The sequence below is a fragment of the Populus alba genome, chromosome 1 (genome assembly GCF_005239225.2).
Source record: "Populus alba chromosome 1, ASM523922v2, whole genome shotgun sequence".
NCBI lineage: Eukaryota > Viridiplantae > Streptophyta > Magnoliopsida > Malpighiales > Salicaceae > Populus > Populus alba.
In genome coordinates this window covers 5984864-6056952 of record NC_133284.1, presented here as the reverse complement: position 1 = coordinate 6056952, position 72089 = coordinate 5984864, and the positions used below count along the sequence as shown (strand labels likewise).

Below are 72089 nucleotides of genomic sequence, written 5' to 3'. Positions count from 1 at the left end.
ATGAGATAAAGGTGATAAAAAAGAAGGTGGTGGTGGTGGTGGTGAGATAACGATTGTGGTGGGAGAGGTGGTGATGATGTGGGGTTTTAATAGTAATGAAAAAGAAGGTGGTGATTGTGGTAAGATAGAGATTGCGATTATGATTGAAATAGTTGAATGATATTATAAATAAATTATTATTCCTAAAATATTTTATGGAACTTTACGAATTAAGATATTTTTCAGCAAATGAAATAAAGTTTAAAGATTAATTGTAAAATATTTTTTATTAACCAGTTTTTTTATAAATTATTTTATAATAAACAAACACAAGAAAAAATCTTTCAAAAACAAACATGAGAAATTTATAAAAAATATTTTTCTATAAACTATTCAATGCAAAATAAACTTACCTAGGATTTGAAATCTTTACTTGAAAGCTGTTTTATATCCATAAAAATATAGAATTGACAAGTTTAATTTGCCTATTTTCTTTTTAAGAAATATTAAAACGTGTTAGGTAAAAAATTGATTAGGTACTTTGCTTTTTGGTAAATAATCTATATTGGTGTAATTATTGTGATGTGAAATGTATTGTAGATGTGTTTATTGATTAAATAGATAAGGTAAAATTTATAAAATTACAGAAATGTGCCAAACATATAATCTATAATAAAAATAAAAATAACTTTCAATTTGATTATTGAATTATATTTAATCCATTCAAGAGGTTTTCCAAGCCTATTTTAACAAGGATTGATTAGTTATAACTACTCGAAGTCAAGAAAGCCCTGATCAAATTAATCTCAAAAGTTGTTATTTTTGTAGTTAATTTTGAATGTTAATTATTTCTCTTACTTAGTTTTGAATTGTTTTGCCATGTCAAATTTTTTCATAATATAAAAAATTGACTTGTTATTTTTTTCAATAGAATTTATGAATTAAAAGTCTTTAAGAATGCATTAGAGTTTCTTCTATATATAAGTTTTTTTTTACATAGTTTAAAGATGTAATATTAGCCCTGAAAACCTTAAGTTGTTTCTCTAAATCCTAGCACTGTACGCTTCTGAACATGACACGCAAAAAGAAAATTTCAGAACATTGTATATGCATAAAGAAAACACAAATTTAGGACAAGAGACCAACTTAACCTGCACCACCCTTGTCTATATACTCTCTTTTATAGTGCACCATGCAACCTTGATAAAAAGGGAGATGACATTAATGTTTCTATCAAAAGTTAGGGCAACGGAATAAGTATTGATAACTTTTTTTGAAATGTTAATATCAAATCCGTCACAGCTTAGATTCCTTTCTGCTGTCAAGCAAAAGGTTTCTTTGTTTTGTTCTTAGGGTCCCTACTTCTCGCTATGACTGACCTACTCCCGTGGACCATCTCTAAAGCATCTCTGCGTGTGTCTGAGTTCGAATATTTTAGGACGAAGGGCCTCACCTTCTCAGACCAAGCAACTGCGCCATGCCTCATCTTTTTGCATGCCAGACTCTCTTTTTTATAAGCGTTGTATTTCGAGCTTCATATACATTGTCAATTTTCACTTTCTTGAATCTTTTTGCAGAGCTTGAAACTTATTCTTGACTGTAATTCAAAACAAATTTGTTTATACTTTGCTGTTTATAAATAAAAAGAATATCCATATCCATACGATGGATCAATTGCCACTTCATAAATAATGAGTTTTGAGCCTACATCTCTGTAGGGTGATAATTTATCAATATCCAGATGGGACTTGTGTCCATACTCAACATCTCTAGATTTTATAGAATATCAAGCTTATATAACATGGATTTAACTTGCTCACATGCCCAAATCCTTAGATATACCTATAAAACAAGTTCAAGCAGGTAGAGATTTGGTCAGCTGTCAAACCCAACATCCCTAAACTTAATTGCATATAAAGCCTAATTAGACATGACACCTGTGTGCACCATAGGCTCGGGTAGCACACCTAAGTTTAGGCGCTAGGCTTTAGGCATGCCCTAAACTCTTTGTTGGCTTGGGCAACACCTTATGAGCTTAGGAGAGGAGCCTGAGCTTGAGTGCCTTGAAGGCTCGGGATGTTAGACCCTCATTTAATGTACTTTGAGATTAGATAGTATGTTTGAATTTAGATGCTAGGATCATGCCAAACACCCCTTGGCCTTAGGTGTGAAGCTTAAGCTTAGATGCAGGGCATGCACCTAGTGTCTCGTGGGCTCTGACACTACACCTAAGACCAAGCATTGGATCCATGCCTAACGCCCCCATGGGCTTAGGTAATATGCCCGGGCCCAAGCGTGAGGTATATGCCTAGCATGTCCTAGCCTCCTTTGGACTTAACTTTGTGGCATGAACTCAACCACTTTTACCCCCATTAATATTTATATATAAAAGATATTTATCCTTCATTAATGTAAGAGATATTTATCTCTCATTAATATTTATATCATAAATATATGTCTCTTGTTAATATATGTATATGAGATATTTATTTCTTATTAATGCTATCAGAGCAAAAGTGACTTTTCAATCTTAAATAAAAAGATAAAATATATGAGTTATAAATACTCATTGAACTATCAAGGTAAAAGGTTCATAATCTATATTTTTAATAAAAATATCTTTTTAATTTCAGAATATTTATTTTATCAAAGCTAAGAACAAACATTTTTGTTCTTGATAATTAGTTATTCTCTCATTTATTATGGTCATTTGTTTAAATATCACTTATTCTATCATTTAAGTATCCTCAAATCCCATCAAAAAAATATTATTTTATAAATTATAAGCTTTCTATATAAAGCTACAAGTTTTATAAACAATAGATATTATCTTGCTAAAATATGTGTTTAACCCATAATACAATCCCTAAAAATACTGAAACATGATAACCATCACCCTTCTTGTATCTGTACTGGAAGTGGTAAAAATGCTCAACTTGAGATTTGGTAAGATAAAACGGGTGGTAAGGTCGTATGTTGACCAATGACCCTAACACAGTGAGACTTGTGACTCTTGGGGTCTGAAAACTGAAAAAGCTGCTCATAATATTCCCTGTTTGTACTATTAACTAGCATGATACCGTGGTGCGGGGAAATTGACATTAAATGTTTATAATTGAATATTAACAAATCATATATATATATATATATATATATATATATAATATTTTATCATTTTTAAATAATCGAGATATTTTTATATGTACATTGACAAAACAATATACAAGACGAATGATAATAAATAACTAAGTTAAAAAAACTGGGATCGACAGAAATTCAACGCACGTCTCCCCTTTTCTGTTGATTTATGGCAGTGCTAAGCTCGTATGTATGCTTGATGCGAGAAAAGTACTAATTTAGGCAAATCCTAATCGGATAGTTTTAGCAAACTTTTAATAATGTTTAGGGAGAGACTATTTACTATTTGAAATATCATTATTCACCATTATTGTAAAATAATTTTGTCCATTTTTCTCAATCTTCCTTAGTTTTTGATATCTTTATATCACAAAGATATATAATAATATATTTATTTAATTTATTCCTTCAATAAGTCTATTATCTTTTATATTAAAAAAGCGCCGACTATCTTACTTGATATAACAAAAACATCATTTTTTATTATTGAGATTTGGAAAACATGTATCAAATAAAAAAAATTTAAGATAGCTTCTTAAATTTTTGTTATAAAATCAGGAAATTAACTAATTAATAAAAATCTAAAATGCAGAAGTTTAACAATTCACAGTGAGATGATCACTTTGTTTTTCTCATGATTTATTCATAATGTTTCATTGTTTATTATCATATTAATAAGAGATAAAAAATTTTTTTTGCATTTTTAAAGCACAAATGACTACATTACTCTTAAAATCAAAGTTTTTAAAATTGAAATTTTTTTTAGTTTTTTCAGGTACAATAAAATGATCTAATTACCATTAAAAGTAAAATTTCTTCAACTGATGTCTAGTGGCGTTTTCATATTTTCAACCTAGGTTTTTAGTTACAAATAAGTTGATATAAGAAAAAAATTAATAATTTAATAAATATAAATATTATTTTAAAAAAATAGTTGCACACATTAGCATATGTAGGTTCTGGCCACGCCATTTAAGCGACACGTGAGAGTCTTTTGGTGGCCAAACAATGGCTTCTGAGATGTCTTTCAAATTGTCTTAGTGAGCCCTCCATCCTCGGGCAGCGAGTGTGTCCAAGGACCACTAGCTTCGTGTCCAGTCTTTTATCTATCTTTTCCTTCTATTCTTTTTCTCCTATTTAATTTCCATACCTAACCCTCTAAGTTTTCAAAGCATCTCTTTAGTTTGTTTTTTCTTTATATTTGGTCTGTTTTTTTTTTTCAATTTCATCATCCTTCAATTTTTTTTTTATCTATTAGATTTGTTCTTTGTTCTTTTAATTGTAAATTATTTTATTTCATATTATTTTAAAATTTAAATTTTTTTTATGATCATCCTCGAATTTTTTTCTATCATATTTGATCTTTATTCTTTTGATTGTCACTATTTTTTTTATTTGATAAATTTTTTAAATTGATTTTTTTTTCCATTTCATTCGCTAACATTAAATTTGCCAAGAAATGAGCTTCTTTAATGAGCTTAGATCTAGAATTTCACATGTTGTGAGTTTATGAAATTAACTCAAATTTAGAAGATTTGTTTAGATTTGCTTGATTTTTTTTCTTTTATTAAGAATGTATTTTTTCAATTTTAGCTTTCAACATTTATTTAATTGAAGATTGAGCTCTATTATTTTTATTATTTACTTTTTATAGAATTTTTTACTGATTTTGAAAAATGACCTGAGTTATCTCAAGCATTTTTATTTGCCATTCTTTTTTAAACAAATTTTGTTTTTGAATTAAATTAAATTAATTTATTAAATATAAATATGAGATATTCACTTCATGATATTTTATTTGGTTTGCTTTCAGGGTCATTGGTCCAATGATGCATACAGTTTCTTTTGATGCCATCATGTAGCCTTTTGAATTAGTGTTGTAACCATCTTGGCGAGCTCTTTTTGATGGTGGGGTAGTGTACACAGAGAAGAGACAATGAGTCCTTAATGGATTTTTTTTTCTTCTTCTCTCGAATATGATATTTTTTTTATATTTAATTATTATCTTTTAAAATTATATTATTAAATTAATTGAACCTATTAAACTCAACCAAGTTAATGATCTGAGTCTCGGATTTTTTTGCTTCTTTAAAAATCCTAACATTACTTGAATAATTTTTTTATATTAGAAGAAATTTAACCTAATTTGCAGCTTAGTTTATAACATCTTTCTAGTTATTTACCACTATTCAAATCAACAATCGAAAACAAACAAAAAATTGTACACAGTATGTTCTGCTCCCGTTTTCTCATTTTTATGAGTAATTTTTGGCTCATCAAATAAACAAAAAACCTCTCTATCTGTTTTTCATTTTTATTATTATGATGAATTTCTCATTCACAATGAAACTCGAATTATTAATGATTAGTAAAATGTTAAAAACAAATCCCTGCAAAAGAAAATGAAGAGAAAAAAATAGCATTTTAGAAAGTAAAAATTACCTTATCATCTTTATATTTTATTCTATTCTACATTTTACGTACCTTCATTGTTTTTAAAATTACAAAAAGAAATTTTAAATTAATTGAAATGATGAAAATAACCCCATATATATTAAATCGAAACTTGCTTTTCCAATTCCAAACAAGTTTAGCATCTGCATTCACTGCATAGATAATCCTCAGCAAGACGCCATGTACTGCCCTCAAATAAGCAAGTCCTTGTCTGAAAACCATGGTCAGGTCACAAGAAACAATAAAGATTGTTCCTAGATTTCATTTATTGCTACAATTTAGAATTCCTACAATTTATTGCTGTTTTGGTTTCTAGATTACATTTATTGTCATGTATCGAAAGGACAATTAAATGCCTTGGTTTGGTGGAAGACCTGGGGGAAGATGGTATGCAAAACGAATGTAGCAATGACACACAGGGAAAAAACCTAGACTGAAGTGGCACACACAAGCTACTTCCTCTCTCCACGCCACCCTTCGTTTCCCCTCACACACACACACACACACACACACACACACACACACACACACACACACACACACCACTTCTGTATGAATACGTTGTGTTTTGATGGAGTTGCTAGATAGATTACGAGTTGCTAAATAGATTACTGGTTGCTGGACCTCAAGTAGAGGGAATGGTGAATTATAAAGAATAGAATTGATGGGTGTATGCGGAACTGTTCAACGTTTTATTTTATTTTTTTTGCAGGAATAAAATCATTTGTTAATTGGAAAAATTTCAGTGCAAAATTATCTATACATTTTGTTGTGATATCTTATGGTCTATTTGGATTACACGAAACAAATTAGTTTTTGATGTTGCTGATTTTATTGAGATAAAGTTTATGATTTAATTTTCATTGTATAGCCCAATGATTTCAAGTTATATTTGAAAATTTTAATTATATAGGTATTGATCTAACTAGATGTTCAGATTGTGTGATGAGGTAATCCAATGCTCATGATTAATATTTTTTTATTGTTTCTTTTTTTTTTTTTTTTATTATTATAATCTTTTTTTAGTCAATTTGTTATTTTTTTAATAGTACTATTAAATCTTATTAATATTTTCTTTCAGTTACCATAAAAAACAAAATAGAAAATAGAATTGACCTGACCAGGAAGGAAACGCCTTGTGTATATGAGAGTTGCACGAACAAACAATAAGAGAAACCCAATTCTCTAAAGCACGAAACTGCAGCTGCGGAACAGTACATAAGGATGGTTTCTCATGCCCGAACCATGACTCCATCTCCATGAGACTCCAAACCTGGACCATAGCAACCCGTTTGAAACAATTTGTCGTCGATTATCAAAATAATGATTGAGAATTTTTTTATTATTAATAATGTGGATATTTAGATTTATTTATATGCACCTCAAAGTTTTAAAAATTCAAAATTTGACCAATTAAATCATTATTCAAGATTTTAAAAACTATTATCTCTTAGTCTCTTTACACGCACTTACTTGATGATCCAAAATGCTAAATTGGTGATCATCTTCTGTTTGAATTTCTTCATTATCGATGTGGGTTTCTTGTTAATTCAGTTGGAAGTGAACTTGATTAAAATAAAAATAGGGTTTTTCTTTGAAGATTTTTTATTTCAACTGTTGACTTTTCTTGTTATTGTTTTATTGTAAAGTGTCATAAATTTATAAAATTTTAATTAGTTTTTATATAATTTTTAAAATAACAAAAAAAAGTATAAAATAAAATACACAACGAAGTGATTTCCCAAATAAAAAACTCAGTGAGACTTTTAAGAATGCCCATCCAATCGTCCACGCATTTCTAGCCAAGCCTTGAATAAAGCTTTGACGGCAAAATGTTATAATTGTATATCCGCATTTAAAACGTTCTAGTTTACAAACGTAGATCCTTACAAAGTGCTGACTTCTCCAATTCTCCCCTTCTTTTCAAATTAAAAATCGGCGTCCGATGGTTGCAAACTTAAATCCGCAATATCATAATTAATTAGAAAAGAAATTTACCGAGAAATAAAACACTGGAAAATTAGGCATTAATTAATTTCCGTAAGAGAATGGAAAGAAAACTTAGGAGTTTTTTTTTTTTCCTAACATGAAAACTTGGGACTTCTTGGACACTCAATCAGGGGATAAGCAAAAAACTAAAAAAAAATAATCTGAAAAAAACCGAATTATAAAAAAAAACTGATTAAAATTTTGAAAAAAACCGATCAGTTTAATATCGGTTTTATAAACTTAAAACCGAAAAAAAAACCGAACCGAAAAAAAAACTGAGCCAAACCAGAAAAAAAATGGAAAAAACCGAGCAAAACCGGTTTTTCCCTAAAAAATCCGAACCGAACTGAAACCGGTCAGTTCAAACCGGTTTTGGCTTTTAAAAAAAAAAATTAGTTTAATTATTTTTTTTTATATAAAAAACAAACCAAATCAAATTTGCTCACCCCTACACTCAACAATGTGATCATAGGCTATATCTTATAATTATTGCATTGCTAGTTTGACTAAACCTAATTAACAAACATCTTAAAAACGACAGATACTAACGTGGTTCAGCACAATTGAATTTGAATTTTTCTCAATTAATTGTCTCAAATCAAACCCCATTTTGTACGGTGAAGGGTTGTCTATAACGGTTTTTAAAACGATAACGGTGTAAGAAATTGTTTTTTAAAATAACTTTTATTTTTAAATAATGTTTTTTAATTTTTAAAAATTATTTTTAATTTCAATAAGCTAAAACAGCTCATAAACATATATATATATATATATATATATATATATATATATATATATATATATATATATATATATATATAAAGCACTGTCTGACCAAAAGCTACCAACACCCTTATGAATTGCGTTGGCAGGTCGTCGATCTAGATCTGGAGGAAGAAAATCTGGATAACATGTTCACCTTTTGAAAAGTAATCTCAAATCTGTATTGTAGGAGTAAAATAGTCAAACGCTGATGTCCCCTTCCGTAATTCTATCTCATGCGAATGTCTCCTCCGAATTTGAGACGCCTTAGATGTTTCAGACCTCTAATTTGAAGGCCTGAAATTACAACCTGTAAACTAGGGTCAAATATGGAATAGCATCAATAAAGATTGCTATTGGTTATTGTATCATAAAAATTAACTAGATTTTTTTTATTGTTTGGATTTTATTATTAAAGCTAATTTTTACTATTTTAAAAATTAAAAAGATGAGAAAAAAAATATGAAAAGGTTTTTTTGACTTTTTATATTTATTTATGATAGATTTTTTCATTTTTTCAAGCTATTTTTTTTTTATTTTAAAAAATCAACGACAAGTCTTTGGAATAAATAATGTGAAAAAACAAAATCATGAACACAAAAAATTTAAAATTTCACTAAAATATTAAATTGAAAAATCATATCTACGAAAAATATTGAAGTTAGAAAATATATTATAAACCTAGTTGTAAATAACTTGCTAACTTTAATAGGAAGGAATGATGAATCAAGATTTTATCAATATATCTTTATCAAAATATACTAGATAAAAAAAACATACTGGTATAATTTTGCTGAATCTTCAAATGTGTTGGGCTAGCATATTGATAGCACCAAACACACCCAATAGAGGCTCGATGGTTCTGGCCAAAGCTAAACCCCATCACGAGTGGGCTTGACAATGTGTCACGCCCGGACGTGCTGGATCTGGTGCTAGCCATACCCAATCATGGATGGGTTTGGCAATATGCCAGGTCTAGACGTGTTGTGCTCGGTGCTTGCCAAGCCTAAGAGATGATTGAGCCTAAACACCAATAATTCTATAGATTTTTACATAAAATTTTAGAGAATTTATTTATCAATAAACAAGTTTAATTAAACAAGTCTGCACTTTATCAACACCATTAGATCTATTAAAGTCTTTCATGACCCGTCGTGTATTTATTTTTTCGCTGGATAAAATAAATGAAATACAACTCATAATACAACTTAAAATATTATAAACGTGAAATTACATTTTTATCTCTCATCTTTATAGAATGACAAAACTCATGAGTTATAAATATACAATGAGACATTCAGAACAAAAACTCACAATTTTCATTCTTCACTCCATATATATTTTTAGAGCATATCTCTCTAGAAATATTATTATATTCTTTTATCTAAAAAGATATTTATTTAAGTGTTAAAGAATCCTTATCTCCACTAAAAAAAAACTTTTTGCAGGTACTAGTCACAAATCATATTAGCCTACTAAGTACAAAATATAAGCTATCAACTATTTTAACTAGAAAAAATAAATAAGATTATCAAGATCAATTGACTAACTAATTATCCAACCTGAAAGTTGAATTTTTGAGACTTCATGGAGAAGGTATAAAATATTTTATGAATATGTAAAAAGGATATTACATAGGCTATTTTAAAGTATCAGTATATTAGAGGCAACTTTTAAAATAGAAGGATAGAATATTTTTTTCTTCCTATTAATTTCCATTTACTATCCAATTACCCACACGATATCATGGTTCCTTTTAATTAATTTTGTATATATATTTGAATATATAATATCAGTTTTAAATGCCTAGTAGATTCTCTATTTAGAAAAATACATCATTTGTGTTTTATTTCACAATCATTTTACTTACAGTCAAAGTCGGAGGGGTCATAAATACAAAGTTATATACTGGTATATTTTTCATTCTTTCCATAACTTTGTGAAGTTTTCTCGACTATATTATTTAACAATGCTTTTGCAATATCTAGGATAGTCTAATTATGATTATCCGATTTTTTATAAATAAATAATTTTTTTTTTAATTTTTTAAAATATCGAATGTAGAATATAACTTTCAAATGCCGTGTTACATTCTTGAATTACACAAGTACATCATTTCTGATTTTCACAATCATTATACTTCTCATCAAAGTCAAAGTTGTTCTAAATACGGAGTTGTTTATTCGCATGTTTTTCCATAACTTTTGTGAACCTCTTTCGGCTATATTATTTAACAATACTTTCACAATGTGTAGGGGCATTCTAATTTTGATAATTTAATTATTTATAAATAAACAAATTTTCATCCATTTTAGGATTCTATACAATGATTTTTATAGAAACAATATTATGCTAATCGATATAATTATTTTTATTCATATTATTTTTATTATATTTAATCAAGAACATAACAAATAAAAATATTAGTGAATGATGCTTATTTATCCAAATTTTAAAAATTATATTCTAAAATATCAATAATCTAATTTATTTCCTGATTAGCTTAAAAAAAATTTATATTACACTTGTTAAATCAAAATATGTTTTTTAATCCATGGATGTTGGTTGAAATGAACTAAGAATTTTTTTTATTATTGTGAGAGGAAAAAGTAAAAAAGTAAAAAACAAATCATGGATATGTGTATATAATTACTTAATACTACTAAAAAGCTTGAAAAAATCATGTAGCTTCACTGTTCACATATGACACTAAAGCTCTCTTTTTATTATTATTAATTCAGGCCTCTATTTTTTAATTTTATTTTATTTTTTCAATCTCATCTTCAAACTCTTTTAAGTAATTGATCTCAAATTAACTAGATGATATCAAAATAATTTTTATATAATTTAATTTTAAACTTTGATGAGACAATGAGTTAACTCGAAAAGATTTTTTTCCAATCAATTTCATCTTTTTTTTTTAAATTTAATTCTCATATTTTTTTTATTGGTTTGTCACTGAACTGGTCAAGTTGGCTAGATTATGTCAGAACAACTCTCATATGATTTAATTTTAAACTTGAACTAAACAACAAGCAAGTCAGACAGTTTTTTCTTGTTAATTTTATTATTATTTTTTAATTTTATCCTTACACTTTTTTTACTGGTCGGCTAAGTTGTTTTTAGACAGTCTAAGTTAATTGAGTCATGTTGAGCCAACTTTCCATGTGGTTTCATTTTAAATTCAGGCTAGACAAAGATTCAAATTGAAAAATTAAAGGTCGATCATTAGATAAATTTAATAATAATATCAAATAATTTTTTATAGTTTATATATTTTTTTGTTATGATAAAAAAAAATTATCTAGTGGTCGAAATTAGTAATTATCTATTCCCCCATCGAACCTTCTCATGAAATCTGTCCTCCCAGGTTCTCATGTAAAGAACACGATTAAACATGACTCTTGTATATTCCATAATCTCAACGCATATATTCATCTTAAAAAAAAATTACAAAATTGTATTGCATGATTTAATCATTTTATTAACAAAGTATTTAACTGAAAAATAAACCACATATAATTCAATTATTATATTATTATAATCCTTTAAATAATTTAAAGGTCTTTGATAAGAGTTGATATAGCATGGAAATAATTTCATTATCATTTTTCTAGCTTTTCTCACAAAAAAGAAAAAGAAAAAACCCAACACGCCTCTTAAATTAAAACTTACAATTAAAACTTGATCTAAAGTTTTTTATTCAATTTTTTTTATTTCTCTCTCTTCAAAGCTTCATTAACGTCTTATTTGTCTTTTATTTTTTATACTAGCATATCATATGATATAAGATAAGAGACTCATCCCATTTTATAATTCTTACGTATAGTATAAAAAATATGATTAGCAAATAACGGGTTTTATGCACAGATGACATGTCCAAGTGTTAAAATAACAATTTTCACTATAACATTTTTCCGTGAATTGTTATTATTTTAATATTATATATATATGACTTACATTATTTGTGCTAATGATTTTACAAGGACTGTTAATCGGGACACAAACAAACTTAAGGAATGTTTTTTTTTTTTTCCTCTAAATCAACTTGAAACAAGCAGCTTGCAAGCGCAGAATGTTCAAGACATTAACAAATGTTCTCTCACTTGACATTACTAATAATAAATTATGATTCCAAGGTGCTGGCAGTTCAGCATACCAGTGGCAGGAAAACACAAAATTAAACAAACAAAGTCGAACAGATATTAAAAGCACGCAGTGCTTTCCTAGCACACTCTTTAACACATTTTAAGAAATACTCTTGTATTAAAATTAAAGAAGGGAAGATAAAGAAGGAGAGCTACATGTTGCAATCATTGACAAAAAAAAAACTGTTCTTTCGAGTATATTAACCTTGCCACTGGCCCTAAGGACTCTTCGGCAATGTCAATGGCTTCCATAATAAAGCAATGGTACAAAATAACTATATATAAAAAAAAAAACAAGCAAAGAAAGAAAGATCTGGTAGAATACTAGTAGTAAGCTAACAAGTAACAACTCATTTGTCACGCGTTTCATGATCTTTCCGCATTGAATTTCCATCAAAAGCACACAAATGAGTTTCCAGAACGGAAGAAAAAAAAACATAGAAGCAAAGAAAAAGAATCAAACAAGAAATCTGATTCAAGGCGACCCATTTTCAGATCTGTCAAAGTGAAGAAGTTGGCCATTACACTTGGGGCAAACTTCCACCTGTTTTGGGACCATGAAATACATGAAGCAGCTCTTGCAACCAGCCACAACCAAGACATGGTCTTCTTTCTGTAGCCTATTATGATAATGCTCTCTCGAGGAAGAAGGAGATGATTCTGATGATGACTCCTCGCTATCATATGAACTGTCATCTTCTGAGTAGAAATCTCCATTGTATTCTTGTGTGATCCTTGGATCTTCTCTTGCTTTCATTCCATTCCTCCAGTTTATGTAGTATACCTCCCCTGTCTGAATTTACACCCAGAAAAGAAAAAAGTAATTTATGAAAAAGCAAAAAAAAGAAAGAGTAACGCCATAAACAAAGATACGATTCATGATCAGAATATAATTTATGAAAGAAGAAAAAACAACAAGCAATGACCATCATAATTTAGCTATTGAATTAAAGGCCATCATAAAGAAAATGTTTTTCTGCTGCCTATACATCCAGTGACATGAACTAGTTAAAGCAGAAAAGTATACTATGCCGTATTTCCTTTTTTTTATTCTCCACCATCTTCATAAAAAAGGCACCTACCCCATACCAAACCCTGAAAACACTTTCCTTTTTTATGTTAACAAAATTGAACATTCATTATTAAAGGAACAAATTTTACCTAGACATGATTTCTCTTTTAATTCCACTCTAGAAATGCAAACCAAATCTTGGGATAGATTCAAAGGGGGCAAAACCAAAACTAATTGAGAAAGTATGTTCTCTTTTTAGGGTTCTTTCTAGGGGGAAAAAAACGAGGAAAAGGAAACCCTATTTTTTAATCTTATATATGTGGGAGGAGGTGAGAGCAGAAACAAAGCATTAAATACAAATCAGTAAATGAAAGACAGTGAAGAATTAAAAGACGCCATATAACAAAACAAAAAGGAAACCAAAATACAAGATCTCCATTAATTGTAACTGTAATCGATAGAAAGTGACTTCAAATCTTAAAGGGTCTGTTTACCTTCAAATCTAAACACTGTTCCCAATGGTAAGGAAGAGAGAGATGTGACTTAAGCTCCAAGGAGGTATCAGAATTTTGTTGTAAATGATTCTGTGAATCTAACTCATCTGAACTCGATGACCTCTCTTCTCTCCCACCACCCAAAATACCACTACTTTGATGATGGTGGTGGTGATTTAGAGAACAGTTTTGAAGAGACCTCTCCAAAGATGCTGTGATTGCTGCCATGTTTGGAGCTGTCATTCCTTACCTTTCCACAACTAAGAATCAAGGTGCGAATATGTATTTAAAGAAGATTAAACAAGGAATAGGGAGAGAGAAGGGGGTCTATAAGATATAAAGGGAAAGAGAACAGGAGATAAAAGGGATTAGGGGTTGAGATTTTGAAGGGAACATTTGTATAGTAGTAGTAATAATACGAAGAGGAGAGAACTTGTGGGAGAAGGGGAGAGATTATATTAGAGGTGTACAAACGTTGGACTACAATTCTACATATTCTGGCTGTAACTGCGCGTGGGAATCTTGCACAAACCCTGGGTGGGACCAGAGCTGTCAGTACCAGGGAACCACTGGGGATGCATTTTGTCTCACATCACCTTATCGGGATTCAACATCACACACGCAGAGAATGGAGCGTGGTACACGCCCATCCATATCAATTGATGGTGAGTTAATGTCGGGTCATGATCATGATTATTAAGAAAAAGAAAAAAAGGGGTTCGTGTTAGCTTCAAATTCTTGAAAAAGAGGGTTTTTTTTCTTCTTTTCCTGAGAGAAGCGATCCGGTAAAAACGCGATTGCCGAAGAGAATGCCGGAAGTTTGTTTGACAGTTTGTGAGTAGTTCTATAAAAGTTGGTGACCATTTTTTATTTATTTTATCTTTTATGAGCGGGACATTCCCTGGTCAGCCATCCACCCAACTTGCCTTATTTTACAATAAATGAACACAAGGGACAATCCTGCGCCATTATGTCTTCATAGTCGTAGGTTTAAGCATTTTATTTTCTTGGGGTTTTTAGCTAGCCCATGGTCTTATGTTGCTAGATCATTTGAGGCATTAATGGTTCACTATGCATTTGAATTTGTGCTTAAACACTCAAGCCAGCTCAGATCTGTTGTCTTATCGTGTGAGATTAAGGGATATCGTTGAGGAAACTCAATAATCCAAATGTTAGAATATTGTTTCTGTAGGTCTCAGACAACCTTTTACTAATTTATAATAATTAAATCTTGGAAGACGTCCTTTCGGTCGTGGATTTGTTAATTGCATTTTCTTCGCACCAGGAGGATGAATTTATGAGGGGAGGTTCACTATCAGTTTATGAGGAGCATGCATCTTCTAATACTGTACTCATTCACAAAGTCAACTAAAATTAAAAAACACTCAAAAGTCAACGTGTTTGGATGCATAATCTTGCATATTTACCGAAAGAATAGCAATGAAAAATAAGAGAAGCCTTTTCTACTTGCCGTACCGTGGAAGAGACTCACCAAATTGAATAGGAAAACTTGAGATTGCATTGTCGAGCTATTTGGCGTTTAACTGATATTTAAGCGTCTATAATTGATAAACTAAAACTATTAGTCCACACCAACCCCGAAGAATAGTTCTGAGAAAATTAAACACTAATGCCAAAACAATTCGAAGATTAGATCAGCTAGCTTCAGTAACGCAGAAATTTCTTTCTTTCTTCTCTGTGTGGCTGCCCATCGTTCTCGTTTCGAACTGCTTTCCATTGAAAAGCTACTTTGTATGCTTTTTGCATGTTATCATGGTCGGCAAATGATTTACGAATTGCCTTTTTCTTCTGTTTTCTTTTACGAATATTTCACTTAAGGAGAGATTGCTTATAGAACTCCCTTTTGTTCATCAGAATGGACTTGGGGTTTGGGATATTTACATTATAAAGACGCAGAGCTTTCTCCCTTCATATATCGAAATCATCAATAGATCATAGCTAAGTAATATAGTTTTAGATGGTGTTTGGGTAATGCGTTTTACTTAAAACGCAGTTGGCAGCCGTTTGGTAATGAAAAAAAAGCGAATTACTGTTCATGGGTCCCACATGTTTTTTACGTTCGGACCGCAAGCAATGAAATCATGCTTTTCACGCACTGTGCATGCTAATTGCACTGTTCACTGAACAGTGCAAATAGCATGAACAGTGCACACTAATGCATTATTCACTTTTTTTTACGTGTATTAAATGTTTTAATATTTTTATTTTTTTTATAAAAAAAAAAAAACACTAGTTAAACAGTGCACACTAATGCACTGTTCATTTTTTAGTGAAAACTAGTAAAACAGTGGACACTAATGTACAGTTCATTTATTTATTTAGTGTATTAAATTTTTTAACATTTTTTTTTTTCAAAGAAAAAAAACACTAGTTAAACAGTGCACACTAATGCACTGTTCACCTTTTTTTTTTTCAGGGTATTAAATTTTTTAACATTTTTTTTAAAAAAAAAACACTAGTTTAAAGTGAATTAATTCACTCGTACTGTAATGTGCACTGTAATATCATTTATACCTGATAATATTTTAGAAAACTGTAATTCTTATATTTATGATATAAGTAATTAAATTTAAATATTTAAATTAAAAATCAATATTATTTTATAACCTCAATTTGAAAAGACAGTCACAACTAAAAGTACTTTTTATAAAACAACTTTTTTTAAACCACAACAAAAAGCTACCGCAATACCAAACACACCCTTAGAAGATGGACATGTTATGAGAACCCACTAATTATATATATATTCAAATGATTTTTTTTTTTTTTTTTTTGTACCTTCTAGGATCTATGAGATTTAACACATAATGTTATCGCCTAGCAGAATTTTAAGATGATATATAATTTACTAGGTAAATCCAATCATTTTACCATTCTAAACTATGCAATAACCAGTTGTATAAGAATATACCATCTTAATTATTTAACCATATTAGGAAACAAAATCATTTTTCTCTCGTCTTATAAAAATCATTTATTTATTTTAAATATTGATGGTATATATTGCTAAATTGAATGGTAGATTATCATAAAATTGATCGATTCACGGTCAAGAACGGTAAATGAAGTTACCTAATAATTTCTCCTTTTTTTTTTTTTGTCAACTGTGCAGTTGGATTTCAACCCTAATATAACAAGTCAATAGCGTGTGTGTGTAAGAAGCCCAAAATATATTAATTTATTGTATTCTCCACAAGATTATCGCGCGCGTTTGCAAACAAAAAAACAATAAATTTCGAATAAACTTGTAAAACCAGGTGTTTGCTTTGGCTTAAAGAAGTGCCTTCTGATTTTTAGCACCGAATTAAAAGAGAGTTGTGCATATATATAATTAAGAAACCTCACAGATTAAATTGACAAAAAAAGATAATTGTTGTCATGATTAATTGCAAGTAGAAAAATCCTGACAATAATTTTTTTGGTTTGTTTTTTATTATTTATGTTTTGGTTCCTTAGTAATAAGGGTGTGATCGAGGACCACACAACCCAGTTCACTGGACGCCATACCTTAAAAGAATCTCGAGTGCTGATGGGATGTTGTAATATGCCAAACCCCCTTTTGTTTATTGAAGCGTGAACTTTTAAATCTGAAGGATAGAGACTAGAAACTTGAAAGTGAAGGTCCTTGAATTTTGATTCTGCAATGATCTTGATCACAAATTCAAGAGCAAGGAACAGTATAAGTAATGGACAAGGAGAAACAGACGACCATACAAATAAGAGTCGGCAGGCCGCATGTATTGGGGCAGCCACCTCTCTGTTTAAAGTTTAAAAAAAGAAGAAGAAGAAGAAGAAGAAGAAGATTTATAAGCACTTATATTATTTATTATACATGTTATATTTTCACAGCAAAGAATATTGTAAAGCTATATGAGTACACGTAGAACTTCACGAGATGGGGTAATCGGGACCCTCTCCTTTGGAATACTACTACAGGCCACAATATGGATCGTTTTTTTTTTTTCTGCTGTGGAATCTATTCTGAGCTCTTGTCAGTCTTGACACCATTCCCTTTCCCACTTTCTTTCACTGTGTGTGTGTGTTTGTGTGCAGTCTGCACTAATATTCCCTTCTGGTTCTTGCTTCCCCAGCTGGAATCCTCGGGATATATCACTGTCTGGTGTATTATTTGAGAAATGTGTGTCACCCATCATGCCAAACCTCAAATTTTACTTCTTTAATGTAAAGTTTGATATATATAGCACGGTTTAATTCATTTAAAACAATGGTTTATTTTAACAATGTTGACTGGTGCTAACTACTGTATGTTGGAGTTGGTGTTTCGAGTTTCCCTATTCATTCTCTGCACGTTACGAGATGAGGTTTAGCATTGCGCATGAAGGGAACATCCCTTAGTGGCCTCAGTGTGCTCCTTGCTATCTCTGCCGCTGCATTTAAAAAAAAATAAAAAAAATTAATGCCCGTGGCTCTACAGCTTCTTGCATAATATTTGAGTTCTGCAAATTAACTACATGTGATGGCATACATATTTCTATTTTTTGCTTTAATTACTAATTGCTTATATAAATAATGTACGAATTCACAAGGTTTGTCGCATGTCTCCTCCCTTCTCGATGGCTATGTGGTCGAATTGCGGGGAATGTTTTCTGGGCCCTTGTTTTCACTCATTAATTAACTGGCGCAAATCAATTTTGTTAAAATCCCTTCACCGTTCCATAGAGAGAAAACGAGTATGTATATATGGAAATGGGAAAATAATCTGAGCACGTATGTTCTTATATACTTGATATATCTAAAATAATTTGTATTAAAATCTGTTAGTATATCAAAATATATAATATATATACCTCTTAATTATCGTTGATAAAAAAACTCATGGAATTTTTTTATAAAGTTTTGATCTTCTCAACTCTTACATGCTAAAATTTAATAATGTATTTCTAGGTAAAAGTAAAGGCTTGTATTTGTATAACAAGAGTTCGTTAAACTCTTAATTGATTTATAACTTTGTTGTCATTTAACATGAGAGTTAATATATTAGATCAAAAGTTAATGTTCTTGAAAAATTGAATCCTAAATTAAAAAGGATGTAGTAAAATGTGATTTTAATATTCTCCCACTTGGTCAATATTTAAGACAATGTCTTAACTTATTCTTATTCTTTATCTTTTTTAAAATACAAATGCATAAATTATGATGATAAGTCCTATAATAACGAGTATTATATTTAATGTATTAGAATGCATGTAATTTTTCAAGTATTAATTTTTTGTGCGGCAATCTCACCTAACAAATAAACTCCTTATGTTTATTCTTTGTCAGTACACAAGAGTTTTCTCAAATAAATTAAGGTGTGTATAAATATAAGAAAACATCACAATAAATAGAATTTTTTTTAAAAAAATAATATACTTTATACAACTAAAATCACATAATGAACTATGTTTCATTTTCATTACATGATCCTTGAATTTAAATGGTAGCATGCCCTTAGTTAAAGGATTTGTGATTATCAATTTAGTATAGCTCGATGACCTCTTTCTTTTCCTTAATTTATTTTTTTTTTTGGCTAAATACTGGATGTTGATAAGTTTACTTTAATTACCACTTTTATTATTCTTAGCCTTAAAAATAGCAATTGAATTGTCCAGTATTTTTTCAATGGCCTAGAAATAATATTCATTATTCTAAGCTCAGATATAAAACTTTTAACCATACACTTAATAGCCTCAAAACACAAAACAAACTGAGTTTTCATGGTGGAAGCAGCAGTGAAATGCATTTTTTATTTAAAAATAAATTAAAATAATATATTTTTAATAAAAATTATTTTTAATATCAACACATTACAAAAATATAAAAATACTAAAAAATAATAAAATAATAAAAATTTTCAAAAATTTTCAAATACATGGACGAACCAATATAAAAACGGGGCATTAGAACGGTGACAAACTAAATCTTAGCTATCCAATAATATGGTGCCAGCTCCACAACTAAACAGCAGAGATAAAAAAGAGAGAATCCAGTGTTTTTCTGAGGACAACAATAACCACAACCGATTATAAAGGAAAGACACGTAACTATTGATTCTAATGGTTTAGCTTCATAACATTTTATGTGCCTTTTTTTTTAGACAATTTGATTAGTTTTTGTCTCTTTTTATAAGTGGGGAGGAGGGATATATATGGTCATATGAACACTTGATTTTTTTTTTTTTTTTTATCTTTTTAATATTTTATATTCTAATCCTGTATTGCATATTTGCTTTACGATAATGAACAAATCCCTTATATCCTTTCTTTATTTTATTTTAAAAAAAATATTTTTACATAAACTTTATTTTTTCTTACACCGCAACAGACGCGAAAGTTTCAAACAGACGCGTAACATGGCTGATCTCAATGCAAAACGATGCTTGCCAATGAATTTTTTGAGACATGGTGCGAGTCTAGCAAGAAGAGACATCGGGAACGGCTTGGCTGTTGGGTTTTAGATTGAAGCACCTTGTCGTGGCCCATGGGGCTGAACTCTTTGAGAAACCATGGGCTTAAGGCCCATTGAGATGGCTCCCACATCGACCTGCATGCTTTGGGCGCGATTGAGATTAGAGGTGGAATAGTTGGAACTTGGAAGTGATCAGCAAGTATTTCCAAGGTTGCGTTTGACTAGTTTTTCAAGATAAATCAATTTGTTTTTACGATAATTCTAGAATATCTTTTATATTTTTATACAGAAAATATTCTCTTTTATTTTTACTGTCTTCATGTACAAAGTTGATGCAAGAAAAAGAAAGATCTCTTGAGAAAGGGTTATTCTTAGTTAATGCACAAACCAATTCGAAAATATTCTCATCCTTGAATGAAAACAAACAATAGTATTTTGCAATCCTTCATGAAATAATTTACATTGAATCTTTTTTATAATATATAATAAGTAATGGTACGAAAAATATAATGATGATAATATATCACAATGCTTTTTAATAAATTAATTAAATTTAAAGTATGTTTATTTTTATGTTTTAAAAATATTTTTGAAATAATTTAAATATTATTTTTTTACTTTAAATTAAGTTTTTTGTATGTTTTCAAATCATTTTAATTATTAATTAAAAAAAAAAAAAATTAAAAAATATATATTTTAAAAATAAAATATACTTTGAAAAATCCTTCCTCGTCGATCTCTAATCACAAAATCCATTGAAAATGGGGCAAAAGGACGAACCTGTCATCGGAGTTCCTTACTACGCTGGGCAGAACCCGTACCAAGCCGGAGCTATACCGCCAAACGCAATCGTCGGCGATCCAAGGGGGATCCCGATTCAACAGACCATGTATCGCGACACTCCTGCTCCTTTTAACTGCGTCTACTGTGGTAATTCTGGCGTTACCGTCGTTAGGTAATTAAAACTTATCTTTCATTACTTAATTCTCTCTGTTCATTATAGGTCACAAAATCATGTATGTGTTTTAAATTTTTAATATCTTCATGATAAAATTGCAGTAGTAATTATTTATGCAAAATTGAGTTGCCATTATAGAAGGAGTACTGTTTTTTTTTTTTTTTTTTTTTTCAAACGTATGGTTACAAAATCATATTGTACAATTAATTGCAAAACCTTCTAAGTTTAATTCCAGGGTCATGGTGGAGGTATAAATGTGAGTTGGCTTTCCTGTCGTAGAGGATATAGTTTTTCCAGAAAAAATAATGAACTTTCTCCTAATGCAGCCTGTTCTTTCAACTTGGTTTCATGAGCTATTGCAATGGAAATGGGAATGGAAACCCTTTTCTCTGTGTGCATTATGGCATTGATCTTCCATGTTCTTGGGATCCTTCTTGCTGTTGAAATCTTGTAATGAAGTTGTTTCTTCCTCTCTTTTTCACCTCTATTTATTTCCTTTTCGATTCACATAATACTGTATCTAACCGAGATTAGTAAAGCTGTTGCCACTCTTAGCCTTTTATTGAACCCAATATTATTGAGTTAGATTTACTCAAGAGTTAAAAACTCTTGATTTAAATCAAAAGGTTTACGAAATTGAGTTCGAATGCCGCTTTACTCAAGCGTTAAAATTCTTACCTTTGAACTTGTCGATTCCTTACACGACCTCTTTTATTAAAAAAAAAAGGAAAGTTTTTAAGTCATTTTTTGCTAGACATGCATGCTCGTAACCTAACTCATTTTAGTCATAAGTTGGTTATGAAAAATAATAACTTTTGAATCGACTCAAAGCCACAGTTTTTTTTTAGTCATACCACATGAACTCTTAGTAAAATGATTTTACAAATCTCTTATGTAACCCTATCCATTACTGCCAGTTCAGTTAATAGGAGTTTTTATGCATAGCTTTTCCGTTTGTATAGAGTTAATTCCTTTTCTCCTTTGTTGGAGAGGAGGACCGCACAAACAGAGAAGGGTAAAACTATTATCCAACTTTTACAATAGTTTTTGAAGTCACAGACTCTATTATTGTCCTGTCTTTTCATCCATGGACTGATCCTCCCTCTCCTGAATGATGACATTTCGTAACACAGATCAAAGCCTAGTTTGGCAGCTGTTGTTGGTTGCATGATGCCTTTGATGGTTGGGTTTTGCTTTCTTTGCCCTTCTATGGACTGCCTCTGGCACAAGCATCACTACTGCCCAAGCTGCAAAGAAAAGGTAAGACTGTTCATACTGTCACTTTTTTTTTCTTTTCCTATTGTCTCAGGTTTCTCGTATGGTATTGTAATCAGAATGCTACCATTAAAACTGTTGTGTACTCTTGTTTGTTGCAGGTTGCCGACTTTGAGAAATCAGATCCTTGTGCAGTGATGGATCCTCCCCACTGGACACAGGAGAGCTTCGCATTGCCTGCATGATATGTTTGCTTGTTGTTTATATCTTGCCTGGCCGAATTCTATGTTCAACCTGTGTATTGTTACTTTCAGCACCTCTTGTATGCAGTGTTCTCCATACAGTACAATGCATGTTTTTAAGTGACTGCTGCTGCAAGAAGCTATTATTTAAGCCTGGGTCCTGTTTCACTTCGACACGCATTATCAGCTTGAGCCCACATAAACACTCAAAATATCTTCTGATGAAAATGATTTCTTCTCGGCAATGTGGCTAAACAACCTATTTAAAGTAGGAATTCCTCCATGAAATTCTGCAAATAGTACTTTATCAAACGATTTTCTTCTAATTTTTTAAATAAAACACAATTAAAAAAATAATTTTTTTTAACCGGATCGGAATCGACTCAATACATTTATCTTTGGACCTGGCCGGCTGGAACAGTGGAGTTCAACTCCACTGTTCATGGGTAGTGGAGTTAAACTCCATTGTCAACTCCACTGTTCACTTAATTAAGTGAAAAGTGGAGTAAACAGTGGAGAGTTTGTTGTTAACTGTACAAGAACACAGCAGGAAGAAGCATGAAAAAATTGCTTCAGCTTAACCTACGGTGAAACCTCAATTTTTATGGGCCTCATAAGCTAGACCACAACCACAACTTATAACCAAACACTGAATTATTGAGTTTGAAAAAAAAAAGTAGCAGCTACCGCATAGCCAAACGGACTCAATATCCGGACATGTTTTCCTGCAAGGGATGATTAATGTCCAAGTTCCAGCAATGACATTACTAGATCAGTGGAGGTTAAAGATTTGGAAGAAGAAGAATGAGAGAGAGAGAGAGACAGAGAGAGAGAGAGAGAACAAAATTTGTTAATTCATTAAATGATTCATGTCCATCATTCTTGCTGACATTCTGCTACATGTAGCTCCAAATATTCCTTCTAGACAATAGCTAACATTATTCTACAAATAAGCCAATACGTGGCATGTCTCTTAACATAGTAAAATAAAAACATAAAGTAAAGATGCGTTTTGGCTATCAATACAATAACCTTAACGATCATGTAATTTAAATCCATCCAGACCTAATTTATTTTCCCCTATCACTTTTTTTTTTACTTGCAAGACCTGTGAAAATTCTCTTCCCATCAAAAGATCCCTGTACTCAAAGAAAAAAAGAGAAACTCATTGATGATTTCCTATGATGGTGGTAGACCCTTTTAAAGAATCAAGACTTGGGTAGCAACCTAGTTTATATGCTTTATACAAGATCAATCAAAATTATGGGTACTTCTTCACGTATCCTTTTATTTCTAGTATGACATTTTAACTAACACACAGGAAAAACTATGTGAATTGTAGTTAAATCAGGCAACCCTAATTTGTATGCCACTGCATCAATGCGTTCAATTATTTGACAAGTCCCATAAAGCTTAGTTGATAGCTTATGTGGGATCTTATTAACAACTAGTCTTTTTATCTAAGGTTGTAGTTTAAGATAAACCTTATCTCCCACAACAAATATCTTTTCAATCCTTTTTTTTTATTTGCTAACTATATCATCTTATATTGAGCCTACTTGAGATAAATCTTGATGACTTTGAGCATGTTTTCTTTCTAGAAAAGTAAGAAATGTAGATTGGAAAAGCCTGACTGTAAAAAACTTTATAAGGAGTAGACTTAGTATAAGTGTAGTAATTAGTGTTATACCATCATTTTGCAAATGATAACCACCTTGACCACTGATTAGGAGTTCTACCAATTATGCACTTTAAATAGTTCTCTAGGCATTTCTTGACTAATTTTGTTTACCCATCTTTATAGGGATGATAGGCTGTAGAGTAATACAATTATACTTCTTGGTCAGTAAATATATTCCTCCAAAAATGACTTAGAAACACTGAATCTCTATCACTTACTATACTACTAAGTAAGCCATGAAGTTCATAGACATGATACATAAATACAGTAGTCACCGTAGTAGCAGAACATGGATGAGCCAAAGTTATAAAGTGTGTATATTTACTAAACTTATCCACCACAACAAAAATAACCTTCTTATCATTAGATTTGGATAGTCCTTCTATAAAATTCATACTAATATCAGTGAATAGTGTTGAAGTAATAGGAAAAGGTTGTAATAGAACATGATTAAGTATATTTTTAGCCTTGTTCTTCTAACAAATTGGACACTCTCTCACATACAATCTCACATGTTTTTGTTTTTTTTTTCTTTAATAGAATAGACTCCTCATCCTTTTTTCAGTCACAATAGCACTAAAGTGACCACTCATATTTGGGTCATGATACATTGTAATTAATTTGTTCTATAGCTCAAGGTCATTACCAACCATTATCTTCCACTTTCTGTTAAGATGGTTGTTCACCCATTTGTAGTGGAGGTAAGAGGCAGGGTCTCTTCACGAGTCAATTACAATGTCTTGTATGCCATCATTTTTTTCCCATAACTTCTTAATCTCTTCCATGAAGTTAAAAGAGATTATGGACACTGTCATAACAAACACTTCACCACTAGAATTTCTAGGAAGAACATTAGTTAAAACATTTTCTTTGCCCTTTATGCACTCAATTTCACAGTCACAACACAGTAATTTGGCTAACCATAAGTGATGAGAAAGAAAAGTTGCCTCTCTTTTTTGTTAGGATGTGCTTGAGGTTGACATGATCTGTTCTAATTTTAAAGTGTTTGCCTAGTAGATAATGTTTTTATTTTTTCATTGCATGTAATATTGTCATCACCTCCTTCTCATAAGTAGATAAAACCTATTGTTTTAACCTTAGAAACTTGTTAATGTAGGCTATAAGATGCCTTTTTTGCATAAGTATTGCTCCAATGTCAATTCCTAAAGCACCAGTCCCTATTATAAATTACTTATTAATTTCAGGTAGTGTCAATACAAGATGTTTAGTCATGACTTTTTTTAGGAGTTTAAAAAAAAATTATGCTTCTAAAATCCAGTCAAAAACATCTTTTTTTTAGTAACTAGGTCAATGGTTTGCATATAAATCCTTATCCATTGACAAGTCTTCGATAATAACCCATGAGACCTAGAAACCCTCTTGGTTGTTTAATATTTCTTAATAAAGACCAGTCCCTTACATCTTGAATCTTCTATTGATCAATCAATACCCCGTACTTGGAAATTACATGTCCCATGTATTTTACTTCAATACTTTTTAAAAAGCACTTGTTTTTCTTTGCCACTAGTTCATGATGCTTAAGTAGTTCAAACATTATCTTTAAATGCTCTAGGTGTTTTATCATAAATCGATTATAAATCAAAATATCATAAAATAACACCAATACAAACCTCTTGAGATGTCTCCTAAATATATCATTCATGAGATTTTGAAAGGTAACTGGGGTATTAGTCAACCTAAAAAGCATAACTAGAAACATATAATGGTCATTATAAGCTCTAAATATAGTTTTAAACACATCTTGATGAGCTATTTTGATTTGGTGGTATCTAGACCTTAAGCCTATTTTGAAAAAAAAAAATAGTATCTCCCACCAATTTCTTTATAAAATCATCCACCAAAGGTATTTAAAAATTATCTTTGGTAATAAGTTTGTTGAGGGCCTTATAGTCTACACAAAGCCTTCATAAATTGACCTTTTTTTTCACCAATATTACTAGAGAAGCAAAAAGATTGTTACTTTGTTGAATGATTCATGTTTCCATCATCTCAAAAACCATCTTTTCTACAACATATTTTTGCAGGCTTGAGTACATATAAAGCCTCAAACTAATGAGTTGTGTCCCTTCCTTTAATGGTATGATATAGTTATGATCTCTAAGTGGTGGTAACCCCATTGGTTTTTTGAACACCTCTAGATAACACTTCAATAAGTCTTTTAAAATAGTCTCCACTTCCAACTTATATATTGGAATAGTAAACATGAAGTGCACAGTATCCTCATTATCTTCAATCACTCTTAAACTGTATAATTGACTTTTGTTAATTGAGATAAACTTAGGGTGACTTCCCTTCTAAACACTCATTTTCTACTACTACTCGACAAATCTCTCTATTAGTCATTGCTCTCAGCCAACCACCACCCACCAAAAGATCCATCATGAGTCCCCCATCAAACAGTGCCTCCTATCCTTCACACCAATTCACGAGGTGATAATCTATCTTTTGGCCCATAAGTAAGTTAGATGTTGGAATGTCAATTTATCATGTCTTTATCAATTTGTGAGCATTTTCTATGTTTAACTTCTTAAAATTGATTTGTAATGATGTCTAAAGCCTCTTTTTTAATTTTTGGTAGGTTTATTTATACAAATTGTAGACTAGCTATGTAAGGTTATGCTATACAAAAGATTTCAATTAGAATTTGAATTAAACAAAGCCTTTTTGTTATTGGTAACAACTTAATCATATTTTAAGCAAAGTTTGTGTTGGCTCTCCACTAGTTAGTGTGGTGGATTGACCTTTTCTTTTTATAGGTTTATAATTAAAACCCAAAAGCTTCGATGTCATCGTGTAGCTTTAACATTTTTGTTAACACAGGTGTATGTAACTTTAAGGCCATACATTTGCAAAAAGTTATGTAATTTTTGTTCACACGTATTGTCGCGAGGGTCGTGACGTCGTCTGGCGACGGCGGAGGCTCCTTATCATGTCTCTTATGTGAGGTGTGGTGTGGTGTGTTGAGAAGGGTTTTTTGATTTAATCATAAAATTATGATTAATGTTTAGGAGTCGCCACCTAGTATTATGGTCACTAGAAACCTATGGTCTGCGAGTGTCTGAGCAAGGGACTGGTTGTGCAAGGAAAAGACGCATCACCCCTAGTACACCCTACCTAAGGTAAACTGCATTGTTGTTTGATTGTTTTTTCTAAGTTGGGTTGGTCTTTTCTAAGGTTCAAGACAGATCTCTTTTCATGAGAGAGTCTCTACCTTATCGGGTCACATTCCTAACCGTTTCTAAAGTCTGAATTTTAGCATCGCATTTACACCATGTATCTTTAATACCCGATGGTGTAATTTATCATGTAATTTTACACCTCACAAATATTAAAGTCTATATCTGGATTCTAAAAAAATTGAAAAAATATTTTTGACATGTTGGCCAAATCCTAATGGATAATCATAAACTGGTTACGATATCCATTTTTGGATTTTTTTTAATCATGAAAAAGATGCAATTTTTAATTTTTTTTTATGAAAAAATATGCTTGGAAAAATTTTAGGATTTAGCCATATGCAACAAAATATTTTTTCTTTTTGAAAATGTTTAAAATTTTTTTTTAAAATATTTCGAAGAAAACCGGGTATTTTAATACCGGATTTATATTTTACAGTATAAATATACAACCCAATATTATGCAAAATAAATAGAAAAATATTTGAGAAAATCATGATTATTTTTTTATGATTTTTTATATTTTTTGGATTTTTTCAAAAAAAAAAAAGGGTCGGGCTAGACCCAGCCACTTGGGCTCGGCCAAAACTGGCCCAGCCCAATAGCAGCTTAATTATTCAGCCGCTGCATGTAGAATGAATTTTGCATGTAGTTACTGCAGCAGTGAGCAACGACGACGATCGATGCAAGGCAGGGATGGAGAGCCACCTGAGGTGACGAGGGTTTGTGGTCGTACTGGTGGAGACGACGGTGTCTGCGCTGGAGGCTGCAACAATGGAGGCCGGCGTTGGTCACAACTGAAGAAGAAATGTTGCAGGGGAGAGAAAGATGTTCATGGTGGCTGCTCCACCACTAGTAAACCTGTTGTTGGTGCAAGAGGAAGGATTCTATGGTGAAGCTGATGGTGGCTGGAACGGCGGGGAGAGAGAGGGAGAGAGAGACTGTAGAAACGAGGCAGTGGGAGGCTGGTTTTTTGTCAACTTTGGACTCGGTTTTCTCCTCCCTCAGGCCATCAATGCCGCCTCTATTTATAGGCGGTGGAAGAGGGTAATCTCATCTTTACCGAGGTAAAATTTGAGCCCTTGATTATCTTAGGAAGGATCACAACCGTTGGTTCAAAGTAGCCTCCCCGAGTTGTTAAATCTGCAGGAAAAGGTTGCCTGAGTTGACCTCTTCACGCCGTCGCCGGTGTCGCCAAGCTATCACTCATTCTGAATCATTCACATGAGGTTATAGAGGAATTGCATGGGATCCATTTTGTGCAAGTTTGGTTCAATTTGATGGAGAAATCAAGCATTAAATGCACCTACAAAGTAGGCTCCCACGCTATTTCTTTCGGGTAAAACGGGGAAGACAATGAACAGTGACCAGATGACGCATCGTCTGGTCCTCTCTTTTTTCTTTTTTTTTTCTTTAAGTAAAACAGCGCCGTTTTGAATTGAATTAGGGATTTTTATTGAATTTCAATTTAGTCCTCCGGCTTTCAATTTGTTTTAATTGAACCCCTAATTGACTCTAAATGTTTGATGTAATGCAATTAAGCCCCTGATAAACTTCAATTGCAACCCCGTATTTACACACCTTTTGCAATATGGCCCTTGGTCTCGGATTTTGTCAATTTAACCCCTAATTGACCATTAAACTTTCAATTTCTTCAATTTAGCCCCCGGTTTTTGTCAATTAAGCCCCTAAAGTGTGGCGTCTCTTGCAATATGGTCCTTGGTCTCGGATTTTGTTAATTTAACCCCTAATTGACCCCAAAACTTCAATTTTCTTGCAATTTTGCCCCTGATTTCAATCAATTAACTTGGTGAAAATTAAATTTGGTCTCTTAAAATTCCAATCTTCTCAATTAAGCTCAAATTAAGCTCCCAAACTTAATTTTTCACCAATTAAGCCTCAAATAAAATTAATTTGACCCATTTAAAGTATAATTAAGTCCTTGCACTTAATTAAATTCTTTAATTGGACCCAAATTAATTCTCAAACATAATTAAAATTTAATTGGGCCCATGATTAAATCAAATTGACCTATTAAAAATTTAATTATGTCCTTGGACTTGATTTTTATACAAATTCGTCCAATAATCATTTGATTTGACCTTGAATTTGAATTGTTTTCCTCATTTTTTGGCATAATGGGGTACAATTAGACCTTGAATTTCCTCTAAAAATTACAGCTTGATTCCCTAGCCTACTTTCTCCATATTGCCAGCCTTTATTTTATTTTTTGGTTTTATTTTGAAAAAAAAAGAAGTTATTTTTTGGGAATAACCCACAATTAGGTTATGACACGTATCTACAAAAAGCTATGGTATTTTTGTTAATTCGGGTTTAAGTATGGGTCAAGTTGCAAATGGATGTCCGTTAGATACCCAATGGGCACTTGAAACCCGATCGGAAAGATCTTTTTGTTTGAAAAAAAAATCATCTTTAAATTTCTCATTGATTTTGTTTAAAACCATGTGATGCATTAGAATTAATGATGGAGGTTTGGTACCTTTTCTGGAAATACTTGGACTTAATATAATTTCTATGGCAAGATAGCAGTGTTTCTCACTTTGTTTTAAGCATAGGCTCAAAGAAATGAAAAGGTTCCAAAGGTTCACGATTTTATATTGGATCTCACAATGTCATTAGATTTCAATTTTGAATCTATTAAGCACGGTTATTATACCTCCTTCGGGTTATGGGTTTATTGGATTAATCTTCAAGTCAACCGAATTTATCCTTAAATATTATTTTGAACAAAACTCAAAAACAAAAACATGAAACAAAATGATGCTATTTTGTTAGGTTTCATTTGGATTTATTCAAAACGACATATTTTAAAATAAAAAAAAACTTTAAAAAAATTAAAAGTTGACCTGATCAAGTCTTATCTGAATTTTGCTAGTTCAACCAAGTAGTAGATTGATTTGTTAGGTCTTTCGAATTCAATCAAGTCAATATGCATTCTGTTTTGAAAGTAAACCCGACTTGAGTTAGGTCAAATTTTGAGTCGATAATCACCAAGTCAACCTAGAAAACCAAGTTTAATAACTGTAATATTGAGGGATTGAGAAATCATTTTGGGCTTTTATTGTGGTCTTGGAGAAATTATTTTTTAGCTGAGCATTAAGACCATCATAATAAGTAGGAGAAGTCGGAGAATGAAATTAATTATGTGCTTGCATTTTCTATATGCCTCTCTATTTCTCATTTATTATCAATTTTCACCTCGCTTTGAACCATCTTCACCTCTGATTTACATCATTGGCACCATTGGTTCAACTGACACCTTAGATGTCCTGGCCATTTAGTTTAGCCGATTCAGAAGGAAAAATAAGCCATTTAGTTAATGAATTATAACAATATTTAATATTGTAATAATAATTACTTTTCAAGATGTTTTTTATTTAGAAATGTATTAAAATAATATTTTTTATATATATTTTTAAAATTTTATTTTTATATCAGCACATCAAAAAATTTAAATATATATATACATATATTATTTAAAATAAAAAAAAATATTCTTTTAAAAAACACGGTGTGGTGGCATTTTTGTGTTATTGAAAGATTTTAAAATCGGAACTCATTAACACTCACCTTGAAAGAAATAATTAAACAAAAGAACAAACTAAATTAAATATACAATTCCATAAATGAATCGATGAGAATCAATTTGTGGTCGGCACGATAAGCACGGCTACTCTTCCACAAATTCAACATGTGATTTTGCTGTCCTGTAAAAAAGCAGCAAAAGACAACGACCAAAAAATTTAACGTTGTAAAAGATGGTAGACTTTCATTTTCTAGCATCAGCTTTCTCAGTCATGGAGGGTGAGGACCAGGTCTACAAAATCATAGCGGGCACTCCTCTCCATTTCTCCAACCTCCGACCTCGACAGGACATCCAGGACGTTCTTATCCAAACATACTTCAATCAAATCCAAATAGACTGACACGTAGCAGCCTCCTGAGTTGACCAGGCGGTGCCACCTATAAGAATCTAAAAAATAATAATTTTCAAAAATTGGCGTGACTTTGATCATATTTTTTTATTAAACAAAAAAGCGGACACGTATCATTTAGCATGAACCGAAAATAATATCAAACGTCCATTAGTAATTTTCAACTTTATAACTAGAATTTTAAAAAATTATTAAGTGTATTTAGCCTACCACACCTGAATCAAAAAATACAAAATATGTAGACAAAATTATGCACAATGCTTATGTTATAAAGTGGAAATCATCATAAATGTTAGAATGTTCTTATAAAAAATCAAGATTTTAAAGACTTGTTTTTTTAAAAAAAAAAACTCTCTTTTAATTGTATGTAGTTACAATACTTTATATGTCCTTTAATTACATGCACTTATAAAACATTATATGCTTTTACAAACATTTTGCATGTTACAATACACACAGTCACTTACACACCTTTAATTGCAAGTTATAAAACATTACAAGTATAACAATCATTTTTCTTTTAAAAATTGTCATTAAATCTTTAACGATTTAGAATTTAAATACATGTACTCTCATGTCTATATATAAATATCCAACATATATCTATAATTTTATTAGCTACAATATTTAAAAAAAAAAAGGTTATATCAAACAATTTTATTTTGTTAAGAGTGGTGTTATTCTTTCTAGAGTTTCAAGTCTCACAAGTGGTGCAAACTTGTGAGACTAGACAAGGTGGCTAAACTTATCATATCTTGAGAGGGAGCTCAACACTTTCTTGGTTCTTGTTAACGATAATGTAGATGATTAAAGTGATGATAACAATAACAATAATATAATAATAGTAATAATATAATAAAGTGAATAGCAGTAGTGAGATAATGGAGTTATTTAGTTGTTTTAATAATGGTGATTAGATTGGTTAAATAATAGTGTTAATTAATATTATGTGCTGAAGGTTACCGGTTTTTTTTCTAAATTAACACTCTAGAGAATTAATTAAATTCTTGCAATTATCTTTCTTAATGTCTGTTTTAAATTAAAAATGAAAAAAAAAGGTTAAAAAGATATTATATGCAAAACAAAGACTCGAGACGAGACACCCTAAGAGTAGTGCTGCTCCATTTCTTTTGTTTTGGGCAGCAGCGAGGAAGAAAGCAAGATCTAAGGACGGTGGTGGTGGTGGTGGTCCTAAATTAAAATATAAACTTATAAAAGTTAAAACATTAAAAAAGAATTCCTAGGACGGTGAGACTACCCAGAAAGGGTAGGATAGGGACGTCATGGATGACGAGCTGTGGCCTCGGTTAGTACCACCACCGAGATAATTACAAAACAAGCCTTACAATTAATCACTAAGCTATACCTTCAAATGCATTACGGCGTGTTTTTATTTCCTCTCTGGATTCGAAGATTCGGATACCTTTTCAAAACTCAAACAAGAGCACTACAGTCTTTTTTTTTTACCTATGTTAACAAATATATTAAAAGAACTCGGGTTTATTTCTAGCAGCTTCTCTGATAAAGGTTTTTTCTTCTTTTTTTCAAACTTAGATCTTAATTTTTCAAACACCAGAGGTGGAAAAAAAAAATTACAGTTGGCAACATGTTATCTACTGTAATATTTTTATGTATTTTTCATTTTCATTAACATTTTTTTATTTAAATATCACCTAATACCCTCTATCTCATCTTTTAATAAAAATTTTAAAAAATAATATTTATATTTTATATTTTTATAATGTTTCAAAGAAATTATTATAATTTATTTTTCAAATCGTTTACTTTTATTTTTATATGAATCGATAATTTTTTCATCATATATTTATACAAATAAAATTAAGTCACATAGGATAAAAAATATGCATAAATTAAAAAGAAAAATCATAGTTAAATATTTGCATGGTCATATGACTTTCTATTTTAGATTTTAAATAACATTAACAACTCTTAGTTTTCTGGTTCATTAATTTAAAAAAATTAAATTAATACCCTCTTTATTTGATTTTATTTTTTATTTTTTTAGTTTATATTTGTAAATATTAGTTATTTTTTTAATAAATTATATTTTTTAATATTTCAGAGAGATTATTTTTTTCCTTTAATATTTGACATAGATAAAATTTATTTGTGTGATGTATTTATAAAAATAAAATTATTTTTTTTTGGTGAAAAAAAATTCGTAACACTGACATATTTTTCTATTACATTAAAGATTGACTTGAAATTTTACAAACCGTATTTGCAAAAAAAAAATGTATTTTTATGTTTATAAATTAAAAAATAAAGATATTTTAAAATACATTAACACGCTTTTTTATTACGTTTGAAATTAAATTAAAATTCTAACTGCGGTGGGTGATAAAACTGGTTCATGATTATAGTGGAGTGGTTTTGACTTTAACATTAAGATTATGCTTTCACTTTCCATGTTATATTCGGGAGCTTTAGATTTTGATTCACTCCACGAAAAGGAAAGAGAACATGATATGCTTTTAATAACATAGTAAAAGGGTATTTCTGGATGTTTAGAGGGGCTGCACGTGCTATTTAATGTGCACACGTGTTTTCCACATGTTTTTGAGTGATGTACATGCACTTGATTTTTTTATTTTATTTTTAATATTTTTTTAAATTATTAAATTATTTTTTAGCTGATATAATAATAATAAAAGTAATCATTGTAAAAAGAAAAAAAGCTCTTAATGCCAGTTTTTAACCTTTTGACTTTCAATGACATGTTATTTCACCACTCTTTTTTGTATATATCTAAATATAGAATTATTAAAAAAAAAACATTTTGAAGGTATTAAATTGCCCCTTAAAGATAATATTGAAATTTTTGCTTTGAAAAGTGTGCTTTTAAAATGGAAAACAAATCATTTGCCCCATGAATATGCATCTGCAATGATTTTCCAAGCATGTTTAGGATATATTAATAAGGAAACTAAAGCTATTTTTGTAAGGACTGTTTTTCTTGGATATATAGTTTCTATTTGGCCTCTCATGTTGCCGTATAAGATCATTGCACGATAATTATTACTAGGAAAAAGAAAAACATAGCGTATCTAAAAGTTACAGTATAAGTCATGTGTTATCAATATAAATTTCTCTTTTTTTTTAGTAACTATAATTTTTTTTTAATATTTAGAACTCAATCCATGATGAGACGTCAACTATATATCTTCGAATCAAATGAATTGCGAATTCTCTTAGAAAACAAGACATAACAAATCCAAATAAGTAAGGTTAGCGATGCCATCATAAATAAACAAAGACAGTCTAAACAAATTAAGTTTTAATAATTAAGTTTCCATCAAGCAATGGACATGTAAATCTACGTTAAAAAATTTGACCGGCAAACCTGAAGGTTTACGTCAAATAAAGAGTGAAGTCTCTGTTGAGCAATAAATCACATAGATTTATAGTTAAGGTATAGAGTTTGTATCGAGTGAAATGCCCGCAAAAAACTAAAATATATCATTTAATTACATGAAGAAAAAAAAACCAATCTAGGAATCAATCTCTAAATAGAAAAAAAAAATTAATCAGGACAATTAATATTGCTTGAATCAAAGAAAGAAACAAGAACCTTAAAAAAACCTGGACTTCTGAATCATTTTCAAATACTAAGGAAAATCTTAGATTATATCATTCATGTAGTCTTTTAGAATAATCTCTATTACAGTATACTTAAGTTCAAAAAAGTAAAGTGCTAAATGACCGTGTTTTGCCTGCCGAGCATCTTTCTTAAAAATCATCCAAGCTCAAGGGTGGAGTCAGGAATTTTTTTTGTCCTAAGCTATTAAATAAATATATAAAATATTTTTAAGATTGATTATTAACTCATGTACATGAATTTTTGAAATTAATAATAAAGTTTTAATTCAAATACACTATCCAAAATATTAAAAAATAAATTTAAAAGTACATAAAATTAAAGCGAAAATAAAAATAAACTCACTATTAAAGTTATATCCTTCAATGTTTTGTGAAATATAATTAATCTATAATCGAATCTGAATCGATATTGTAATAATCCCTCAACCATGATAAAATAACAATCTCATGTCAACTAGAAAACAAAGTAATTAAATTTTTTCCCTCTTTTAATTCTTTCTTTCTTCACTTGATTCTTCCCTATATTAGTGTTTTATAAGTTGGACTTTGTAAGTTTACAAGGTTATTCTCTCACTTCTTATTTTTTTTTCTTGGAATTTTTTTTATGTTTTTCCCTTACTTTTTTCTATTTCTCTCTTGTCTTTTCTTTTCTTTCGTCTTTTATTCTGCTTCTGTTTAATTGGCAACATATAAAAGGAAGGAGGAACTAATTTGTTTTATATTTTAATGGCAAATAACTATTTTACTCTTAATGAGTCATTTTGTTTTTATTTGACGTTTTTTTTTTTTAGCACTACCAAGCTCCGTTCATCCTAAAATCTTAACTAGATTTTATTCAATATATTTTAAAATCCCTCGTAAAATTTTAACTCGATCTGATGGTCGGATTGAAAATTACGTCCAATAACATAAAACTGATCAAATTATGATTTTTCATCAAATTTCTAAATTTCTTCAAAAATTCTGAAATTTTAACCCAAGCTAAAGCATTATATTAGAAGGCTTCACACAAATTTTTAAATTTTTTTGATAACTTAATTGAAAATTATAAATTTATTTTACATAAAACTAGTTAAAAAATATTGATAAAATCTTGATCTAGGCCAAAGCCCACTCCAGCCTTTGCCATGCCTCCGCCTATGTCCAAGCCAATTGTCAAGATTTCATTGGACAAGTATTGGTCGCATGTCCATAATTTAAAATGTTTAGACTGTGTATGTTATAGTTTTTTTTTAAAATTTTTTTTTTATTGATTTTGAATTGGTTTTCATGATATATTTTGGTTTGGTTTTTGTTAGTTTATCACAATCTCATATGAATGTCGTAATATTTGATTGGTGTTCGATTTTATAAGTATTAATTTTTTTTATTGTTGTGCAATTAAATAAAAAATAGTTTTATAAAAGATTTATTAAATCTAGTGGGTTACGTGATCGGAACTGCATGTGTTGACATGTTAACTTGAATTTACTTGTGTCTTTTCTTGCCATCATTTAAAATTGGATTGATTCGGGGATTGAACTTCATAATTTATTTTGATTTACTTTTTATAAGGTTATTATAGTCTCATGACCTAAATAATGAATTACACGGGTTGACCCAGGTCAATCACATATTTTATCGTTTTAATATTTTTAATAAGATGTCATCCGATATATCATCGCCTTAATATTTTTTTAAAAAATGTTTTTCAATATGTATTAAATTTTGAACTCATAATTACGTTTTCAACTAAAAATCATGGTAACAATGCCTAAATATTTTTTTACATAAAAAAGAAATTGATTTGATCCCTATAGCAAGCTAATATCTAGTATACAAATGATAATTTAATCAAAACATGATGAATATCAGCTCAAGTTGAATTGGTAGGTATTTTTTTATATATTTCACTTTACTTGATAAGTAATAAGTTGAGTATGAATATTGCAAACCCAACTTAAAAGCAGCCGAACCTAACCTGAAATACATATAACATTTAGATTTTTTAATACAATATAATACATATATATCTTAATATTAACATAAAATAAACATATATGTGTAATATTTATGATTTAATAATTGTATCATTCAATATATATTTATACATACTTCAAATATATATTAATTATTTTATTTTGCATTGAATACTAAAATAATAATTAAATAATTGATACTTATATTAATATCCAAAACCTAATAAATAATTTATAAATATTTAAAATTTTAATCAATGAATAACACGTAGAATATAACTGTAAAAAAAATAAAAATACAACCCTCGGCTATTCATTGACATCCTAATCTAGTAAATATTAAGAGTTTGTTTAAAAAAACCCAAAGGCAAGTTATTGGTAAATGAATTGACTCTTGAAATCGATAATAATTCAAAATCCAACCCCCAGCTTACCAGAACTTCTATTAAAATCCGGCAATTTCGTAGGCAAAGGCAATAAATAAATTACTAGTTTACTACCTACAAACACCGCTTTAATGGAGAAAAGATGGTAGTTCCAAAGCATTAAATTATTGTACCGGAAAAAAAAAAAAGCATTAATCTTGTAAGAAGCTACTTTTCATTTTAGCGGTTATTTTTTATTTATTATTAAAATAATATTTATTTTATTTTTTGTAATTTATTTTTAATATCAGTTAATCCAGATAATTTTAAAACATAAAATAATTTAAATAAAAAAAGTTTCAAACAAAATCTAAAAAGAGCCTAAGATGCCAGCTCAGCAAAAAAAGATCTTGAAGATATTTTCGAGAAGGGGCTCAATCTTTTCAAATTTTATTGTTATTACAACAATATCACTCTCATGTCTCATCTCATGTCCAAAAGAGCTTTGAATTATTGTTATTATTATTATTATTCACTTCCGAAAAGTTACTACAAAAAAATATCTTCCTACTCCTCCACTCCCACAACAACCACTCTCTTCCTCGTTTGTCTTTAGGGCTTCGCCTTTCTCTAGCGCATCAAAGATGGTTACCCACAAATCAAAAACCAAAGAAACAGTACCGTGTGATTTCTGCAGTGAACAAACAGCAGTTCTCTACTGCCGAGCTGACTCCGCTAAACTTTGTTTATTCTGCGACCAACATGTCCACTCCGCAAACCTCCTCTCGCGAAAGCATGTCCGCTCGCAGATCTGCGACAACTGCAGCTCGGAGCCGGTTTCTTTCCGCTGCTCAACTGACAATTTGGTACTTTGTCAAGAGTGCGATTGGGATGCTCATGGTAGTTGTTCTGTGTCTGCTTCACACGATCGTACTACTATTGAAGGGTTTTCCGGTTGTCCCTCCGCCCTTGATTTGGCTTCAATCTGGGGTTTTGATTTGGAAGAGAAGAAACCGGAGCCGTTGATTGAAAATTGGAGTAATAATAGTTGTGGGGTCATTCATGATTTGGTAAATGAGCCTTGGGTTTATGATAAATCCAGTGGTAATTTGACTTTTCAAGACTTGATGGTACCTAATGAAAACAATAATAATGGTAATAGGAATATTGACAATGTTATGATTTTTGGAAATGTGACCAAGAGCCCAAGTTGTGGGAAATATAAGCATGTGATATATAAGCAGTTGTTTGAGTTGTTTAAGAGGGATTTGATGGGTGGTGGTGTTGAGGGCGAGGGTTGTGGTTTTGGCGGTGGTGATGGTGGAGGAGAGACTTCGGTGACGCAGAGTAGAAGCGGATGGCGGAGTGGCGTGAAGGGAGTGCAATTTGGGAACGGGAATGATGAGGGTTTTGGGGATGATAATGTTGTTGTTTGTGGTGGTAATGGTAGTGGTGGTAATGTTAGAGGTGAGGAATTGCTGCAGGAACAAAGGCCGTTTACTTCTTTGCTTATGCTGCCGACGGAGGTGGATGTCAAGTCTAATGGGAGAGTTGTTGGTGGGGATATAACGTGGGATAGCAATGCCAAAGCTCATGGCACTCAGGTAAACATATGAATTACCGAGATTTTCCAAATGTGATGTTTTGTGAGCATTTCTTGTTGTTTTTGTTAATGTAGATTAAATGTATACATTGCCAAACAAAACAAGTGAATATGGTGGCCACTCTGAGAATTGTTTGCTCATCTTTCGAGTAATAGAATAGCAATATTGATTGTGGCTTGTAATTGGGAGACACGGGATTTTCCTAAATTATTAAATAAAAAATTTCGGTGAATTTGTTTATCTATCATGATCATGTATCCCGTTTTGCATGTAGTTTCTTGAAGGTTTCATGAAGGTTTGAAATTTAAGAGTGTTTTCATGAATTCGGCATTTTGCTTTTGGAAAATTCAATTGGTAGAGGATTTTCATCTTGCTTTTCTAGGAAACGTTTGCCTCTAGGTCATATCCCTTCTCGTATCATTTTTATCACACAGCTCAGATGACTGAGTAGTTTTTCATGTGAAAACACTGAAGAAAGGATATCATGTGTCTTCAATAATGACAGTGGATTGCTACTTTTGCAGGTATGGGACTTTCATTTAGGGCAACTGAGGAATCATGATGAATCTGGCCAGTTAGAAATTGAATATGTTGCGAATGATGCAGGATTTGTGATCAAGGATTTTGGTGAACTAATGAAAGAAACATCGTCAACTAGCCCAAAAATGTTGGGAGATATGTACCAGATGAATTGTTCTACTGCGCTTGATGATATGACGTCATTTAATGTAAGTTATATTGATAATTGTGGGGATCTTGGCTGAAATCTCAGTAAACTCTTTGGGAAGGGATTTCTTTGCAAACCTTCTGTTTTTTAGTTGGCGCTACAAAATTTTCTTAGAAAGTGCTGGTGCACTAATTATTTACAGTAAAGATAGCATAACCTTCAAAAATCTGATTTGGGGTGCTACATCTCCGTACATCTAGATTTGAGTAGTAAGATTCATTTTAAATTTACTGTCCATTATTGTAGATAGAATTAGTTAAAATTTATATCTTTTATGATTCTTTATGCTATAGTGACCCCACAAACACCACACCATTCAAACCCAATTTTTAAATTATAATTATAATAGCACATAGCTTATGTGCTATGAATACTAATTTTTAATATACAGTCCGTTTCTGTGTATTCACGTATATGATATATAAATGAATTGATTTATACTGTTGGGCATTTGATTGGAAAGGTCCTTGACCTTGATGTTATTGAGCCTGTTCCATATCATCTATTGCCTATTTATGCCAATCCCCTACCCATGTGCATTGTCAGTGGCTTATTTGCCTTTCCTTCTTTGTACTTCATTTTTGAAATGCAGAACAACTTAAATAACCCAACATCCAGCCAGGGCCCAGCAACATCTGAAAGTAACAACCTTCCCATAGTAAGATCGGGTTTTAGCAAACCAAGATGTTCAAGTAGTTCTAGTGATGTCCAGTTCATGGAACAGTCTATTCTCGTAAGAGGTGAAGGCTTGAAAATGGAAGCAGCAACCAAGGTTGACATGGAGCTGCTGGCCAGGAATCGTGGCGATGCTATGCAGCGATACAAGGAGAAGAAAAAAACCAGAAGGTATGCATACCTTCCTTTGTGCCGCTTGCTTATCAGGTGATGCATTCTGAACCATTAAATTGTGTTGATAGATATGATAAGCACATACGCTATGAATCAAGAAAGGCGAGAGCTGACACTAGGAAGCGAGTGAAGGGTCGATTTGTGAAGACAACTGAAGCTCCTGACAGTTGAATTCATGCTTAGTTAGAGGTCCTTGATCTCATTGTAAATATTCTTTAAATTTGTCTCACAGTGAATGTACAATTCTCAGTATCTTTCTTGCGCACCTGTGCATTGTTCTTGATCATGCCAGCATTCCCTTAATATGGTTACGGTTGATGGTGTTTCGTCTTAAATTATTGCACTAGAGGTTGTCTGGCTGAGAACAGCTGATGGTAAGAGGCATCGTGGGATCGATATGGTAATGGCAGACAGATCTGGAGTACCTGAGAGATGAGGAGTTTTATGTTCTAACTAGTCCATTGCCCTGGCCTCTGACATGGGCTGGAAGATTTTGTAAAAAAGAACACCAAGAGTGTGTGGATTTCTTTTGGCAATGCTATTAAATCCACACAGGTAATAAGTATTAATTAAAGCTAATCTAATGGGTTCAAAGGAAACTTAGGTAACTGAATAATGCATTAAAAAAAACCAAGAGGAATTTATTTTAAAAGTATTGAGATGATGGTATATTAAATTGATCTTGGTTTCATGTAACTTGGTTCATGAATTTAGCTAAGTTTAATAATTTTTTTAAAAATAATTTTTATTTAATTATATGATAAAAATTAGATGATTGCAATCTTGAATATTAATTCTAAAAAATATAATATAATTCTAAAATATATATTTGTTTGAGATTGTAATAACTCTAAACAAATAAAAAAACATTCACGAAGTTTATTTTTAATTAATCAATTTAACATTAATGGATGAAATTGAAAAATATATATATATATTTTTTAATTATTATCAACATTAAGTGAAAGATCAAATTGCCTTTAAGATGATGATTAAGACCCTGAAATCGAGCTTTAAAAGTGATTTAAAAAAAAAAATTTAGATTCAAGTTAAGTGTTGTTTTGTATTTATAGGCATTATAGTAACTTTGCAAAAAAAAAATAAAATAAAAAAGACCGCAATAACCTCGATCAATTAAAACATGGCTAATCCACACTAAACAAAGGAGGTTAAGTGTGAAATCCATTATAGAAAAAACTAATAAATTTATAGTTTCAACCCATAGTAATTGATTTAAATGAATATTTTAAACCTAGGTTAATATTTCAAATTTGCAACAATTGAAATTGAAAACATGGGTTTAATTAAAAATTTTAATTGTCAACCAATTTAATGTTAAATGAAGAAATTGAAAAAAAAATCCCATATTTAAAAACTAACCAAAGCAAAAAAAAAAAAAAAAGATCATCAAATGTGAAATGGTGAAATTGAAAAAGAAAATAAATAAATAAACTATCTTAATTAAAAAAATAAAATCAAAAAATAAAAACCAAATTTAATATACAAAAAAAAAAAATTAAAGGAGGATGCAATTGAAAACAAAACAAAATTTGAGAAATGAATTAAAATAAAACAAATAGGAATAAAAAAACAAGGGACAAAATTAAAAGAAAAATAACTTGAAGGGCTGATTTGAAAATGTGGAGGGCAGACACTGATTTTTTGGTAGAAAGAAAAAAGAAAAAGATGTTGATGACGCATCAGAGGTTCGACCACCACACGCCATACAAGAAGGAAAAAGAGGTTGATACGAATCAAATGATGCGGTAAAATAATATTTTTTACCATCGGAGTCAACCGCACACATCATCCTAAGGTAACAGAGTAGTTTGATGCGTGAAACACAAGTGTCAACAATTTTTGAGTTTTTTTATTTTGAAAATACTACTTTACCCTCATGTTCCAAATGTTATCACAAAAAAAGAACATTTTGAACTTATAAATTCACCCCTCAAGCCAAGCTTTTGCAAATTTGAATCCAAGGATAATAAAATAATTGTACTATAACAAAAAAAAAAATATAAAATGCCCAAAAAAACTAAATCATAGTTAAATAATTATTTGCTTTTAAATATAACAAAGTTATTTTACTGTGACAAAAATAATAAAAAGTCGTGAACATCTCTTAACAATTTTAAAACGACAATTGAAACAAAAAAAAAATCATATTAACCTTAAAAAATAGATTATTGAGAGTTTTTTAAAATGCAAAGCTATCAATTAATTATTACAATCCACAAGAAAACAAAAATATATCTACAATGCTTTGCCCAAGTGTTTTTAGCTTTCTCTTTAATTTCTTTTCAAAAGGAAAAGGGGAATCAGATTCGTTTTGGAGGCCAACTTATAGTACAAGTAACCTGGTCGTCATGCTCCGATATTGTTCTTGCCGATATTCCAAAAGATTGATTAAAAAATTCTAGCTGGATACGCGAAATCCCTGTTAACTGCTGCCATTCTTTGGATCTTGAATAAAATTTAATATACATGAAGACTCGTATTCTAGATATGGTGCACCGGTTCAATGCATGCCTTGATTTCCAAACCTCAAGTGGAACAAGTCATTTACCTTCAATTTTCAACAAAGATCGTTATTACAATATTATACGAGGACTTGGTCTTACGGGGCTCTACAGCTCGTAATAAATCCTTTTTGTTTTTTTAGTTTTATAAGTGTTTTTTTTTTAAATTAATTTTTTTTTTAATTAATATATTTAGATTATTTTGATGTCTTGATGTCAAAAATTATTTTTTAAAAATAAAAAAAAATTTATTTTAATATATTTCTAAAGCAAAAAATACTTTGAGAGTAATAACAACCACGCTCCTAAACACCCCATAATAATATAATTTGGCGTGTTGCTCTTCTGATGTGGTTAGCTTGCACCTCTCAACAACGTTGCATTTGCAACATTTCCAAGCAGTTTTAACTTCTAACAATGTAGTTCAAGTTTTACTTCATTGTCTCTGTTTAGGCTCGCTAGCTCCCGCTGTGATGCGCCAGGTTTTCTTCTTCCCATCTCTTTCATCATATAGATGCTGTTGACTGTTGTAATTACCAAGGTAGCTTGTAATTAACTCGGAAGCTGTGGATATTATTGTCCTTTTGCGGCTGCCAAATTTTGACAACTGACATCGAGGGTCTCCCAGAAGGGATACTGTTGAGATCACCATCATCTTCCGATCGATATACGGAACTTCATTTTCTTTTCTTGTAGCGCTCGATGACAGTTATTGAAAATCTATATATAAGCAAACAAAATGCGGAAGAAGGCACACTCAAGTTATATCAGTTTGTGAAGCTTAGAAAATAAGTTGTCGTTTGTAATCTAGAAGACCTGTTTACAAGAGAGTCTCTCGTTACTAAACTGAGTGTTCAAGAACAACAATCTAAGGGAGGGTGGTTAAAACATATGAAAAGGTTTTCTAGATAAAAAAAAAAAAGGTTTTGTATTTGTTGAGACAAGAAAATGTTGTCTGGATAAAAAAAGATTTGAATATAGAGTCCTTGTTACTAGAAACATTTTCTGAAATGATTGAATTTACAGTGGTGTATGCCGAACACCATAGATGAACTGTTGTTTGAGTGAAAATTCTCATCGCAATGCAATTCTCATGTTGGCTTTTGGTATCCCGTGAAGAATTTGGCTGACTATAAACAAATTGGTTTTTCAGGAAGAGATTACTGATCGGGATACAGAATTTGTGTTGGTTCTTCATCGATCATATGGTATTGTAGCCGAAGATAGTTGATGGAAACTAACAGGAATGAATTTGTTTAGAGGTTGAAAAGGCTTCCTTAATTGGTCAAATGGATTGGTCAAATGGAACTATCCAAAGACTCTTGACTGATTTTCATATAAGCCATTATATATATATATTCTGTAGTCCTTAACAGCTGAGAAGACTCGCTTTTTATATTGTCGACTTAGCTTTGACTTGGTTTGGATGAGTTGATTGTTGAAAGTTCTTCGTGTCTGTATCAAAGACACAAAAACGCGTTGTAAATTCTAGAGTTCAAAATGTTAGCTGGTATCTGTGGTTACTGGTGAGCACTGTAGTGGCCGGCTGTGCCAGTGATGTTCATGTATCGTATGCTTATAAATAAGTAAATGAATTAGGTGCCTACACAGAAAAGCCATCTCTCTAATTGCTTTTATTTCCTTTTTTGAGCCCCCCTATGGCATCAAGAATTCTAGCTTGCCTCGTAATTGCTGTTGCTATTGCCACTGTGGATTGTAACCTGGAAGGTAAGGAAACCCCACTCTATATCCTACACCATCTCCGCTTAAATTTCTTCTTTACCACCTTTGTTTTGTCGATCTTTGCAGAGAAAGTTATAAATTAATGGCCGAGAAATATTGATTTGAGTTCGTTAACATGTGTCTTTACTCTTTACTCTTCTAGTAATTAAAATGGCTAACATGCTTATTTGTGTACAGGGGATGTTCTAAATTCTTGGAAAACCCAGCTGTTTGATCCAAACAATGTACTGCAGAGCTGGGATCCATCGCTAGTCAACCCGTGTACATGGTTTCACGTCACCTGTAACTCAAATAACAGCGTAACTAGGGTGTACGTTACTCTTTGGTCTTTTTCAAATTTGATGCATGCTCTTCATCTAGGTTTTGAGAATAAATACGTTTTTAGGTTGCCTTGAAAATTGGATTTTGATCACTATAGGGACCTTGGCAAAGCTGGACTATCAGGACCTCTTATCCCCGAGCTCGGACTTCTGGCTAATCTTCAATATTTGTAAGCCTTCTCACATCTCAGCTTGGGAAGCACATGCCATTTTATTTGAAGAGCTACTAATGTACCATTTGATATCCTAAGCTCCATTTTCGCTTTGACAAGCTAGATGGACAAAGTACATAACTGTGCTATTGCATGTCCTGACATTAATATTTTATTTTCTTGCAGGGAGGTATTTAGCAATAATATCAGTGGACCTATTCCTACAGAATTGGGTAATCTGACAGAACTAGTCAGCTTGGATTTATACCTTAATGAACTGTCTGGCCCAATTCCGGCTTCTCTTGGAAACCTGGGGTCTTTGTTGTTTATGTAAGTGTATATCCAAAACCTTTTGAGTTATCTTGATTGGAAGAAAAATTTGAGAAGTAGGTTTCTTCATGATACTGCTACATGTTTTCTGATTCCAGGAGATTGCACGGTAACAAGCTAACCGGAACAATACCAACATCAGTTATTAACCTCATTACTACAGGAAGATTGAGGATCCTGTGAGTCAACTCACTTATTTCTGCTATTTTACAGCTAGAGGACGTTTCGCATGAAAATTTAGCCAGTTATTTATGATTGTCTCCCTTCCTTTATACATTGACAAATCTGCAAATGATGTTTTTTCAGGAATGTTTCATACAATTTATTGTCAGGGACTGTTCATCGCAATAATTCAACGGGTAAATCCTGTTTACTTTTCCAGCAGAAGAATTGAGATTTCGTTAGCTCAATACCCCTCTTTAGATAATAGCTAACACTGACCAGATCAAAGCTGTCTAATTTAACGGGATTGTTGAGGCAAACCCTGCCAATTTAGTCCAGCATCATCCTTGCATAAAGTTGCATAAAATTTAAGCATCGACGTTCTGATAAAATTCGAAACATCTGTTTGTGTACACTATAGAGTCCAGCAAGATCATGGCATATATGTTCTCTTTTTTTGTCCTTTGCAGTGTTCTTATTTACTAATCAACTTAGTTTTGTTTCATCTGGTAGGATTGAGAATCACGACAGTCGTACAAGATCCAAAGGCTCCTGCAATGTAAATGTACTGAAGATGGGAAATGCAGTAGCTATTCCCGCCTGATGCTATAAACTAAAAGTCGGAATTTCTCCGACCTACTTTCTCTTATAATAAAGCTACATGCTTGCTTTCTGTGTAGCGTTTGTATTGTCACTCAATACATAAAATTATATTTCATGAGATCAGTGCAAATTCTTTTGAACATTTTTTAACAAAGGAAAACAAATTGCGCAAGTTATTATGTTCGGAAACATATTTTACCAGGACTGGTTCATTTCAGTTTTGAAAGGCCACTGGTTTTAAACTTCGCCGAGAGGCTTAAGCCTTGCAATATACAACAGAGAAGTCCTCTCTCAACGTTACCCGTGAGATTTAAAAAAGTTTGGAAGTTTGTTTTTTTTAAAATATTTTTTATATTAAAATAATTTTTTTTATTTTTTAAAAAATTATTTTTAAAATTACATATTAAAATAATTTAAAATCTAAAAAAAAATTAATTTTATCCAGAGCACGTTCTCAAACGTTGTCCAAACTCAAAGGAATTTTAGACATATGTCCACCATTGCCGTGTTTATTGATTTATCAACCAAAAAAAAAAAACTCAGCAGACAGGCCAGATTCAAAATTAAATACATGAAAAACCGGTAATGGAAATTTGTGGGAAACGCGCGCATATTAAATTAGAAAAAAAAAAAAACTAAATATCCCCAAAAAGTTAAGTTAATGTTCGTTTTCATATTACTATTCATTATAACAGAGCACTTATAAAATTACTTTTAAATAAAAAAAATCTTTAAATTAGATATTGGAAACAAAATGATTTTTTCACCAATGCCATAATTGGTTTTTATAAAGTGTACAAAGTTAGATTGATCATTTTATTTTTTTATACAATAAAACTACTAATTTAATTATAGAATAAAATAATATAATGCCTTTATCTTTTTATTTTTTTTAAATAGTGTAATTACTATTTGATTTGATGTTCTTAAAAACAAAAATAATATAATTATCACTCAAGGGTTTTTTTTGTTATTTTATATTGATTTTATTGTCAATTTCAAGGTACTTAGCATAATTGTTGTAATTTACATTAATTAAATATAATTAAAAAAAAATTGCATGTGCATGTAGCACAAGCTAGCTTTGTGGATGCCGTTCGCATTGCTTGCGCAGCTTGTGCGAAGTTGTCTGGCCACTAAATGTCACATTTTAGGATGATATGTGAAAGGTCTTAGCACCCCCAACTCAATGGGGAGGCGTATGCCCCTAACATGCATTGAAATTGGCGTCAATGATAATTTTTCTCTCACTTTTCTCTCTCCCTACCTCAACTTCTATGTCGGCCTCTTCAGAAAATCAGACCAACCCTTGCAATTTATTTCCCCTTCATATTTGGTTTATCTCATTTTAATTACTATTTTTTTATTTTGAAAAAATTCATGAAATTATATGTCTTTCAATTTCACCTCCCTTTTTTTTTTTTTTCATATTTGGTCCCTAATCTTTTAATTATTATTTTTTATTTTTAATAAGCTATAAAATTAAAAAAAAAAATTTTTTTTTCTAATTTCATCATTTTTTTTTCTTTCAAATTTAGTCTTTATTCTTTTGATCGCTATTTATTTTGTTTGGTATCATTTTTTTAGGTTTTTTTTTTAACAAATTCATCCTCCATGGATTTTTTTTTTCTTTCTTATTTTGTCCCCATTCTTTTTATTGCTATTTTTAGCAAGTTTTTTAAATTGATATTTTTTCACAATTTCATCATTCAAAATTAAAATGATTGAGAATTAAGCTTCTTAATTGAATCCAGTTCAAGGATTTCATGGGTTGCGGGTTTTAAAGATTAAATCAGGTATAGGAGGTTTGCCCAAGTTGGCTTATTTTTTCTTCTTCTTCTTAAAAGCTATTGCTTTTTTTTTTTTTGACCTTTTTTTAGAGTTTTTCATTATTATTTTTTACGTTTTGCCTTTTATAGGTTTAATCTCGGGTTCATGACCAGAGTCATTGGTTTAAAAGGTTAATATGAGTTGATTTTTGTTTTTTTTTAAAAAAATTTATTTTTTCAATGTGGAATTTGAAGCCCTTAATTTAGTATATATACTCTATGTTCACAAAAAAAAAAATTATGTTTTTTCACTGTGGGATAAAAAATTCTTTTTAGTTTAAATACTTCAACTTAAAAACGATAACATACTAACATATTATCTTTTTCAATATGGGATAAAAAATCTTTTGAAATAATCTTTTAAACTTCATATTTAAAACATTTTTAATCTATATTCATATTAATTGTTTTTTTTTGAAATTTTTTTATATGAAATATTAAAACTTTAAATATATATTTTTTTATTTTTCCAAGTTGACCCGGGTTAACCAGGTCAACCCATGTAACCCAAGACTTGGCTTCTTGGCTGGGTCAACCCCCAGGTCAAGTCTGATAACTATGCCGGGTAGACTCAAATCAAGTTTTTTTTTTTTTTACCTTTTTTAAATTATAATTTTTCTTGATTTTTTTCCTTCAACATTTTATTAATTTGTTAGAGATTGAGCTTCATCTTTTTTTTTTTTAAGCTATCATGTTCTCATTTTTATTAGGAATTAATCTTTAAATTTTTTTTTTGTTGCTTCTCTTTCTATGAAATTATCTCAATTTTATATCCATGGTTGCAAAGTTTACGAGTTAACTCGGTATAACAGTGTTTTTTTTTTAAAAAAAAATTTTTATCCTTTGTTATTGAGTTGTTTAATAATCCAGGTTGACTAAGATCGAGTTCTTTTTACATATATTTTTTTCATTGTCATTTTTTATTGTTTGTTTATTTATTATTATTGTATTTTTTATCTTATTATTTAAATCTTTAATTGAACTAATGACTTGTCTCTTAAATTTTTTTCCTTAGCATTTCTTTAAGGTTAAAAGGCCTGCACGGACACAAATCTAATATATATAGAACAATAACAACGTGGGTATTGCGATCATTTGAGTATCAACAAAAATTGTTCAAGGCTGTGCAATCTCAATTCTCTATTAAAAATTCAATGAACAAGAATTACAGCCAAAGCAAGTTCAGGATATATAAAAATATTAAAAATGGTATGTGTAGTGATTATATAAAGAAGTAAACTTTAAATATATTTCCAAATAATTATGATAGTATCAATCCTCAATTAAGGATTTCCATCTATTTTTATAACTTTTCATCAAAATCATATACTTTTTTTTTTTATATAATCAACGTTAACGATATTGTTATTTTGCTGGAGCTTGACAGTTTTTTTTTTTTTCAATTTAATATAATTATTAAGGAGGCCATTTTGTTAGTATTTGTTTTTCTCATTTGCTTAGATATTTTTGCGCAAGTTTGTAATTATTAAAATATACACCATCTAATATTTATATAATTTTGTTCAATTAATAATTACCATTTGATTTACAACTGTAAAAGATAGGATTTTATTTTCAAAAGCTGAATTCACGCTATAGTTCAATGATTTTATTTTCTTTTATTCTCGTGTCTTTCAACTGATGGCGCAATTTGTGGCTTTGGTATATCAAGAAATTACACAATACTATGAAAATGATTATGGAAATCGGTGGAGAATGGTTTTGAATAACGGGAAATAATAGCATTGTTATAGTTATAAGATTCAACTGACTGAATGTTCAAATTATGAGTTGGGTGTTGACTGTAATGGATTTTAAAAATTAATTAATTTGACCATTTAATCAATGTTGGACAAGTTTAATTTAATATCAACTTTATTTCAAAAACAAATGTCTTCTTTTCTCATCAATATTTGCATATTATTTACTTCTTCTTTCATTTTTTTTAAATAAAATTAATTGAGAAAAAACAAAAGACTAGTTGATTAGTTCTTAAAAAGAAAAAGACCATTTAATTTATTTTATAAAAGTAAATTAAAGGACTAATTTATAATGAAGAGCCCTTCAACACATGCAAGGGTCCAGGCTATCCTAGTCAACCGGCAGAATTGACAGCCACTGTATAGCCTTGTAAGATTTTGCAGAGTTTAAAAAATAAAAGGTATAATTTAACTTAAGGTTTTTTAGTTTATTTTTTTTAGATTATTAGTTTGAGTTTTATAAATTATAGGATTATTGGGGATTTATATAGTCATTAGTTTTAAAATTCGTGTTATTAATTAAATATATATAAACTGATATGAATATCCACATAAATAATAATATAAAAAAAGATTTCATAGAGCTAGCTGTTGTAATTAAATTCGACCTAATAATTTCGTGATAAACGAAACATATGGTGCTCAACGTATCATAAAGGTCGAATGAGGTTGCTGATCTGGACGACCCCAAAACACCAACCAAAAGTTAACAGGGATAAATGAAGCTTGAAAAAGAAAGTGATTGAATTTGAGTACAGAGGGAAAAAGGAGATGGAAAGAATGAAAAGCAGCTGGAACTTGTTTGCTCTTTATCGTTAACATTATTCAAACTAAAAAGATATTTGACCCCCAATTCGTCCTTTATGCAAGCTTATCATGGTGAATTCATCTTTTCCATGGGGCCAAGACATTATTTAATTAAAGACTTGCCTCGCTTTTGCATTAAATATTTTGCCAATTCTGAATTCATTTTCTTTTGCTAAACATGTTTTTTGTTTTGAAATCTTTTGAAAATTAACAGATTTTATTATCTCGTTATTTGTCTCATCATTATCTCGTTATCTTGACGTAGCATCAATTCAAACAGGACCGAGTAAATCCAAGAAATGAGAGATCGTTGATCATGATTTTTTTGGAAGGAGCTACCTCAAATTGGTCTCTGTTTTATATTTAGAACTAATCAAGAGGTCAATCAGCAATAAGTTGTTTGTCTTTAATTACATAAAACATCAATTCTTTTCTAATTAAAAATTAAATTAGCGTAAGATAGTTTGGACATATGTCAAGCTTAAGATACATATACTTGAAGAGATGAATAAAAGAATTGAATATAAATCATTTTAAAATTTAAGTTTCTGGATTAAAACTACTGTTTAGCATGCATCAATCCCCACTAAAAACGACTTATTGCTGATAAGAGACGGTGGACACCGAAGAGATTCGTCTTTTCTTGATTAAACTCTCAATGGTCCGTATGGAAATCTTTTCCGTTTGAAGAAGCATAAGACCAACATAATCTTTTAACATTTGTTCCAACTTTTCCCATTCCCATCATGAAAGCAAGAACAGGAAGGAAAAGAGGGAGGGAGGTGCAGTGCTAGTGCTAGGGTTAGTCAAGTCACTCCTTTTAAGGAGAAAGGTTCAATCTTATATCCAATCCTGCATGTGTACAAAGCTGTTCTCTAGTGTCTCTTCCACTAATATGTATATATCTAGCTAGTGACGGGTTAAAGGAAACCCTACCATGCATGTGAAGATCAACTATGAATCAGTAAGTCAAAAGACTCGAACACTAATCATGGACCCCCAGACGAACAATTATTTCAAACTTTAAAAGACGAGTCTCACATGCCAGCAACCACACATTTCCCACCAGCTCCTCCTTGCTAGCTGCATCGTCTCGGTGCCTTTCCAGCTCAAGCAACACTTTACTTCCGGGATAATAACCGTGATGAAAATAGAAAAGAAACAATATTGGAAAGGCCATCCTTCGAAATTACTAATACTGCATGCTGAGATCATTTGATTTTTGTTTAGCAAATCTTTTCGGATGTTAGAAAGGATTGTTGGGACATTTGCAAAGAGGCACGAAGTAGATTGCAGTGATTTTAATTCGGAAATTAAAGGCTATTTGAAATTATTATGAATGACAGTGATCGGGCCTGAAATGTCTAGTCATTTTCGCAGAATACAGCTTACAAAATTGAACGATTGAGAATGTTTTTGCTTTGATGTTAATTGTCCAGGATAAGCTTTAGATGATTAGGTCCCAAATGGGGGGAGAGAGGGAACCAAAAAAAAAAAAAAAACCACACACACACATATATAATTACTCTAATCATAAACTCGGAGAGCACAACTTTCTACTAACCACAAATAATATAGATAGTACATTAATTATGTAAGAGGACAAAACATGCAATTTTACCCCTGTTATTATGCAAGAAGACAAAACATGCATTTATACAAACAAGTCCGGAGCTTAGAGTTACTTAGACCACAAGAGAAACTTGTTTTACAAATTTTTCAATCATCTCAATCTTTAATATTCTTCACATATTATTCATATTTATAATATTTAACTCAAAGGCTAACCTAGATCAAAACCTGAGTTACAAATTGAAAAGTTGATCCAATTTTTATTTTTTTACAAAAGAAATTAAAACAATGATATTTTAATAATAAAAAAAGTTTTTTCATTAATTAATTTGGCCTAAGTTAAGTCCTAGATAATAAATTACTAGGTTAACTTGCAAAGTCGGGTCAGTTATTATAATTAAAATGTGTTTGGTTTAGAGGTGTGATGGCTTTTTATCAAAGATACAATACCTTTTAAGCACAAACCACACCTCTAAAAGCTATAAATACATGTTTTTTACTTAAAAAAGCACATTCTACCTCCCATTCAAACACCTTCTTATAATATCATCCATTACGTGGTTAAAAAAACACATCATCCGTGAAAGATTTTCCGACTTCATCATCTGCCGGTTGGTTTAGACTCCAATTGATTATTCTACAATTCAAAACAATGTTTTGAGCTATTTGAAACTTTTCCAAATAATGCGAGGAAGGGTAATTAAGTCCCATACATATGACCATACATGTGTAAATATCCAAAGACCAAATTTTACTCGTATGCAACACCTTTAATTATGTGACATGACTGCTGAATTAAAAAAGAAAGAAAAACGAAGAAGAAGGAAATGCTTGAGAGCCAACGAATCTCCTCCCAGCTGGTTGACTTAAAATTACTCGAGTGATGCTTCTTTTGCCATTAGTAAATTGAGACTACTCACTTGGTTTTAGATTCGAGTTTTGTAGTTATTTATATAATAATTATTAAAAATTTATATGATCATTAATTTTAAAACTTGTAAAATTAATCGAAATACATATAAATTGGCCTGAACATCCACGTTAAAAAAAAAAATAAAATTGTCACTACTCTACTTCTTTTAAATTGGCTCCCAGTGCCGAATCTACAGCATATATTCAAGTTCTTCAGGCACATTAAAAAGAAGCAATTATTATACTGTGATTGTTATTTAAGCAATTAGAGGAAAATAGTAAATAAATATTTAGTAAACGTTTGCTCGACCACAACATATATATATTTCCAGGTGATATTATTCTCTTATGCTTATGCCGTTCAGACTTTTGCCCATATCCGTATTTTTAATACTTCTAAGATACGCATAAAAAGAAGTGTAGAACATATATATAGTATAATAATATTAAATGAATAATTAAAGTCATGCTTTATATATGTATTTTTTTCTCATGCCTGGGGAACTTGAAACTTGAAGGTGGGAAATGGACAAGCTTGATGAGTCTCAAATATTCTCTTTTATCCTGTTCTGGCCCTCTGGTACAAAAAGCTTAGATGGTTTCCCTCCATCCGATACTGCATGCACGCAACACTCTGCAATCTCTATGACTACTGTCGTTGTGTATGATTACCACTACACAGTATTAAAAAACTGCTCGGTGCTTGAATTTGATCAAATTACAAAAGTAATTGTTAATTACTATTACTAACTTGATGGTAGTTAAAAGAGAAATCTGACTTGTGATTATCATTGCTGCTTGACTAGAGAGCGTTTTTGCTTCTTTCAACCATATTTTGTGGAACTTCAAATCGAAAATTCCTCATGATGAATCCAAATGCAAGATATTAACGGATTAATGGAGTTCTAACTTGTTTGAATTTGTAATCATATGTTTGTCTTTTATTTGATAAAGTATGCCCTTATGCTTATAGAATGTCATTGTCCAGTCACATATGATGAGGACCATACAGTGGTCCTGAGTGAACTGGACTGCTCTTGTTTTACTTGCTCTTTTGCTAATCCTACTCCCCTACGCTTCTAACTTCTGACATAGCCAGCAATGGCTGAAAAGGAATGGGATATATACACACTGTACAGGTAATTAGGACAGGATCGTCCATGTAGTAAATGAGTAAGGGTAGTTTAGAACGTGCAAGGACTTTGGCAGCAAGAGACAAACTTATAAAAAGCCAAATTATAAAAAGCCCCCGAACTTTAGTTCAAAAACATGCACCATTTTGAATAGTATAGAAAGTGCTAAATTATACGATATATTGTACTTACCTTATTTAGTTTTATTATGTAAAGAATGATCTATCTTTTTATTTTTGTATGTAGTCTTATTTATATATAGAGAGCTTGGATATCATAATATGTTGAGCATCTATCTATTATTTTCTTTAATATAATATTAGAGTCGTTATCTTAACAAATTTATTTTTCAATTGTTCCCAACCTCTACTGGCACCACAATTTACAGTAACAAACCTACTAGTTTCTTCCTTCATTTTTGTTATAGCAACTGTTATTTTTCCTTCCTTTGCTATTGTTGCAAACATTGACAGTCCTCTCGCTATTATTATTCCTCTCTTTAACACGGAGCAAGCTATCTCGTTCAAATTAACTAACACAAACTATCCCTATTAAAAGATGCATATAAAACCCTATCTCATTGATCAAGGAGTTTTTCCTTTAGTTAATGGCTTGTTTCCATATGCTGCTTCTTAATTTCTACCTCCTGCTAGTTCTGACAGTTCTGCTTCGGTGATTAATCCAACTTTTCTCTTTTGAAAACTACAAGATCAGCTTATCTTAAATTCTCTTCTTTCTTCTTTGTCTATGGATGTTCTACACCTTGTGGTCGATTGCCAAACCTCATCCAGTGTTTGGAGAACTCTTGAACAAGCCCTTTTTTGTCCATCTAATTCTAGAATTATGCAACTTCATGGCTTCTTTCAAGAACTTTGCCAGGGTAATTACAATATCACAGGTTATTTACAAAGAGCCAAGTCTATGTTTGATGAATTGGTAGTAGCGGGCTAGCCTATTTCCCTTGAAGACTTCAATTTATATGTTTTCAAAGGATTTCATAGTGAATTCAAAGATTTAATGACTAGTTTGTCCATTAAGGTTGAGCCTTTTTTCTATTTTGAGTTTAATAGTCTCCTTCTTATATATAAATTTCTCCATAAGAGCTTGTTTCACTCTTTTGTTATTTTTTCATTGCTACTGCCTATATCAACACAGGCTTCTTTAACCTTTTTTGCTCAATGTTGATTTTCTGGTTCAAATGACAGTGATTATAACACACATTTTGGTAAAGGTTATAATCATGATGGATGGAGGAACAACCAAAATACATTTGTTGGTACCAGAAATAACTCTTATTGTGTCAACAGTGGTGGTAATAGCTTTTTAGTTTGCTAGTGTGTCTACCTCTGTTGATATCTGGCATCATTGGTTGGGTCATTATAGTTCATATATTTAAGTCTATTAGCATAAAATAAAAATGTTATTTGTAATTCTTAATGTTTTGATTTTCAATGTCAAACATGTCCATTAGAAAAATTATCGTGTCTGTCATTAGGACTTACTGGTCATAAAATTTGTACTCCTTTTAAATTAATTTTTAATGATATACTTGGTCCTATGTTTTCTTCTAATGTTTTTTGTTATTTTGTCATTTTATATATGCTTATATGTGTGTGTGTGTGTGTGTGTGTTTTTCCTCTAGTTGCAAAAATTTGATGTCATAAATGTTTTTCACCAATTCCAAGCTTAAGTTGAAAGGTAATTCTCTAGCAAATTAAATTTGTCCAAATAGACTAGGGTGGTGAATATAAAAAATTAAATTTGTAATTTTTGGCTTTTAGTGGGTTTGGTTCAGTTTGGTCTGGTTTCTGGTTCAAAACCAAAACCGAACCAGACCTGTTAAAATTTATGGTTTTGAAAATCGGTTTTTCATTTTCAGTTTGGTTTTTTTGATTAATTTTCTTTGTTTTATCGATTAATTAGATATTTTAAACATTCCTAGTCGGCATCATGCTATGTAATTTGAAATTAATGTTTTAATTACTCATAAATTTTTAATCCTATGGTTATACCCATCATCATTCGATTAATGCTTACTATTATAGTTTGTAAAGGTTGGCAGATCTATCAAAACAATATTCATAATGCTTTCCTAAATGGAACCCTTCAAGAGAAGGTTTATATGGACAAAGCTTTTAGGTTTTGCATATCATGTTCTTTTCTCTAATGTTCGCTGGCTTTATAAATCTCTCTAAAGCTTGAAACAAGCCCATCAGGCTTGGTTCATAAATTTGAGTGATTATATTTTCTCTATTGGCTTTCATATTTCTAAGGTTGATGCATCTTTGTTCATCTTATTTGTGGGTTATGAAATCTTTTCTCTCATTATTTATATCAATGACATTTTACTTACTAGAAGTAACTTTGTTTTGCTTCAACGCCTAATCACTTTGTTGAGCTTAGAGTTCAAATTTTAGGATTTAGGTTATGCCATTATTTCTTGGGTATTGAGGTTACACATACCAATATGAGTCTCATGCTTAGTCAATATAAATATGTTCTTGATATTCTTTACAGAGCAAGTATGTCATCTTGTAAACATGTGATTATTCATCCAAGTTAAGTCTGTAGTCTAGTGATTTGTTTTCTGATCCTACTCAATTTTAAAAAATTATTGGTGATCTTCAATATTTAACCTTTACCAGGTCAAATATATGTTATATTGTGAATAAAGTATGTCATTTTATACATGCTCCTACAGAAGGTCATTGTGTTGTGGTTAAATATGTTTTGAGGTATCTGAAAGGTATAACTTCTTATGGTTTGCACATTACTCATTGTTCCTTTTTATCTCTTCATGATTTTACTAATGTTGATTAGGCTGATAATGTTGATGATCGCAAGTCCACTAGTGCTTACCTTGTGTATTTTTGCAATACTCCCACTTCTTGAAAGTCTAGCAAGCAACGTATTATTGCTCGTTCCTTTACTAAGACTGAATACAAGGCTTTAGCTAATGGTGCAAAACCCCCAGCCTGAATTTCTCGGTATTATTAAAAATTTAAATTTTCACCCAGGATTAGAATAAGTTAATTAGGAAATAAATATGGAGATATTAAGTAGATTGAGATGAGTTCTTAAAGATTTAAAACTTCATGTATGTTATTTTAAAAGTAGGTTAGAATAGGATGTAAACCCTAGATAAGATCTGTAAGAATAGTGAAGTAAATATTATGTCAAGTAAATTGAATATTTGCACTGGGAGGGATGGTAATGGATTTTGGGAATTTAAAATAAAATGGCTATGCTATAATTTTAACAATAAGAATATAAAAAATGGATGAAAAATAAAAAATACAAAAATATGAATAAAAATTAAATGGAAATGATTTATAAGGAACAAAAGGTACTAGGATATAATTTAACGAAATTCAAAATAGCTCAGCTTAAATTTGGTATAAACAAATGATGAAGTCTGGGAAATATTACTCGGAAAACATAAAAGGATGTAAATGAGAGACATATTAGGAATTAACAAAATTCATATATGTGTGTGTGGGTCTGGCCTTGCAAAGAGAAAAGGGAGGGAAAATAGTTCTTCATTTCTATTAAGCTTGATCATTTTAAAACCCAATGAAAACTAAATATTAGAGGGCAAAGTGTTAGATTGTGTTAGTATAAACACTTAATCATTTAAAATTAGAAAGATTAATGATGAGAAAGTAAGGAGATAGAGAAAGGAAATTAGAGAGGTGAAGGAAAAAGAAAAAACTTGGAGAAATCTTAGTTGTTAGCTTTTGAAGTGCATATTTTTGTTCGGCAAAGTGTTTTAAGCGTATTTGAATAAGTTATTAAGAAGTTTAATTGATTTTTTTTTATTGAATTTAAATTCTTTGAATTTAGGTTTGTTATATGATATTGTAGTACTTATCTTATATAGTTGTATCTTACATAGTGATCTACCTTATATTTTGTATGTAATTCTATTTATACATAGAAAAAGAGGATGGCTCATTATAAATTGAGCCTCCTATTATAAATCAAACTCTATCTATTATCTTCTTTACATTGAATAAAAAAATTATTGGTTTTTCATCCTAAATAGTATGATTTTTTAAGTTGCCCCTAAATAAAAATTAATAATAAAAAAAGCCCAAAATATCCTCTTAATTCCTCTCTCTTCCTTTACAACTCCTAATAAATAAAAAAACATAATCCATTCTCAATGAAAACCCTAATGGAAATGGTCAATTAATCATTGTTTAGGATGAAAATCAGAGATTGTTTTGTTTAAGGAGGTAATTTGTTTTTTTTGGATAAAATCGATGGTTTGTTTACAATTTGACCCGGAGAAAACTTCTTTTTTAAAAAAAAAAAAATGCACAGTAACCAAACTCTTCGAGGAGCTCTATAAATTCCCCAACAAATGCTGCTTTCGTTGCGCTTCCGTTCTTTAAACAAACATCCTGAAACTCTTTACTCTCCCTCTCTCCATATTTCTCTGTAAAAGTGCCATAAGCATCTTGACTCTTTACCCAAGGCCTAAAGTTCTCTAAAATGGCAAGCAGCACCGCGTTTCATCTTCTTGTTCTTTTTCTTCTATCAACCATTCAGTCACCTACAAATGCAAATTTGGAAGGTACACATGGGCTTTTCTTTTCTTTCTCGTTTTCATTTTTCATCGACAGTACTGAGTACAGTCGAACTAGCTAAATGAATTTTTTTTTTGGTAGCTTTCTTGATTTTTTTTCTTTAATCCATGAACTAGGGGATGCTTTGTACGCTTTGAGGAGAGCAGTGAAGGATCCAGGACATGTTCTCCAGAGCTGGGATCCAACCCTGACAGATCCATGTACTTGGTTCCACGTTACTTGTGACGGTGATAATCGGGTTACCCGACTGTAAGCATCTTACATTCTTACTATATATTAATGTTCCAGCATCATGTTTCTTCTTGTTCTTGTTCTTGTTGTTTCATTGTTGTTACATTTTATTTGACCCTTTGTGCATGTATGCTTAAGTTTGTAGTTTGTGTTTGTCTGGCTGTTGTGTCATGAAAAATTATCGCTAACTTTTTTGCTTGTCAAAACCATTATTTAGCCTACAAATAGCCTAGTATCCAATTACTTTAGTTAATCCACCAGGAAATCTAATTAGGCACTAGAGACAAGCCCGACTTCTGACCATATTCAACTAATTTCCACGCATGCATCTCGTATATTTGTACATGATAATCTCAAGGACGGACGACCTTTTCAAACATGATGTTTAAAGATTATTATAGTACTATGTCCTTGATTTTTTTTCTCACAACTCAAAATCTTTGAGACAGATGTGTGACTCTGATGTGATAATAAAGGAGAAGACAGGAGAAAAAGCATAAAACAATAGTTGTAATTATGTATATATATGCACATGTAAATTCAAGAGTAGAATAAATTTTGCTCCTTTAATGTTTGAATCATACACTGTATTTCATCTCTTTGTATGCTAATATATCGACCTTAATTTACCCATGGCTGTTAAGGAATTTTTTTTATTTGTGTTTTTAAAATTAATTGCTATGGAAATAATAATTAACACGACAGGAATAATCATTTGTTTAATTGTCATCGAATTATTTAACTCAAACAAAATTATAGGAGCAATGAATTAATGGCGAGTAAAATAATGGTTGTTGCAGAGACCTTGGAAATGCAAAGCTTTCGGGCAGTCTAGTTCCTGAGTTGGGGAAGCTCGTGCGTCTTCAGTATCTGTAAGCATTTCACATTATATATAGAATTTAAAGCTGCCTTGGCAACGCCAGCACCTTCTTTCATTTTCTTAATTACACAGATGAAGTACGCAAACTGCTTGATGTTTCATTGATTTGAATGGAAAAGAAGCCCATGCTTTGATACCTTAATCATTGCTAAAAGCGTTGGCTTTTTTTATTCGTTGTAAGAACACTAGAAATTGGGTTGATAGTCTTCTTGATTAAGAGATGAGTTTGTTCGTAATTTATTATGGACTAGATCATTACAACATTCACGACATAGTATCTACCTTGCCTACCATCTGGTGGCCTTGTGATCATATGGACACTGGCGGGATACTGTATTAAATTTGAAGTGATTTATATGTTCCCTGTGTAGGGAACTGTACATGAATGAACTGGTGGGTCCTATACCAAGGGAACTTGGAAACCTGAAGAGTCTTGTGAGCTTGGATCTGTACCACAATAACCTCACTGGGACCATTCCTGCTTCACTTTCTAAGCTATCCAATCTTAAATTCCTGTAAGCGTTCTCTCATCTGTATTAATTTTTAATTAGCTGCCAAATTCATTTGCCGATATGCTTGATCAGAATCAAGAGGATGGTCGTCATTAATGGTGTCAGTTCCTTTCCACTTTCATTACTACCTTGCTAACGTAATTTCCATGCAGGAGACTGAACGGCAACAGACTGACTGGAAGGATACCGAGAGAACTTACCAAATTGGGGAGCCTAAAGATCCTGTGAGCCTTCTATGTGATCCCCAAAACACCTTTCTTCTTCTACACAATCTTTTGCCCCTGTAACAATCTACTCTGTTTTGTATGCAGTGACGTATCAAACAATGATTTATGTGGCACCATACCTACCTCAGGTTCTTTCTCCAAGTTGACAGAGGAAAGGTAACCAGACTAATTCCTTGGTGTCAAAAGCTTTCATTTAATTTCCTTGTTTGAACGTCTTTTAATCGTTTTTTTTTTTTTTCTTGGTGGGCTCTTTGTTGCTGGTTGTTTGAAGCAGTTTTGTGAACAACTCAAGACTGGAAGGACCAGAACTGGTGGGGTTTGTGAGGTACAATGCTGCTGGAAGTTGTAAATGACAGACCACTAAGAGGCAGCTAGTTACCTAATTCCATATATTACCTCACTATATGGCAAGGGTTGTATGTTTGTTTACTCCTATAGTTATTTATTAGATGTTTCTTATTAAAGTCATATATCAAGAAATCATGTTTATGTTAATTAAGAGAAGAATCTCCAGTCACCATATCTTGCAGTCACTTTCAGCCTTCAGTTAATGGTAATATATTATAGAGAATACATATAGTCAACTACTCGATGATCGATGTCGACGAGATGGCGTACAGATAAGGAGGGGGGAACCATGCCTTCATTTTAATGGAGGTATTTTTTTAAAAAAATCTTTGGCAAGTCAAGGAACATGATTGCTTTGGGACAACGACACACCACCCAAGTAAACATAATACAAAATGTAAAACGTAAGATGATCTGTCCAGTTAGCGATCCACTAGGCAACTCAACTCTATGCGAACCGATCCTTACTTTAGGACAGGGATATGACTCCAGCAATATTGTTTCAAACAGGTTTAGCCAAAGTCCTTGGTCAACACGGATCTCAGGAATGATCTATGGCAGGCAGTACTTGTCCTCTGTGGGTGCTAACGTTGAATAGCTTCAATCCGTTTCTTTTCAAAGATGATGCCTCTTAAAAGGAGCTTTTAACCATTCTTACATGGCATTTATCGAGAAAAGAAAAAAAAAACGTACGCCGTATGCTCTGTTCACAGCTTCGGATATGTCCATCATCCTGGGGGTGAAATGCGAAATTCCTTCAAAAGGGACAGTACTAACAACGAAGTCGAACCCAGACTTCATGGATTACTGGAAATGCTAAAATGGTGGAATCTTTCATGAAGAAACCATTTATACATTCAACACTTTGAACTGTGCATAGCATCACAAGGATCGAATTCATTGCCCCACGAAAGACCAAAGATTTCAAAATCAACTTATACAGAAATGAAGTTACTTCCCAAACCGACCCCTTGCCATCAAGATCTACATATATAAACGACACCTTTAAATCCATTTGAACCATCTCCATCTCATACATTACAAAAAAACCTAAAGCAGCTCAGCTTTCTCCTGTGCACTGTGAGGAGAAATACTTGGATTCAAGTCATATTTTGGTCATTTTGTCCTTCACAATTTAAATCTTATAACATGCACTCAAGGGTAATAGATAATATAATATTTTTCATAGAACACATCTGATATTACAAGATTGGATGGGGGTAAATAGTTTTTTTTTTAACTTTTATTAGTATAGTGTAATATCAATAATACTCTCGGATGTTTACTTCCCTTGGCTGCACGATCAGGGGTGTTTTTGGTTTTTCATTATTCTATAAACAGGTAGTTACTTAAGTGTCCTTTGACTCGAATAATCTTCAGCTAAGATTGAAAAGTTTTTTTTTATCTTTTTTTGTTTTTTTTAGTTCATATTGTATGAGATCAGGAGTACTTTGATATTTGCATAGGACAGCTATTGAGCTTCATTTTTTTACACTGTAAAAAATGGCAAATACAGGCCATCTATCTATCTAGTGATCTCCTATAGTGCCTCGGCATCCCATTCAAGATTTACTTTACCAACCCATTTATATATTCCATCCTATCAAACACTTTCCTTAGTCTCCACATTTTTGTTGAGGATCCAAGTTTTTTATAGCATCGTGTTATGAATTTTAATGGTGCCTCCGAGTTAGAGGTTGAGATGATGCAAAGGCGGAAGTGGGTTGAGATGATGATGCAGAGGAAGTGGCGCTAGGTCCCTGGATTTTGGATTAGCGACGGGTTAGGCACTAGATATGGTTATTTTTGGAATTGAAGATGGTTACTGGATAATGACATCAGACGTCGTTTTCAAATTCTTAACAGACACTAGGATGGAAGGGGTTGTTGATATATTATATGAAATATCAGGGAGGTTGGTGTCAAATACTAAAAGGTTTGGATAGTGCTTGTAATTCCTTTATACTCCAGGGGGGTTAGTGTAATTTACCTTTTTCTCTCTCTTTTTTTACTCTCATGCAAATTTACAGATGATACGGCTACGAGTCACCCCATCAACTTCAAACCAAAAAGAAAATAAATGGAATTTGCCTATTAAATCCAAGGAGAGCAAAATTTTGTCACCGATGAAACTCTGAGCCAATCACTTAATTGGTTCATTCCAAGTACTCGTCGATAAGGAATGAGGACTGGATTAACAAAGATAAACATGCAAACATATATAAAAACAATAGACAAGGATTATATTTACAGATCTACACCTGTACCAAATGACGAGAGAATCTTCAGCGCTCAACTTTTGGTTGCTGAATCTGAAGCAAAGCTATCGCTACAAAATTATAGAATCAATCTGCACCTGCAGACACCAAATGTACTGATATTTAGAAATAACACCACATCTTAAAACAAAACAAAGCTGGGATGCATGAGGATGTATACATTAAAAACCAACTTCATTTCACACTTGGTGCACATACCCGTCTGGCTAAATAACTCAAATTATGTATCCTCCATGAATTATTTAAAAGAAAAATGACAGCTGATGAAAAAATATATGAAGAAGTTTCTCAAAAGCATACAAATTGTTCTCATTTGGACTTCCACTAGTATAAGAACGGTTTTATGTGATCCACAAAAGTACCTAAATCAGTTTGATGGTGATGTGCGAGTATAAAATACCCTAAACTAGACAACCATAAAAACACATTGGATTATGAATTACCTCTGATTTGAACCACCTGATTGACAGTATGGGAACCGGTGGATAATGGATAGTTGTTACATAAAGATATCGGGGTTAGAGGAGGTGAGGCAACATCCTCAACAATCCCTGAACTTTGAGCGACCATTATTCTATGACTTCTAGAGGGTATTGAAAAACTGCGAGGGACAACTTGAGAAGGTGTGGGCAGTTGAGATGCTACATTTGACGCTGGTGTTTTTCTTGTACCAGGATGCATGCGACCTTTGGGCAACAATGGGGCTGAATGACCAACCAAACCTTCAGCCCTTGGAGACTTGGAGGTTGAACTGAGCGGGGGTCTAGGAAGCTCATGTAACTCACTGATTTTGGGCGGGGACACAAAAGTAGGGGAAGCACTAGGAGATACTTTTGGTGATATTATTGGAGACACTTTTGGAGATGATAATAATTGAGTCGCTGGATTTCGCAGAAGGGGTCCAGAGAATAATTGAGGATGTTCTGCTGAGACCGGCATGGTAGACAATGGCTTCCTTGTAAGAGGACCAGAAAAGGCATATCTTCTGGTTTTCTTAGAATCAAAAGCAGCAAATGGTTCAAGCCGTGAAAACAGGTGTCCATCAGCTAGAGGAGGAGGTAGTCGGGTGGATGTGGTGTTGTTGTTGCTCTCCTTGAGTACTGACTTTGAATTTTTAGTAGTGGGTTTGTTAGACATTTCAGCTCCTAATAACTTCTCAATTTTTTTTTGGTCGAGAGGGGATGAATGCCACAAACTGGGTGTGCGTCTGCTCAAACTTGTCTTAAGTGCTCCAGAAACCGGGCTACCAGATCCTGTAGAATTTGAACTCTTAGGGTCCGCTGGGGTAGGCAATACATAGGTGTTGAGCTTTCGTGTGGATGATGGCGTCAGTTTTTTTGTTTTTCCAGTTGGATCAGATGTAGTTTCAGCAAAAAGTGGAGCTGATTGGGTCCCTGTCCAAAGCTCTCCTTTAAATGAAGACATTGTCCTGTAACTTCTATCTAGATTTTCCTGCAGGCAATCCAAATATAAGTATCAAACTCATCATCAGTGAAAGATCTGAAGTTCTGGTATTGAAATCATTTAAGAAAATAAATTACAGCAAACATACATGTTAGAGCTGGAATAGTGCAAGATATATAGGGTGCTCTATGGGAAGCAAGGGTGAAAGATTTTATGTATCCGTCAACTCATCCAACCCAACTCAAATGGGAGATCTTTAAATGCATGTTCAAGCGGATATCTATAAAAGAAATAAAAAAAATTATCTGATAGCAGAAATATGGACATGTATTGCATTACATTACGTTCCTATTCAGATTCTCCATGCTAAGGTTTCATACTGATTTGAAAGGTGACTAGTTCAAGTACACAAATTATTGAAAAAGTTCAACCATGCAAGGATGGTGAAATACTGGATAGTAGTTCTTAGATAGCCTGGCCAAACAGATCAGGTCACTCATTAACAGGCCTACAATTGCATAACACAGATATGAAAACAGCATGATCACTCAGAATGCAAAAGTCCATAATAAGAAGGTTTACCTTTGCCATCTCCAATGTCGCAACTTGGGGAAATGTAACACCCTCCGAATCCAACTGCACAAACTGTTATACAGAAAGTTGAAGTTAAAATGAAATGAAAATTCCACTGAATCGTATCGGTAGAAAAATTTGGAAATCATGATAAATGACTATAAACATCATCTTGAATTGTTTAACCTGTGGAATAAGTTTCAGCATAAACAAATAAGGCAGAAAGGTCAATCCATAGAATTCTGAATTCATGCACTAGTAACCACAAGTTTGCAAATTTTGCAAATTTCATTATTTCAAGGCAATGATATTCATAGTATCCTCTAAAGCAAAATGCATAATGGTTGCTTTTCTGAAAAGAAATGATAAGCTGATTAGCCCTGCTGATGAAAAGTGCATTGAACTCTTACCTCCATTGACTTTTTTGAAATGGAAACTTCTTGTTCCTGGTCATTTTGTCCATAGTCAAAGCTCAATTCTCCATCATCATTGGCATCATCATAATCTCCATCATCATCATCATCAAAATCATCTCTCCCATCATCATCAAGTCCACTAAAGTGGTAATCTATATGCTGCTGTTCTGTGACCAATTTGACATGCGGCTCAACAGCTTCAAGAGATTTAAGAGCCTTCTTAAAAAAGCACAACTGCTTTCAAGCAAGAAAGCATAGTTAACAACTAAACCAACAACATGAAGAAAAAACATTGTTTGAAGAATAAACCTGAGCAGCATGGTGCCGAGCTGCCTGTGTCAGAAGACTGCGAGATTGTCCTTGCTTCAGAGATTTAATACGAAAAACAAACAAAGTTGCCTCCTCATCATATTCATCATGAGCTGCTTGTACTTGCTGCATAGAGACACTCTCTCCCTTTCCACTTTTTCCCCTCCCTTTTTCTTTCTGTCTCACCATGTACTCATATACATCTCTGTAGACCAAGTAGCAATGGGAGATGAAACTTATCTTAAATTTCTGGGCTTTCAATTTTCGTTTCTTTTCTTTTTTAAGTGTGTTGGTGCACGTGTATAAAGGTGCTTCAAATAGTACCACGAACCTTTTCTCATCACACAGTTGCTTCATCCCCTGTATGAATGAAAAAAGTCTTAAGCAACTTCAGTAAAATGCTTGAATTACCATATACACGATAATAGTAAAAAGATTAAATTACATGATACCCTTAAGGTATTATGAAATTACAAGAACCATCCAAAAGTATGAAACTTTGACAAAAACCTTCTATTACACCCAAAATGCCTGTAATTACTACTTATAAAAGAAATACTTGAATAGAATTAAATAATATATATATATATATATTAGAGAGAATATTAAAAAAGAAACTTAAAACAAAATTAACTGAAATTAAATAGTGATATTAATATTATTCATGTACTAAAAGATAATCATGTCCAATTATTTTACATTCTCTCCCTAATTTTTCTTAATTTTTTATTTAAATATTTTTAAAATTTTTAATAAAGGGCATTTTTGGTACCAAAGAAGGTTTTTGTACTTTTTTATTAAACATTTGAGGGTTTTTTGGTCAAATGTTAAACTTTTGAGCAGTGTCTGCAATTTCACAATACCTCAAGGGGTTATTGTAATTTATCCTAGTAAAAATAATAAAATAAAATGTGCAAGCATTAGCACTGATTTCAGTCATTAAGAATTTAAGCATTTTCCAAGGATAGTTTAAGATGAAAGTTATAGATAAGTCTAAGATATCGAAAGCTTGAAAGAAGTACCACTAACCTCAACTGTTTGAAGCTCATTCAGAAGAGACTCTGACGGGCTTATGATCGTCTTGTCGATGTGGGATCGCTGAAAATATTAAACAAAAAATCAGTACCACAACAAAGCCAGGATTCGTTGCAATTTTTATTCATAACAACTCACATAGCAGTCAACAAGTTTCTCGAGTTCAAATTGCATTTTTCCCAGCATCAGCAAGACTCTACCTGCAAAGGAACAGATCCAACTTCAGCTTCTCTGTCTCCTTTTTGGAGTGCAACTACATGTGAAAGACTACACGTTCCTAAGGAATAAATTCAGTGAATTAAAGAGCCAATTATTATCATTGCACTAAAGTTTGTTCGAATTTATTCATGTCATTTGGAACTTGAAACAGCATCCTCAGTTAAAGCTGATGAAAAAACAGGTTAAATGGTTGATTATGTGTCAAATGCACATGTAAATTTTCTAGCAACTTAAGTAGATAAAACAGAATCAATTTTGAATATAACTTCAATTAAGGAAAGGAAGATAATAATAAAAACACGGTTTCCAAAATACAGATTTACGAAAAGATATAATTACTGAAACAAACATAGTATAGTACTCTACTTAGGTCTCTGGATCGATAGTATGTACAAACACAGCAATATATTGACTGTGAATTAGGTATTTCTCAGTCAAATATGATTATCTAAAGCATAGATCAATAGCAAAGGATTAAGAAGGTTTAACTTTATATCTTTGTTGCAAGTGTTGCTAAAGTTATACAAATGATACGCAACTCAGATGTTACTATAACGCTGAAAGGAAGTCCCCGCTAGCAATTTTCTTTTAGCTTTTAAAACCAATATTAAGATTATTAGCAAATTAAGACACCCACTATCTGTTCATATTATCTAGTGACTGAAAAGAATTAAATAAAAGTTTCATTAACTTACCGCCTTCTTCATCATCATTCGATGCAGTTTTCTCGAGAAGGCAAGCACCCATTTCACGCACTGATTCTGAGAATTCTGAGGAAAGATAGAACAATGTAAGAGCATTCTAGAATCACACACCAAAAAGGGATCCTTCAATTCAGGGGCTCCCAATTAACACCTAAAACACTGTGATGTGAACTCATTTTAAAGGTAAAGCCTGACAATCTCCAAACCAGAAGGCCAACAAGAAGTTAGAATGTTGGAAATGCAGCGCCACATGTGCACAAAATTGGTTATTACCAGTTACTGTTCATCTGGTGAGAATCTATTGCAATGTAAGCTTCCAAAGCAGATTTGTCCTTTGGATAAGATTGAGATGCATGGTTTAAATCAGTCATTGCATCCCAGGCATCACATAACAGTCATGGCAGTCACATTCACAGATTATTAGCAACTTAAAAAATTAAGTAATAAACATATATTTTTAATAACTTTAACAAAGGGACACTGTAGTAAATACTTATCACAAAAGCAAAACAAGATGCTACGTAATCCTTTTTATGCTAAGTTCATACCAATAACTTGCAAAATCAAATGTGGAAGCAAGTTGACGTATTAGGATAAGATCTTAAAATGATCACTAGGATGTCTAGTTTAGATGCGAAATCTGAAGAGTGAAAGATTCATCTTGGTGAAATTACTAAACAAAATTAGAAGTGAATGTGAAGAATTGTTGGAGGAGACTATCAATGACAAAACAAAAAAAATGGCTCAAAACTGAGGTTTTCCCTGGCATTTACATCCTGAACAAGCATGATGGCTCTAATGGTAATGTAACGGTCTGTGGTGGTGTGAAATGAAAAAATGCCGCAGCAGTGGTTTGCAAAATTATAACACTCTGCCTGATTTCCATTATGTTAAGTGTCAGCGGTTTTCTAAACCATGTCAGCAAGTACTCCATTATTAGTATTGTATCACCAGTATTATGCAAAAATCTAGGTCTTGCCCCTTTGTTATGCATCAAGTTTGTTCATGAGATCGTGTATTCCTCGTATGATGTACAGGTGGTTCATATGATCTAAATAACTCCATATCCAATGCTACCAAAACAGAGTCAATATGATACTTAAATCACAACTACTAAGGCTTTACTTAAGGAGAAGGCAACTCCATCCCATTTCTAAATGTTTTGTGCTGTAAACCATAATAATTCGCTTTTGCAATGTTGCCCTTGGATGTTAGTTGATGACAGGGGGATGGTTTTCTTCAATCACAGAATAACGTTTGCTATTATAGCCAGCACATTGCCTTAAAAAACTTCTAGCTTCATTTTTCAAGTATATGGCAGTTACTTCATTCTAACTGCACCTTCTCCTTTCGATAAAGGACTTCCACCAAAACTTTATCATTATTAGTTACACTTCAAATTCCCAAAAGAAGAAGAAGAAGAAAATTGTAGTGAATGAATATGATTTTTACCCTTCATTTATTAACTGAAAAGACAACTTGATAGGGAAATGCGAGCTGCCCTAGCAGACTAACAATCATGCGCTAGTAAGGCTAGTAAGGCTGTAAAACTCAGACAATAAAAGAGTAGCAAACCTCATGCGCCTTTTATAAATTGATAGTGACATCCGTGGAGAAGGAATTAAAAAAGAAGAAGAAGAAAGAAGTACCATAGGCACAATTGGCAGTCACGGACGCAGCAGAAAGTAAGCTATCATAGCAATGTTTCATATCCTGCATGTCCTGAAAATAACAAAAAGCAATTAATATTTTAGAAGAAACAGAAACCCAATTGATCACAATAAAGTGACTAACTTCCCACCATTACAGCACTATTATAGCTTAAATTAATTGATTAATTAATTAATTACAGCTAATTTATACATAAACCGAACTGATCATTCTTCAATGTTTATACTTCCCCTAACATTGCTTTGTTGCTGTTGCTGTTGCTGTTGCTGTTGTTGTATCCGAACAGACTGATGGGATCAAATTAAGCTTGGAATTCAACAACAAATAAAAGTTGCAATTGACAATCACAAAATGTAAATTATGTACAAGTGAAAGGAAGTAATTTTCAGGTCGTGTCTGGTTAGAGAGAAATCAAGGAAGCAAAGCGATTAACAAAGGTTTGACAGGTTCAAAAGCTACGCGATAATTTATCAATTTCCGTGGATTTCTCGGCGACCAAACAAACGGTAGAGAGAGAGAGAGAGAGGAGTACCCGATAAGCTTTAGCGAGCTCGTCTAATTGACCGAGAGAGAGAAGATCCCTTCGGTCTTTATGATCACCACCATGTCCATGTTTGTGCAAGGCAGCAAGTCCTCTCAGTTTCCTCAGGGATGATTTCATTTTCTTTTCTTTCCTTTGACGAGGAGGGAATTCAATTCGTTCCTTCTTATTGTAGTTGAATTCCAAAATCGAAGAGCTTTTATTTATGGACAACTGTGAAGGGAGGAGGAAATGGGAATGAAATACTTACACTCCCTCCTTTGTTATTTTTATCTATTTGTGGAGGAATATCTAGCTGGTTTCGTCGGGAACATAAAGAAAGAGGCGAGAGAGATGATCAAGATCGATTGTATTAATAGCTATTTCTTTTAAATTAAATCAGCTAACCAAAATTAAAAACAAAACAAAAAAATTAATGGACAACTAAATTTAATATTTTTTATATTTGTCTTTAGGGTTTAACACTGACTTCAGCACCCACCTATTTATAAGTATTTATTAATGGATAACGACGTCCCGCGTTCAAATACCAGAAAATTGACCGGAGAGGAAAGTGATCGTTTCTCATTTCCGGTTTTTCAATTTGCCCGCCGATCAATCACATTCTACTCAATGGGAAAACCGGAAATTAATATTGATATTCTGAGGACAATAATGTGGTGTGTTCTTTGTTGCTTTGAAGGTTTTCCACGCGACGCTTTGCTTTTCTTTTCTTCTTTTCTTTTTTGGTTCTATCATTTCTTATTATTAAAATTACGAAAGCCAAAACTTGAAAGACTTGAGACTTTCTCTCGTCAACAAACCGTGTTCCCTGGTGTCCAAGTCATCGCATCTTCCCGTCTTCCCTCACCTTTCACTTTTGTTTTTCTTATCATATTTAATTCCGTTGAGTATTTTTTAAAATTATTTTTTAATTAAAAATATATTAAAATAGTAAATTTCTAGATTTTAATTTTGATATTCACACTCAAAATTATAAAAAATATATATATTAATTTAATATTTTTTTCAAGTTAATAATAATTTTAAAAATATTTTAATAATAAAAACTATCATAACACTAAGTGATAAATCTACAGTGTTGACCACTCACATACTTTGTTATAGTATATGTATTATTTGATGTTTCTTATAATGATTAATGATGTGTTCATATATTAATAACTTCATATTTTTCTATGATTTTTTTTTAAATGTTAATTTTTGAGCTATTTTTTAAATTTTTTTCTGTTCTTTTCAGTTTCTGAATTTATAGAGAATGAAATATGATTTTTTCAAGTCACTCTTTTTGCTTCGAGAAGTTGAAAGTCAAATCAAATTGACTGGCCGTTTGGGAGTGTGGTTGCGGGTGAGGTTCACCCGCAACCACACACGATAGCGTTTGGTTAAGGAAAACAAAACGCATCTGGCTGGTGAGACCCATTAAAATCAGAGATTGAACCGCAGGTTTTGAGAAGCAGCATTTTGCTGCTTCTCGTCGTGGGAAAGGGGCTCAACAGTGGAGCATGGCTCCACTGTTCAGTGA

At 31.6% G+C, this 72089-nt stretch overlaps 6 protein-coding genes across 9 annotated transcripts; 4 read left to right on the top strand and 2 right to left on the bottom strand.

Annotated features, from left to right (window-relative positions):
* Positions 1–12638: 12638 nt before the first annotated feature.
* LOC118043240 (protein CURLY FLAG LEAF 1) lies at positions 12639–14439 on the bottom strand. The gene is made up of 2 exons (XM_035051135.2): positions 13977–14439; positions 12639–13263 (listed from the first exon to the last, which is right to left on the bottom strand). Exons 1-2 carry the CDS (start codon positions 14217–14219, stop codon positions 12946–12948), a joined length of 561 nt encoding a protein of 186 aa, XP_034907026.1. The 5' UTR covers positions 14220–14439; the 3' UTR covers positions 12639–12945.
* A 6689-nt stretch (positions 14440–21128) lies between these two features.
* On the top strand, positions 21129–22944 carry LOC118043230 (GSH-induced LITAF domain protein). The gene is made up of 3 exons (XM_035051124.2): positions 21129–21360; positions 22497–22623; positions 22740–22944. Exons 1-3 carry the CDS (start codon positions 21167–21169, stop codon positions 22821–22823), a joined length of 405 nt encoding a protein of 134 aa, XP_034907015.1. The 5' UTR covers positions 21129–21166; the 3' UTR covers positions 22824–22944.
* Positions 22945–38118: 15174 nt separating this feature from the next.
* LOC118043220 (zinc finger protein CONSTANS-LIKE 14) lies at positions 38119–41357 on the top strand. Of its 2 annotated transcripts, none has more exons than XM_035051113.2 (4): positions 38119–39202; positions 39727–39930; positions 40654–40775; positions 40847–41357. In XM_035051113.2, exons 1-4 carry the CDS (start codon positions 38243–38245, stop codon positions 40947–40949), a joined length of 1389 nt encoding a protein of 462 aa, XP_034907004.1. In that variant the 5' UTR covers positions 38119–38242; the 3' UTR covers positions 40950–41357. The 2 variants fall into 2 exon arrangements, with proteins under 2 accessions (XP_034907004.1, XP_034906996.1); XM_035051105.2 differs by having other exon boundaries at positions 38120–39202; positions 40522–40775.
* Positions 41358–44789: 3432 nt separating this feature from the next.
* LOC118043209 (leucine-rich repeat protein 1) lies at positions 44790–46728 on the top strand. Its single transcript, XM_035051092.2, has 7 exons — positions 44790–45028; positions 45221–45353; positions 45462–45533; positions 45702–45845; positions 45944–46024; positions 46152–46204; positions 46521–46728. Exons 1-7 carry the CDS (start codon positions 44959–44961, stop codon positions 46568–46570), a joined length of 603 nt encoding a protein of 200 aa, XP_034906983.1. The 5' UTR covers positions 44790–44958; the 3' UTR covers positions 46571–46728.
* A 12259-nt stretch (positions 46729–58987) lies between these two features.
* LOC118043201 (leucine-rich repeat protein 1) lies at positions 58988–61598 on the top strand. The gene is made up of 7 exons (XM_035051081.2): positions 58988–59202; positions 59332–59464; positions 60247–60318; positions 60698–60841; positions 60991–61062; positions 61150–61221; positions 61340–61598. Exons 1-7 carry the CDS (start codon positions 59121–59123, stop codon positions 61416–61418), a joined length of 654 nt encoding a protein of 217 aa, XP_034906972.1. The 5' UTR covers positions 58988–59120; the 3' UTR covers positions 61419–61598.
* A 1874-nt stretch (positions 61599–63472) lies between these two features.
* Positions 63473–71000, bottom strand: LOC118043181 (uncharacterized protein At2g33490). Of its 3 annotated transcripts, XM_035051065.2 has the most exons (11): positions 70556–71000; positions 70002–70074; positions 68344–68418; positions 67568–67629; positions 67424–67492; positions 66726–66754; positions 66395–66599; positions 66080–66319; positions 65679–65741; positions 64136–65144; positions 63473–63769 (listed from the first exon to the last, which is right to left on the bottom strand). In XM_035051065.2, exons 1-11 carry the CDS (start codon positions 70682–70684, stop codon positions 63759–63761), a joined length of 1965 nt encoding a protein of 654 aa, XP_034906956.1. In that variant the 5' UTR covers positions 70685–71000; the 3' UTR covers positions 63473–63758. The 3 variants fall into 3 exon arrangements, with proteins under 3 accessions (XP_034906956.1, XP_034906949.1, XP_034906961.1); XM_035051058.2 differs by having other exon boundaries at positions 66395–66754; XM_035051070.2 differs by lacking the exon at positions 70556–71000 and adding an exon at positions 68626–68684 and having other exon boundaries at positions 66395–66754; positions 70002–70017.
* Positions 71001–72089: the final 1089 nt, after the last annotated feature.

Coding starts and splice junctions, on each gene's coding strand:
- LOC118043201 (XM_035051081.2), top strand. CDS start 59,121: ATGGCAAGCAGCACCGCGTTTCATCTTCTTGTTCTTTTTCTTCTATCA. Junction 60,319..60,697: donor CTCGTGCGTCTTCAGTATCT/GTAAGCATTTCA, acceptor TTCCCTGTGTAG/GGAACTGTACATGAATGAAC. Junction 61,063..61,149: donor TTGGGGAGCCTAAAGATCCT/GTGAGCCTTCTA, acceptor TTTTGTATGCAG/TGACGTATCAAACAATGATT.
- LOC118043240 (XM_035051135.2), bottom strand. CDS start 14,219: ATGACAGCTCCAAACATGGCAGCAATCACAGCATCTTTGGAGAGGTCT. Junction 13,264..13,976: donor AACAGTGTTTAGATTTGAAG/GTAAACAGACCC, acceptor GTGTAAATTCAG/ACAGGGGAGGTATACTACAT.
- LOC118043230 (XM_035051124.2), top strand. CDS start 21,167: ATGGGGCAAAAGGACGAACCTGTCATCGGAGTTCCTTACTACGCTGGG. Junction 21,361..22,496: donor TCTGGCGTTACCGTCGTTAG/GTAATTAAAACT, acceptor TTCGTAACACAG/ATCAAAGCCTAGTTTGGCAG. Junction 22,624..22,739: donor GCCCAAGCTGCAAAGAAAAG/GTAAGACTGTTC, acceptor TGTTTGTTGCAG/GTTGCCGACTTTGAGAAATC.
- LOC118043220 (XM_035051105.2), top strand. CDS start 38,243: ATGGTTACCCACAAATCAAAAACCAAAGAAACAGTACCGTGTGATTTC. Junction 39,931..40,521: donor ATGATATGACGTCATTTAAT/GTAAGTTATATT, acceptor TTTGAAATGCAG/AACAACTTAAATAACCCAAC. Junction 40,776..40,846: donor GAGAAGAAAAAAACCAGAAG/GTATGCATACCT, acceptor TTGTGTTGATAG/ATATGATAAGCACATACGCT.
- LOC118043181 (XM_035051058.2), bottom strand. CDS start 70,684: ATGAAATCATCCCTGAGGAAACTGAGAGGACTTGCTGCCTTGCACAAA. Junction 66,320..66,394: donor CTCGGCACCATGCTGCTCAG/GTTTATTCTTCA, acceptor GCTTGAAAGCAG/TTGTGCTTTTTTAAGAAGGC. Junction 65,145..65,678: donor CGACATTGGAGATGGCAAAG/GTAAACCTTCTT, acceptor GATTGCCTGCAG/GAAAATCTAGATAGAAGTTA.
- LOC118043209 (XM_035051092.2), top strand. CDS start 44,959: ATGGCATCAAGAATTCTAGCTTGCCTCGTAATTGCTGTTGCTATTGCC. Junction 45,534..45,701: donor CTGGCTAATCTTCAATATTT/GTAAGCCTTCTC, acceptor ATTTTCTTGCAG/GGAGGTATTTAGCAATAATA. Junction 46,025..46,151: donor ACAGGAAGATTGAGGATCCT/GTGAGTCAACTC, acceptor ATGTTTTTTCAG/GAATGTTTCATACAATTTAT.